The sequence below is a fragment of the Leiobunum rupestre genome, chromosome 4 (assembly GCF_980474605.1).
Source record: "Leiobunum rupestre chromosome 4, qqLeiRupe1.1.hap1, whole genome shotgun sequence".
NCBI classification, from domain to species: Eukaryota; Metazoa; Arthropoda; class Arachnida; order Opiliones; family Sclerosomatidae; genus Leiobunum; species Leiobunum rupestre.
The window spans coordinates 23173302-23245390 of record NC_143387.1 but is presented as its reverse complement, the minus strand read 5'-3'; the positions used below and the strand labels follow the sequence as shown (position 1 = coordinate 23245390).

Below are 72089 nucleotides of genomic sequence, written 5' to 3'. Positions count from 1 at the left end.
TACGAGGCGAGAAAGAATATACGAGGCGGGAAGGACGGTGTAGTCGAGAGAGGCAGGTGCAGTCGAAGCGGGAAAACGTATACAAAGCGAGAAAGCGTATACGAGGCGAGAAAGAATATACGAGGCGGGAAGGACGGTGTAGTCGAGAGAGGCAGGTGCAGTCGAGGCGGGAAAACGTATACAAAGCGAGAAAGCGTATACGAGGCGAGAAAGCGTATACGAGGCGAGAAAGAATATACGAGGCGGGAAGGATGGTGTAGTCGAGAGAGGCAGGTGCAGTCGAGGCGGGAAAACGTATACAAAGCGAGAAAGCATATACGAGGCGAGAAAGAATATACGAGGCGGGAAGGACGGTGTAGTCGAGAGAGGCAGGTGCAGTCGAGGCGGGAAAACGTATAGAAAGCGAGAAAGCGTATACGAGGCGAGAAAGAATATACGAGGTGGGAAGGACGGTGTAGTCGAGAGAGGCAGGTGCAGTCGAGGCGGGAAAACGTATACAAAGCGAGAAAACGTATACGAGGCGAGAAAGAATATACGAGGCGGGAAGGACGGTGTAGTCGAGAGAGGCAGGTGCAGTCGAGGCGGGAAAACGTATACAAAGCGAGAAAGCGTATACGAGGCGAGAAAGAATATACGAGGCGGGAAGGACGGTGTAGTCGAGAGAGGCAGGTGCAGTCGAGGCGGGAAAACGTATACAAAGCGAGAAAGCGTATACGAGGCGAGAAAGAATATACGAGGCGGGAAGGACGGTGTAGTCGAGAGAGGCAGGTGCAGTCGAGGCGGGAAAACGTATACAAAGCGAGAAAGCGTATACGAGGCGAGAAAGAATATACGAGGCGGGAAGGACGGTGTAGTCGAGAGAGGCAGGTGCAGTCGAGCCGGGAAAACGTATACAAAGCGAGAAAACGTATACGAGGCGAGAAAGAATATACGAGGCGGGAAGGACGGTGTAGTCGAGAGAGGCAGGTGCAGTCGAGGCGGGAAAACGTATACAAAGCGAGAAAGCGTATACGAGGCGAGAAAGAATATACGAGGCGGGAAGGACGGTGTAGTCGAGAGAGGCAGGTGCAGTCGAGGCGGGAAAACGTATACAAAGCGAGAAAGCGTATACGAGGCGGGAAGGACGGTGTAGTCGAGAGAGGCAGGTGCAGTCGAGGCGGGGAAACGTATACGAAGCGAGTAAGCGTATACGAGGCGAGAAAGAATATACGAGGCGGGAAGGACTGTGTAGTCGAGAGAGGCAGGTGCAGTTGAGGCGGGAAAACGTATACAAAGCGAGAAAGCGTATGCGAGGCGAGAAAGAATATACGAGGCGGGAAGGACGGTGTAGTCGAGAGAGGCAGGTGCAGTCGAGGCGGGAAAACGTATACAAAGCGAGAAAGCGTATACGAGGCGAGAAAGAATATACGAGGCGGGAAGGACGGTGTAGTCGAGAGAGGCAGGTGCAGTCGAGGCGGGAAAACGTATACAAAGCGAGAAAGCGTATACGAGGCGAGAAAGAATATACGAGGCGAGAAAGAATATACGAGGCGTGAAGGACGGTGTAGTCGAGAGAGGCAGGTGTAGTCGAGACGGGAAGGTGTAGACGAGACGGGAAGGTGTAGTCGAGACGGGAAGTTGTAGTCGAGACGGTAAGGTGGATACGTCGAGGCGGGAAGGTGTATACGGCAGACAATCTTTCGAACGTGGCTGGAACGTGTATATGTGAGACCTACGCTCGTTATTTATTTCTATTTTTACTGTATTCGGGTGAATGCCGATTTTTTTAACCCCCTCCCGGTCATCTACATTTCGGGGGGGAGTTCCAATTATCTCCAAGCCTCCCCTTACATACGCGCTTGATACTTTTCCATGTGACAGTTATACCTCACCCTTTTTTATACAGCAGTGTAATTATATTATACCTTTCGATAAAATATACAGGGTCTTTTTTTTTGCTCGGAAAAGTGTTGTTTTTCAAAAACTATTTATAGTACCGATTTCAAATTTGGAAGGTCAATTCTCTATACCGGGGGACATCAGTTTGAGAAATTTGAGCGTTTTCGGTAATGTTTATCACCAATTTTGAAAAATTATTTTTCGACCACTAGATGCGAGATAAAAAGTTTCTATTATAAAGTTGTAGGCCGTCATCGAAAACCCTTAAAAATTGTTCACTCGACGAAAAACAATTTATTTATCAGTGAAAATTCGAGCTTGAAAAATTTACAAGTTGGTGAAGCCAAATTACGATTGTTTGAAACGATAATTGAAAAGGGAACAAGTCTAATACAAACGTAGTAGAGTTTTCACACTTGAAAAAATGTACACGTTTGGTTTTTAAATGCAGATATTTTATTCACATAAATTCTTACAAAACATTTTCAATAATATGACCATTGGCTGCAACACAGGTTTGTGCGCGGACAATTAAGTTCTCAAACGCTTTCTCTACCATTTCTGGTGTGACGCCTCGGCAAGCACTGATTATTCGTCTAATGAGTGCCTCCCTAGTTTCAATGGGCGTGGCGTATACCTTTGCTTTAACGAATCCCCAGAGAAAATAATCCAGCGGTGTTAGGTCAGGTGACCTTGCTGGCCAATGCACTGGATCATTTCTCCCTATCCACCTTTCAGGAAACTCGTTGTTGAGGTGCTCAGTTACTTGCCGGGAAAAATGCGGAGGGGCGCCATCTTGCTGAAACCACAACTGACGTCTTTCAGCCAATGGAAGGTCGTCGATTGCGTCACTCAGTTCGTTCTGTAGAAAATGTAAATACCTTTGGCCGTTGAGGTTCGTCGGCAGGAAAAAGGGACCAATCAAACGGTTTCCAACAAGTCCAACCCAAACATTGACCCGTTCAAATTGAACCTGGTGATGATATTCAAAACCCCAATGTGGGTTGATGTCAGACCAAAGATGGCTGTTTTGATGATTAAAGGGCCCATCTCTAGAAAATGACGCTTCGTCGGAGAACAAAACATGGCGCAAAAATTGTCTATCTTCTTGGACAGCATTTAGTAACCAGTTGCTAAATTCATAACGTCTTTGATGGTCTCCGTCAATTAGTCCTTGGTGGAGCGTAGCTCTGTATGGGTGATAGCGATTCTTACGAAGAATTTTCCACACACGATTTGCAGAACAACCCAAATCAGCAGCGGCGTTAGCGCAACTGTGACGAGGATATGCCACAAAGTACGCGAGTACATTGTTCTCGAAGTCTAAATCCGGTTGACCCAATCCGCGAAACCTAGGTTGCAAGTTACCAAATTGATTGAAATCGTGAATTGCTCGTCTTACTGTATTTACAGATGGTGCTCCATTTGGATGTCTTTCTGCGAAGATTTCAGTCACTCTTCTAAGGTTTTGCGCTGCTTCTCCATAGTAAATGGCAACTATCTCGGTACGCTCAGCTACTGAATAACGAGGCATTGTTCGAAATATTATCAAACACTGATAATAATCTCCCAAAGTTTTCCTTTAAATACCCAATGCATGTTTAGGATTGACCTATAGCCTCGTGTTTTTTAAATCCGGTCGTTTTTTTAACCAAAGTTTCAACTGGATTAGGTAATTCGGTTTCAATTATCGTTTCAAACAATCGTAATTTGGCTTCACCAACTTGTAAATTTTTCAAGCTCGAATTTTCACTGATAAATAAATTGTTTTTCGTCGAGTGAACAATTTTTAAGGGTTTTCGATGACGGCCTACAACTTTATAATAGAAATTTTTTATCTCGCACCTAGTGGTCGAAAAATAATTTTTCAAAATTGGTGAAAAACATTACCGAAAACGCTCAAATTTCTCTAACTGATGTCCCCCGGTATAGAGAATTGACCTTCCAAATTTGAAATCGGTACTATAAATAGTTTTTGAAAAAAAAACACTTTTCCGAGCAAAAAAAAAGACCCTGTATATGAAAAAAAATTAACGAAAACAAGTCAACGAAATTCCCTCATGATTCCTCGAAAATATGAAAAACGCTAGTTTTTACCGAATGCTTTGCGGGGGGGAGATGAAGACCTCTCTTTCAGACTTCTATTCTTACGATAATGGATTAAGCTCATTGTTGGAAAAAAGGGTAATAGGCTCGATGAATTCGCCTTTTTGGAAGAGACGCTACCAGCGTTGACATCCCGCGGAAAAACCACGAATTTTCGCTTTAAATCCTACTGATCGTGTTTGTTTCGTTGGTATGCGGTTTTTTATATAATTTTCGCGCTTTTTAAAATGTTTGTTGCGCTTATCCCATTTTGTTTCATTTTTTCCTCGGTTCAAAATTTTTGATTACAAATGCTTTCACGCAGTGCCGTTATAACTAGGCCCCTTATCCTTATTATAATCTTAAACTCATTATGGCGTGCCACCGTCTAAAAATGACAATTAAATTTAGGGTCATTAACAATTAGTCACTGAAAATCAACTCGACTACTTGTAGCAGAAAATGAAACTAAATCATAAATGTAGTCATTTCAACCATGAATATCGAACTTTATCATTACCCTAACTACCATCTGGGTCTAGAATATGCCTTTCTGCCTTTTACGTTTTATCTAAAAATATAAATAAAGGTTTCGCGAAAAAAGTGCACTAAAGCATAATTGCCAAATAACTCCGAAAATCAGTTCCGCGGTTATATTGGCGAAATTGCGAATTGTTAAACTTACATATTTTTCGCTATTTATGGTATATAAATATAGAAAAGCTTTCTAAGGGCTCTACGAAAAAAAGCTAAAATTTAGAAAATTTAAAAAGTTTTAAACTTTAAAAAATCGGTATCGATACCGATTTGCCATATCGGTTAATAATCGGTAACGGTTTCGGTTTAATTACTATATCGGTCAATACTAATATATAATATATATATTTCGATCAAAAACGCGTTTTCAATCATATTTATCACTATCGTAACTGTGTGGACCTTAAAATATTAGGTATAGTGATAAGTCTTTGCAGTTTATACGCCCTTTAAAGCATTATTTAAAGCAAAGGAAGTTTTGATTTCGCGAGTTTTTTAATATTCTGGTTTTGGTCGTTATTAATGCTTTTGCGCTTTGCACGGCAGCGCAATTTTGGGGAAGATTTTTTGCATCGCACTTCGTTGTGAGAATTATCATAAGAAATATAATAAAATATGGAACTCTCTTATGCTTTAATGCTAATTTTCTAACCGAACATTATATTAACAGTTTAAACCCAATTTAATCGACTTTGTCCAATACAGACGAATTAACTCAAATTAATTCAAATGTACTCGTTATTACTTATATTGCCGAATATTTCTCGTATTTAACATTTTTTTTGAAAATGGTCCAATTTAGTCGAATTTATCTAAATAAATTTCTATTTTGTTAGTTTAATTAGCAATTATTCACAAATATTTGAACTTACCTCAATTTACCCTACCTCGCTCGCGTTTACCCAACGATGTACCAATATACCCAAAAATAGTCTCTCTTACCCAAAAATACAAAACTTTTCCAATTTCCATATTTTTTGAAATTTCTTTAAATATGTGATTTTCCCATGTTAAATCCCATAGAGAAATTTGGATTTGGTGTTGTCAAAAACCTTTTCGGTTGCCATGGCAAAATGAAAGCCCAGCCGCCCCGCGTAACTTTTCCCTTTGTGAATTTTGAAATTTCGTTAAGGTCTACTTATTCACCGAGTTTAAGCAAAATCGGTGGGTTACATCTCAGGTCATCTCCTTGTTAGTCTAGGACTATCCTCAAAAGAATTTCGTGCTATACATCGTGAATGCGCAGAAGACGTGTGCGAAAATTCGATGTATACAATACCATAAGTAACATAAAAAGAATAAGTATTTAATTTAACTAGATTTATATTTTAACAAAGTTATTGCGCAGTAAAATGTTTTACCAGCACAGAGAGCCCTAGTGTCTAAAATATGCGAGACCTCCGCCTAAACCGAAATATCGGGTTTACGATAGATACGCTGAATATTTAGGCTTTCGTGATAATAATTAAAAAAATGTTTTTCTCGGTGCCACGGGCAGTGACGTCACCAGGATTTTAAATTTTGGGGCGCTTAAGCCGTTAACCCAACTATGGTTCTCAAATCTCAATATCAAAAAAGGTTAATATTTTTATAGGCTCCGAAAAAAACCGTTAATTAAAGTTATGTTAGAAAACATATCTTCTTGTTAATTTATTAATATAGGAACCGATTTATTTGTCTAATCGAAACAATGAGATCAATAAGCTTTTACTTTTAAAAATCTATTAACAGTTTTCTTAAGTGCTATAATATTCGACTAAATTTTACTATGAGCTTTTTAGAATTTTAGGAGGCGCTATTCCGAAAATTTATTCAGAAATGTTTCAGGTGGATCAAGCGCCGCCTAAAACAATCTGGCGACGCCACTGGCCACGAGCCCGAGTTTTTTTGGTACGCATGATTGATACAACTCCAAGACGCGTTCACTGCTCGCTTACAATCTTTACAAAAATTTTCACGAAAGACCGAGACACGGCCGGTAATTAAGTTGTAAGTCCACAAGGGCGTATCCAGGATTTTATTTCAGGTTGGGTTTGAGAGAAAAATTTCAAGGGGGGGTGCTGACGGAGGTTTCACTGATTTTTATTAGGCACCAGTAGGAGGTGCTACCATCTTTGCCAGTTTTCAATGTAGAGGTACACGGGGGGGTCGGCACCGGAAGTCCCCGCTTCCTTCCCCCTTCCGGAAGGTGGCGCGGGGGGTCGACATTTTCCTCGAGGTCATTGACCTCCGCAGAGTGACGCGCGTACTGCGCGATGATTGGCTGGCGCGGGGACCACGTGGGAAATACGCGGCGCGTGTACGCGCTAATTGGCTGACTCGAAATTATTCAAAATGGCGCTGATTGGTTGGCGTTTTGGCGCGAAAAGGGGTCAGTACTCCTTTAAAGGAATTCCCAGGCTCGCTATACTCGGTCCCCGTTTTCCATTGTTAAGGCGGTGACAGGTTTTGATTGATTACGAGCAGGTGTTATTCGGCGTAGAAATAACTTAGCGGCGCAAATACCTTTAGTGACAATACCGAGAGAATCGCAAACACCGATTAATTATGTCATATTTCTCGAATTATTACGTCAAATTGAGGTCGCGCATTCGCTGGAAAAATGACCGGGTAGTGAACGATCCTTTCGCATAGTCATGGTAGAAACCGGTTCATTCTGCTTTCGTGCTAATTAATCATTTTGACAAATTGAATACACCTGTTAATAGGACTGTCACGCGATTATTTTGTTCCTCCCCCCACCCCTTACCTTGCCAGTATATAAGAAATCGCGCAGAAGCGACGAACACCGCACTCACTCTCCCCGACGACTCAAGAAGATCAACAAAATGGTAATTATGTTTTTGAAAATTTTTTTAAGCGAGATTAGTTTTTAATCTCTATATGTCTTAGGCAGCCCGAGACGACATTAAGCTCGATTATGACACTCACCCAACAACACCAGTGCAGTTGCCCGAAGTATACGCCAAGATCGGAAGAAATCTTTATACAGCTTTATTTATACAATTTTCATACAACTTTATTACGCGTTATAATATAATTTTTAACTCGGAACCTAGAAATGAAAAATGCTATGAGAATCGTAATTATTTTTTCGGAACCAATTGTTTTACCTCCTTCTACGACAATAGTGATTCCCGGAGCTGTAATTAAAATTAAAAATTAAAAATGAGAAACATGATAGTTTGACTTTATATTTACCATTTCGGAGATCAAGCGCTCTTGGTTTGTTCGCTGGAGGTTCCGGGTTTGTCGGGGATGTGGCTGGTGTAGACGGGTCGTCCTCTTCCTCTGGGTACAATTCTAGGGGATTACCCTCTATACTTTGAACATAGGCAGCCACTTGCCTTGCCTTTTCATAGGCGCACACATTTCTGTTAAATAAGAAATACTATATAATTTTCCCAACAAAAGATGGTGATTATTGATTCATACCGCGTATGGTCGTTTTTAAAATGATGGTAAAAGTCACCCGGCTGTAGTTCTAAATCTGGGAAATTGGGGCACACAAACCGCGTGGCGACTATTATTCGATTTAGATCGATAAAGTTTCCCAGGTACTCTTTCGTTTGCCTTTCTTTGACAATAACGTATTGGGCCAGTCGCGTTATATTTAAGACATGGCGCTCGACGGCCTCAATATCGTATTGTCCCTGAGCCTTGGGAAGCTTATTGACATAGTAGGCGATCGAGTCGATTTGGCGGTTTGTATCCCCCGAATAATTATTAGCAGCCGGGGTACGAAAAACAATTAGGTCTTCGCAACCATCTGAGCTTTTGTAGCCAATCTGTAACATTTATATTTAACTTAAAATATAAAATTTTAAATATAAAACTTTAAAAAATTACCTCTTTTACCAAAAACCGTTTAGAAGAAGAATATTTAGTTTTTGGCCAAATTATGGCGAAAAGAATGTGTATAGCTACAAACAATTCCCTAGAAACAAAAACAACTAAGTATTTCTTACAATAAAAACACCTAGAAACTTACATTTTTTTGCTCCGGGAAGATTCACTAGTGTCAGGATTTCTAGATTCGGGTGACTAAAGGATATATATATACTACCTAAAACCCCTTAGAGGGGACGCGTTGAAAACTCCAGCAGGTGTTTCGTTGACAATACAATTAATTATGTCATATTTCTCGAATTATTACGTCAAATTGAGGTCGCGCATTCGCTGGAAAAATGGTCCGGGTAGTGAACAATCCTTTCACATAGTCATGGTAGAACCGGTTCATTCCGCTTTCGTGCTAATTAATCATTTTGAAAAATTGAATACACCTGTTAATAGGACTGTCACGCGATTATTTTGTTCTTTCCCCCACCCCTTACCTTACCAGTATAAAAGAAATCGCGTAGAAACAAAACTTCAATCGTAAACTTCAAACTTGGTAAATATACTTTTCTCTCTCTTTTTTCTTGGTCGTATAATTTATCGTAGAATTAAAAATTAATACCATGAATTTAAATATTGTTTTAATTTATGTAAAATTTGCCTTTTTTTCTATATTTTATTTGTATAGTAAATGGACCATATTTCTTTAAAATTGGCATCGGGGGAAGAGTACGTCGGAACGACAACGGACTCTATGATTTGTTTTTATTGCGGCGAATGCACGGAAGAAGTGGACGTAAGAGGAGGAACACTCTTCTTTTGTTGGGGCAGAGAGTGCGCGCATTATCAAAGAAGTGTAATCTTTTGATATGGTAATGTCTATTCCAAACACATCCCCGGGCATCTGATAAAGGAGTTCCCGCCCCATCTCCGCTGTACGTACTGTGGAAGAAGATGGTCAAAGAGCAGCCGTCGACGGGAGGAGTGCGAGGCGTTGGATTTTATCGGTTGTTGTCACTTCCCTAAACGCACACGAGACCGAACTAATGTTCGTTTATAAATAAATAAAATTGCGAATAATTTATAAATAAATGTTTATTGACTTTTCTTCATCCTTTAATATAAGTTTATTCCTAAATTTATGAGCTTATTACAATACGATTTCTTTAAGAGAGAGAGAAAGAATTGCTTAAATTATTAAGTTAGGGTTATAAGTCATCATAATAACTTAAATCCAGGAAGTAATAAAAAACACAATCTATGGATATTTTCATTCGGATACATGATTACCTGATATGAAAACTGTACAAGTTTGAATAGTTGGTTAAGTTGCCCCAAAACATTATTCGTGTAAAGTTAATCTAACAATGCCTCACGTACATAAATCGGTTACGTATACATTGTTTTAAAGTCCATCGAACCATTGGTCTGGTCTGATATATAAAAATGGAATCGCTCACGAAAGATAGGAAATTAAGAAACTATCATTTTTAATCTTATAATAAACTAAGGTAGTGCCTCGGGGTCCAGTGGCGTTGGAGACATGTTATATATTTGTAGACAAATTAATTACTTCTGAGGGTGGTGCGGTAATAATTATCAATTACTAAAAGTATATTAATAACGTCTTCTTAATAGTACATAACGGGGTAAATTACTTGTCAAGCGAGGCGTTTTTTAAAATGTTTTAAGATAAAAATAAAACTCTTGATCTAAAATAGCTTTTTATTCACATAATCTCCAATTTACAATAAAGATATTTATATATAGCCACTCGGCATATATCGTACTTTTCTCTAAAGCGCAAGAGAATTTCTTACTTTCCAAATTAGTATTGTGTTTAATAAGACACGTAAGCCTGGGTCTGTATTCATCCAATTCAGTAACCTCCGGACAACCTACACCATTTAGGTCTATCACTTCGCGGTTTATTAGTTCTAATAAAAATTTGCAATTTTCTGCTCCTTTACAAAATACGCGGTCATAGCCGTCAGTAGCCATTCGCATGCATTCTTCCAATTTGCTGTAAGGGGTGAAACCATAGTCCCAGGCGAGACCGTGTATGTTCTTTTCTACCCACATGTTCTGGCGTTGAGTTTGGGAAGGTAGATCGGTTGGGGGTTATGGTGGAAGAAAAACCCACGATGCGACTCGGGATGTATTTTCGGCCGCGCAAGCTGACGCGTCTTTCACTATTTTCTCATCTTTGGTCCGCCCGTCAAAGAATTCAAAATCAATGACTATTGATTTCTTATGCCTATAATTCAAAAGTAAATAGATTACCCTCCGAGAAAGAGGACTAAAATAAGATTATACTTACATAGTTTTGAGTTGGCTTGAATCTTCTTCGAGTTTGAAAAGTTATCCACTGATTGGTCGATTTTATATAGTCAGTTATTGCGTCATTGTATTTACATCAGCACAGGTGAAAAACCCCATGGATTTCGCTCCACCGATATAACATTCACCACCACTCATTGGCCACTTTAGAAAGCCAAGAAAAGAGGTAGTATTTTTCTACGTTTTAAAATTTTGTAGTATTTCTTTATCTATATTTGTGTATCGGAAATGTATTTTAACGTATCGAAAGTAGAATATAGATTTTTTTTGTATTATCTGTCTATATTTGCGTATCGGAGTTGCGTTTTGCCGTATTAAAAGTAGAAAAAGGAATTTTATAGTATTATTCTACCTACTTACATATCTGAAATGGGTCTACGACAATTGGTAGGAAACCTTTACGGTGGGCGATGATTCGGTGTTGCCAATTGGGTGGACGATTATTTGTTGTATTTGCCAATTGCGTGGACGATTATTTGTTGTATCTGCCAATTGGGTGGACGATTATTTGTTGTATTTGCCAATTGGGTGGACGATTATTTGTTGTATTTGCCAATTGGATGGACGATTATTTGTTGTATTTGCCAATTGGGTGGACGATTATTTGTTGTATTTGCCAATTGGGTGGACGATTATTTGTTGTATTTGCCAATTGGGTGGACGATGATTACGAGTATGCCGCAATTTGGTGGGAGCGTCATTTCGGTGAACGAAAATACGGTGAACTTCAATTGGGAGTGAACCACAATTAGGTGGATGATAATACGGTGAATACGAGAATTATGTGTGCGCAACAAATAATTGTACGTCAATTTGGAGGTTGCGATAATTGGGTGGACGACTTTTCGGTGAAAGCAAGTACGGAGGATACGACAATTGGGTGTACGTGGCAATATGCCGAGGGAAAACTTTGAGAGAGCAAAAACCATGGAAATGTAGTTTCTTAGACAAAAAATACATGATCTGAACCATACTAAAGAGCTATACTTAAAAAGCCACGCGATACACACGAAGCGGAGTCCACAAAAGTGACCTGGCGACGCCAGTTAAGAGAACTCTTAAGACCCTTAAAACATAAAAAGTACCTCTCTTACTTCTCTCGTAAGATATATTTATATACTTTTGATAGTATTGAAAATGACAAAAAGATCCTGAACGGTCATCGTAGCGTAAATATATTTTTGAAGCACGAAGTTTATTACGTAATTCATTTACAATTTTCATCTATTTTTAAATAAAAAAACGTTGCAATGATAGTCTAAGCTTCCTTGTTTATTTATAAACTGAAATTTACAATTCGTATATGACAAAAAAAAATATGGTATGAATTTATAAATGTGTTTTGATTTTAAACGTTAAAAGCAATTCCACTTAAATACATCATGGGCGGAGTAGGCTCGAATTGAGCAACGATATTTCTAATACGGTCATCTGTATCTTAATTTATTTTGTGGTATTTCTTGACCAGCCAGTAATTGTTGAACTCTGCGGGTAAAATACGCTTCTCATTGGCCAGACTTTGTACGAGAGCCCAAATTGTTGGATGGTCGCATGATACGCGGGAATTAAATCGCCGATGCCAACCTTCGGCTGCACTACTCGATCGTGGCAGGTCGTTCTTTACTCTTCCGTAATTGTTCCACAGTTCAATTGAAAATGTAGCTTGCCCTTGTCCCTGCCTGTTGTGACGAGCCCGAAGGTAGTTATCTTCGAAATAATTGGCTACTGCCATTGCTTCGGGTGGAAGAACATTTACCAAAGCGTCGAAATACTCCAATACTCGATTAGGTGGGACGAATGACAAACCAGTTATAGCATTTGAATATGCAGCGCAAATTCGGCATCATTTGCATAGATCTGTTGATGACCTTCAGCTTGGGTTCTACGATATACATTCTGTGACAGATGGAAAAAACAGCGAAAGGCATTTAGAGCGGCGAGTTCAAAATCGCATAGGACACTTGTCGGTAAAAAATTTCCAAGTCCATTAACAATATTTAAAAGTCTTACGTATGTTGCTTGTCTTTTGTTTGGCAGCAGAGTGTAGATAAGTGGTATGCATTGATTTCTCACAAAAGCATGTATCGTGTACAACTGATAAAACAGTCTTGGAGTAACTTTGAATGTCCCGTCAGCGAACCAGTTTGTTGAGTTTCCGAGTAACTGCAGATTTTCATCGGGGGTAAATACTAAAATTCGATCATTGCCTGGTCCGGTGTCGTTCTTTAGGAATTCGTTGCCATCTTTGGTTCTTTTGAATTGGTCAGGGACGTCTAATAATGTCAAATCAGCTGGCTGAGGCGGGGCATTTCCATGACGGTACCTTTGAATAACTCGCTTGATATTGGATGATGGCAGCAATCGTGGAGTAGATGCCAAACTAACGTTATTAACAATGTTGTTTACGATAACCTGAGTTGAATCTTGCGTGGCCATAGCTTGAATTTTAGATTGGTTCATGGCATTTAAAACTTACCTCCTTGTGGCATCAGGTAAATGAGTATGTTCTGATCTGACGTCCAGGCGGCGGATTAATTACAGAGTGCGCTCCAGAGATTGGCGGGCTCTGGGCTCTAAAGAGTCCGAGAGCTATTTTTGGGCGTGAGCTCCACTCTTCGGGAAAAAAGAAAAGAGTTCGAGCGCGAGCTCCACTCTTCCGGAGAAAAGAGAAGAGCGCGAGCGCGAGCTCCACTCTTCCGGAGAAAAGAGAAGAGCGCGAGCGCGAGCTCCACTCTTCGGGAAAAAAGAGAAGAGTGCGAGCGCGGGCTCCATCCTTTGGGAAAAAAGAGAAGAGCGCGAGCACGAGCTCAGCCGCTAAGAATAAAAGAGAAGAGCGCGAGCGCGAAATCAGCCTCTGAAAAAAAAGAGAAGACCACGAGCTTCAGCTTCTGAGATAAAAGAGAAGAGCTCGAGCGCGAGCTTCAGCGCCGCCCTTAGAGAGTGAAATTAAAAACAATTGATTCCCGCCTTTCTTCTTCTTGTACTAAAAGAGATGAGCGTGAGCGTGGGCTCGCCCTCTTGTACTAAAAGAGATGAGCGCGAGCGTGGGCTCGCCCTCTTGTACTAAAAGAGATGAGCGCGAGCGTGGGCTCGCCCTCTTGTACTAAAAGAGATGAGCGCGAGCGTGGGCTCGCCCTCTTGTACTAAAAGAGATGAGCGCGAGCGTGGGCTCGCCCTCTTGTACTAAAAGAGATGAGCGTGAGCGTGGGCTCGCCCTCTTATACTAACTGTGAATGAGAAGAGCTCGAGCTCGGAAATTTGGTTTTTGCCTATCTCTGGTGCGCTCTCGCTCGACAAATTCCCCGTTGTTCACATCGCCAGTACGTTTTATTAGCACAATCACACTCGCGTATATAGCCGAAGCCCTTAAAAACTAGCTTTCTTTTTCCTTGTTGGGAAATGAAAAACTCTGCCATTAAAAATACTAACCTTCTCAGTACCACTATGCTCAATTCCGTAACTAATCTACCAATAATCCTATTTTTCAAATAAAGCGTTCTTATTCGCCACCGAAAACTACAGCTGCGCCACCTAGTCACACTGCCTAGAATATTTGGGTGATACGGGTAATGGCGTTATGCGAAAATGCGCGTTTTATAACATCAATTAAAACATTTTACTAACGATTTTAGCATATTTTTTAAAGCGTGTTCGAATGTTTTGTATTAACAAAGGTGTATATACGACATTTATTTATTAATTTTGAACTGTCAATAGGTATTGAATTCGTAAATATAGGTATAAATATTCGAGTTTAATAACACTATGAGTAGGCCTTGGAGAATTCATACACGGGATCAGTTTGAAAGTTTTAAAGGTATGTAGGAAATTTATTATTATCTTCACATTAGAACAAGCCCAGATTGTTCTAATTTCATAGACTAGTAGCTTCAGCATTTTGTATAATGTATAATGTATTTTAAATAATTTTATTTGGTATATTAGTGAATCGCTCCATGCTTGAAATTTTTAAGTATATTGGAGAGTAGTCTACTCTTGATACATAGAATAAGGTGTGCGGATGCATGGACTAATTAACTAGTCCATGGCGGATGCTTAAAACAAAAGTTAAAATTTGAAGTTGGTTTTGCAAACATGCAGTAAATTGCTGGTCTATTTTATATATAAAGATACTGAGAGCTATCCCAACTTTCTGACTTTAGAAGTGGGGTAAAATGAAGGAAAAGAACTAACTGTGCCTTCGGTATTGTACGGTAATAAAATGGTTAGAGTTGCGAGGGTTAAATTTGGCTGGCTCAAAAAGGTTTATGTATTCTTATTTGGTCACTTAGTTAGTCTCAAAAATTTATTTCTAGCTTTTAGTTGGGATGAAATATTTGTGGAGAGTCCATTTGTAGCGAAGATAATATCAATTGAAGAGGCAGTGGCACAAAATAACTAAGTTGGAAAGGAAGGAATCTACTGGCTAACGATTGTAGAGGCTACTATGGAAAAATTCAGCTAGGCCTTTTCATTTTTTTGTCTATTCTCTCAAGGGCTATTTTTAATTGATATTAAGAGAGACTGACAATATTTGAAGAAAAACGTTGTCCAAATATATAATTTTTATTTTAGTTAAAGAAAAGTTATAATTAAATTTACACTTCTAGTCAAGGAAAGTTATATTTTTAATATGTTAAATTAGTTCCTATTTTAAATTTTGGCCAATTAGTATTTGTAGATAACAAATGAACTGAACTATTTATGTTAGGAATTTTCTACTCAAAGCCATGTTAACTAAAAAGGCAAAAACAAATGTATTATAGAATTAATTCAAAGTTAAAAGCAATTAAATTCATTGAAGAAACCACTTAATTAGAAATTACAATAGAAGTGAATAAAATGTTAAGATATGCAAATAAGTATTAAAAATAAAAACCATTTGAATTTACAGTATTATTTTTAATCATATTGGGATCTGCGGAAATAGCTCGAAATGTTATTAATCAACTCGAAAACTCATACTGAACCATCAGGGTGGCAAAGATAGGAAAATTGGGGTCCAATACAAAATAGAAAAATATGCCCTTTTAACGCATAATTTTGTGGGCCTCAATGTAATATTTTCCAGCGATAATGACAATCGAACGGCTTGACCTAAAATTAATTTAATTCATTAGCATTTCCTTATTTTGCAGTATATAATAAAACAGATCACCTTTAAAACGATTCACAAAACGTAGGGTCCTCTCTTTTTATTTAGTTACATTGGATTTGTAATAAGTCTACATGGTAAATTATTGCTTGGAATGGCACTGCATTTCATGCGTCTCTTGAATTCTCTTCATCTAAATGACAGTTATTATGATATATATTTAATAATATTAACTTTAAAATCAGTAATAACAAGTAAAATTTGTGTCTCACCATTTCTTTCTAAAAAGTCTTTATCTTTAAAATGGGCGCTGCAAATCTGTGCCCACTAACTAGGCATCTTCCCTGATTTTATATTAGTTAACCACACATTAAAAAGATTTTTGCATTTCGGAAAATTGTGAAACGATAACTCCAACGTTCTTTTCTCACCATTTACTCGAATTGTAATATTTTTAAAGGCAGTATTAGGGCAAAGTGACCTAATTTGGACCACGACCAATTCTGAACCACCTCTTTAAAACTCTTATAAAAAATCATAGGTTATAGCTCGAACATTTATTTTGAGTTTTAAATAATCCGCCAAACCTCTTCGTTCTTGTAATAAATAATGTTTCCAAATAGATGGCAGTAAATATGTAGAAAACTCAATATTATTCAACCAACCGAATTTGTTAAAAGCCGTCATGCGCACCTTGGTAATTAAAAACCAGTGTTGAGTTCCCGCCAAATTTTTAGACAGAACTTTCACTTCGAGCTCCAGAAAACCTTGAATTTTAATGCATTTCGTGATAGTAATTTAATGTTACATCGCATTTCACGTTTACGTAAGTAATTTAGTTTATTTTTAAAAATAGTTCTAAGTTTAAAAAAATATAATTCTTTTAAAAAAAATCGTTTTTAAGAAACTATTCGATTTGCCCTATTCTGAACCTACCCTCGACCTATTGTGAACCAATGTAGTCCTATTTCGGACCTAGCAATTGACCATATGTGGACCTAGGAGGATGAAAGTGGACCTCTGGAGTGGAAATCGGGGTGCAGCGTGAATGCCAACCTCAAACTCTTGGACATAAGTTAAAAACTGACATCTAGCGTAGAAAATTAGCAGCTTTTTAAAATTTTCTGCTTCGGTTGATTTAATCGGGCTGGCAGTCTGCAACACGTGGGAATGTTTATTTGTTTTAACGGATTATTAATAGGCGCTTAAATAAAACATCTTCCCAGAAATTGCCAAGAAGTAATATTTCCGACAGCCAGGACTCATAAGTTACTATTTATATAGTGCTTGTTGAAATATTAGAAAGCTGGAAACTTTTCTCGAACATAACATCGGTTTTTTGCTAAGCCTTAACATGCCAAAAAAGTTACCTGGTTTAAAGGAAACACTTGTTGCATACCGTACTGCAAACGTAATACGTTTAGTTCTAAAGGAATTAGTTTTCATCTTTTTCCGAAAGATAATTTTATACGAAATGAATTAACTCTGCCTCCATGAGAAGCCTTAAAATTGACCGGTAATATAAAAATATTCCATATAATTTTAATTATTTATACCATAAGAGGATGATAATAATAATATTATCTTCTTATACTTAATTTTAGTAACATTATATATTTCACTTTAAAATATATTATCGAAAATTAACATTAGTATAGTATGTTCCTTATACACGTGAGCCAACGCATTTCTTATCTGACGCAAAATTCTCATGAGGACAAAAACGCGTCTCCAATTGGCTTATATATGACTTTTTGGCTAGCGTTTAACCGACCGACCGGAAATAGTTCCTTCCCAGATGAATTTGGAGAGGGGAGTAAAAACCCGAGTATCTTTTATTGAAGCGTCCATTAAAAAGCATTCTCATATCGAATTTGTTTCCTATTAAAATCCGTTCGGAGTTTTTTCGCGACTAAAATCATTTACTGCCTGAGAAATTCCAAAGTTTAGAACAACTGGCAGACGAAATTCTAAGGAAAATATTTGCTCTGGCTGTCATGGGATGGCGCTAAAAACCGCGTGTCCAAAGGTTTGAGTCGCCTTAGAGAGATCGGCGAGGCCGCATTGGGGAAAACAATTTTCTTTTCCAGGATGCGTAGTTTTCATCTTCCTAGTTTGGACCGGGTATAAACCATTTCTGGACAGGTTCAGAAATGGTTTATATTTGAAAAATGCGGGATATTTAAATATATTTAAATGAAACTAGTCAAAACAGAGGTTAGTCCAGTATTATATTTGTAGTACGATTAAATTTGTATTAATATCTCAAGTAAATGCTGCATTTGTTTAAAAAAAATGTTTCCGTGCAGTTTTATTTTTAATACGTAGGCCTATGCCTATTTAAAATATTTGACCTAATTTTAACTGTTTTTAAATAGAGCTATGTCTAGAAGTAGGCCTATAGTTTAAAATTTTGGTTCATTAATAGAAATCTACCGGTCCACTTTAGGTCACCCCGTGGTCCACATTAGGTCACCCCGTGGTCCACATTAGGTCGCCCCCCGGTTCACTTTAGGGCATGTGGCCCACAAATGGTCAAATTGCATATATTGAGAAAAATTAAAAATTAAAAATAGTTTCAAGGACGTCCTTTTTTTCAACTAGAATTTCACAAACGCAACAGTTAAATCAATAGTTATAAAAAAAAATTGTTTCTATTTTTACGAATATTACCTTTTAAAATTGAACTTTTCGGGCGCATCAAAAAGGTGGTCCAGAATTGGTCATTTTGCCCTACTACAAAAAGGCAATTTATGCCACCTCTGCGCCTACAATCCGCCATATTAATCGTTTGTTTTGATCAACCACGGCCAACTTTGATCACGCGCTTTTCGCGCTACTACGGCCAACACATTCGTCGAAATTCCGCGAGCAAGGATTTTCCCCCTATAAACTGTACTATAATGTTCAGCGCCACGCTCGGTGGTTATATTGTCCCCAATGTAAAAACTATACTAAAAATAATAATCCGCTAGGGGCGCTGACGTCATACATCTTTTGCTCATAGGTTAACACAGGAACGTCAACGAATGAGATGGCCGCTGTAGCGCGAGATATTCGCGAGAAATCAAAGTTGGCCGTGGATCAACATAGCAGAGATCCTGGCCACGGCCCCCTGCACGCGCTCACGCTGCTCGCGACGATAGCGGCCCCGGCAAAGAATTTCCCATAGAAATCTCATAGGTAACTAGAATGCTGCCGAGGAACTGGCAAATGGGCCAAACGCCGTGGCAGACGATAGCCAGATCTCAGCCAATCAGAGCTCAAAGAGTGGTTCTGCCAAGAATTTAATGTCACCTGAGAGAATGACGTCACCTATCTCCCGCTATAGTGGCGGATCCAAGGAGGATTATTATCCTCCTGGGCGGAACCACTCTACGGCCTCTCATTGGCTGAAGGTTCAAGGCGAACTGGCGTCAAGCTCGGCCGTAGGCTGCAGCATTCTAGTTAGCTATGAGATTTCTATGGAATTTCCTCCCCATGTATTTTCGCGACAGCGATTTTCCGTCGCTTGGAACGCTGGTGTAACAACCGGAATCTATCAAAGAGGCGGGAAGTTTAACATACGTTTCAATGGCGATGAATTTGCATTAGTGAAGTTTTTTCCCAACTGTTTTATTGAATTTGGAGAAGTTTGTAACAAACAATTAGTAATTACACTTTTTAAGTATGTAAGTTTTCATTTCAAATTTTTTTTTTAATAAATATCTCAATATTTTGAGTGGTAACATTTTATTGCTAAGCCTAACCATAAATGGTTTAAGTTTTGTATTGGCAATGAGTTTTCAAGTTATTAAAAACTGTATTTTGTAGTTATTTAAGACTATAATTATGATAACTGCTCATAATTTTTGTCATATTCACCAAGCTTTGTTCTTTATAATTTGCATAAGATAAAACATTAATACTTTGCTCAAATGCTATTACCCTGGCTGCGTTACATCCTGTTTTTTTAATAAGTGAAAATTACCGGGAGGGGCAGGTCACTTCCATTTTGGGTGCGTCTTAATCATAGTAAAATTATTAAATCAAGGTAATCGTGATTAAATCAGGGTAATTAAAATTAAAAAAATTGTTGGAAGTTTTCAACAGCAACACGGAGCAGAGCACAGATACCGAAATAAATCCAGTGACATCAGCTACAAGTAATGAACGGTTTATTTTCGACTTGGTTAAAATATATATATACATTACAATTAATGAAACGATGGTAGTACAACAGAAAACTGACTAGTAAGAACAGACTAGTACTGTTGAATGACTTTAACAAAAATTAATCAACATTAGAAAATATAACCACGCTTTAAACGAGATTTAATCATTCTAATCAGGATCTAATCTTTTTAATCAGGATTTAATCATTTTAATCAGATTTAAACATTTTAATTAGATTTAATCATTTTAATCACGATTTAAACTTTTAAATCACGATTTAAACTTAATCATGATTTAAACATTTTAATCACGATTTAATCAATATAATTGGTCGAATCGAGATTTTATCGAGCGCGGTAAATACGAAATAATAATTCTAATAATTTAGTAAATTATTCTAATAAGCTCGATAAAATCACGCACAATTATAATAATTCCAATCAGCAATATAATCATTCTGATAATCGTTCTAATTTCTAATCGCGATTTAATCATACTAATCACGATTTAATCATTTCAATCAGATTTAATCATTTAGTCATGATTAAATCAGATTTAAAGATTATATTAATTAATTAAACATGATTTAATCAACATAATCGTGATTAAATTGAATTTAATTAAAATAATCACGATTTAATCTTTTGAGAGATGCGTCGTTAATCAAGGAAGTGACCTGCCCCTCCAAATTACCCAATTAAAAAATACCAGCATTGTTCTGTTCCATTGCGTTTATCTACTTTTAAGAAGGCCAAAGTGTCATTTCATCAGTTACCCGCTGATGAAAATTTATACAAACTGTGGATTAAGAGCATCTCTAAGAATGATTTTGTAGTCAACGAAGCATACACTTCACATGGAAGATTGGTTTGTGGTTTGCATTTTAAGGAACTTCAGTTAATGATAGTCTGTTGTGAGGCTAATGCGTAATCGTAGTATTTGGAACCAGATGTACGTCACTACCTATTACTTAATTGGTGGCATTATACGATAAGGTCTCAAATTGGAATATAACTACCATCAGAAACGAAAAGAATGTTTATCCACATCATCCAGCATATTTCAACATCATCCAGCATATTTCAACATCATCCAGCATATTTCAACATCATCCAGCATATTACTTCATCATCCAGCATGTTCCTACATCATCCAGCATGTTCCTACATCATCCAGCATGTTCCTACATCATCCAGCATGTTCCTACATCATCCAGCATGTTCCTACATCATCCAGCATGTTCCTACATCATCCAGTAATTTTAATTGAATCTTGATGAATAGTTCTTTTTATAAACTAACGTGGCCTTCTTGTTGAAATGTTGCTCTTACGTCACAGTCTCTTACTTTGACAAGCCTACGAGCGCGCGCTACAGTCGTGAGGAATATAGCTTTTTCTAGAGCGAGTGCAAATCGCTCGTGCGAGGAATACACTAATAAAGCTGGGTCTTGTGGCGTAAGAGCAACATTTTAACAAGTTGGGCAAGACCACTTTTTATTTTATAAAATCAACTATTTTACTTAAAAAAAGCTGATTACTTTAATGTGAGCGTGGGACTACTAAGTTATCGAGATTCTTAGTCAGGAATGGATTAAAAGCAATTAACCAAAACCAATTTTAACTTAAATTATGGTAAAAAAAATGGAAATCTCTACATTTAGACCTAACCCATATTGTGATTTGTGAACTGTGAGTGAGACTAGTGAGTCTGTGATTTAGAATGCTTACATGTCTCATAGATAGATTTTCAGCAATCTTCAACATTGTCTGACTTTGTTAACTGTAAAAATAATATTCTAGTTTTATAATCTGCATTACATTTACTACTTATTTACTTAAATTGAAGTTAACTTTGTAAATATTAAAACAACTTACTATCAAAGAACTATAAGAATAAAATCGAAAAACAACAGCTGATAAGCGGACACATGACTAGTTCTTTTGTTTACATTATTAACGTCGACAGCGTCTTCTTTGTCTGGTTTTCTCGGCGCGTATTTTGATTTAAAAAATATCCAAACGTATTTTACTTATTTATTAATAAGTAAAGATTACGGAAAGAAATTATAACCCTAAAATTACACAATTAGTAATAATTAATGAAACTCTAAAAATTGGAACGTTTTCGCCATATACTCCAGCCATTTCTTAAATGTTACGTCAGCGCCAAAGGTCGATGTAGGAGTAGGGTCTTCGAGTGGTGGTGAACAGCCAAAGGTAGGGTGAACTAGCAAAGTTATGTTTAACGAAAGAGTGACGCAATACTTAGGTGGTGAACGTACAAAGGCAGAGCGGTGTCGGCAGTGAACAGCCAAAGCTACAGTTGAGTGGTGAACGTGTAAAGGCAGCAGCCTTTTGTGTATTAATGGTTGACGCTCATCCCTTTACCCCCTCGTCGAAAAGAAGGGTTATAATCCTGACTGACAGACCCCGCTTCCGTTGGGTGGTGAACTTGTAACGCTATAGAGAGTGGTGCATAAGAAAACGTAAAGACTGTACCCCGCTAAAATGAAAGGTTTATAGAAGGTAGCAGCCTTTCTCTGTATTATTGAATTCCTACCGAAAAGAAGGGTTTTAATCCTGATTGACAGTCCCCGCTTTTCGTTGGGAAGAAACCCATTATCCTAACTGGACACCTTGATTTGGAATACGTCACTTTCAGCCAATAGGGAAAAAGAGAGATGCTCCACAAAAATTGCTCAATATTGTGTTTGGGGTAAACATAGAATTCACCGCCCTCTCGGACACCGTTTAGGCATACGTCATTTTTAACCAATGAGAATCTTGGTGGCGAACTGGTGGTGAACGCGCAAAGGCGGGGTGAGGGTGAAGTTTTCAAATCTAAAAAGGGTATAAAAAGTCCTGGTACGAGGTGAAAAAGGTATATTCAAGATGTATTCGTGTAGTATTTGTTCAACCGTTTTCTCCCAAAAGGGTAAAATCAACCGTCATATGATATCAGTTCATGGTAATACCAGGTTAAAATGTCCCGTGTGTGATAAGGCATTTTCGAGACGAGACGTTTTAAATCGTCACCAACGTAATTTTAATCACGGGGTGGTCCCCGTTACGGTACCGAATTATCCGCATCCACCGCCGCCGATGACGTTTCTCCAACCCGGAGGACCGTCTTCGAGGATTCAACCGTCCCCGAGATCCGAAACGTTTTCCCGGCTCGAGCCGCCCCCGAAGCTAGAGACGTTTTTACGGTCCGATCTGACACCTCGTATCGTTGCCAGCCCATCATTCACTCGTTCAGGCGCACCACATGAATTACCACCACCAAACTCGCCTGTAAAAAGGGTCTCATCACCAGACTCTTTTTATCGTAAACGATTTAAAAATGGTAAGTTTCTTCAAGAAAATTTTATTATTTGTTACATAAAGTTTTTTTTTTCTATAAATGGTCAAGAAGACAAAGTGATTCAACAATCGGATCCCTTAAACAATCTATTAGAGTCTCAAGCGGATGACGAGTGGCTTGGTGAGCATTGGGATAATATTCAAGCCCAACACCAACAACCAATCGCAGTTGGTTCAGCCGTTGTTGACCAGCAAGCCGTCGACGCTCCTAACCCATTCACTAACCCACCCGCTAACCCATCCACTAACCCACCCGTTAACTTACCCGTTGCCCTTCCAGTTGGTCAACAACCACCAGTGCTACCAGCTAATCCACCAGCAGTGCTACCAGCCATCCATCCATTTCAAATAGAGGAGGTTAATGCGCTTGGTGACGCAATTTTTTCAGCTAGGATAACGGCACCAGATGGGGTTACCGACCCTGTGTTATTTATAAATGAACACCATGCTAAGGTTGAAACGTATCTTCAAAACAAACTAAATACCAATAAAGGTATCAAGTGGTATATGGTGGTGCGGGCACGATATACCCGTGAACTTGGCAACACTGGTACGGATGTTGAGGCAATGCCGTATTTCAGGGGATTTACACACGCGACATTATCACCAGAGATAATCCCGCAGCAAATAAACTCTAGTCGGGAAAAAATTGCCGACTCTATGAACAATTATGAAGGGTTAGGAAGTGGTTGGGTTTTGGATAAAATTTTGTATTTACAAATTAACATTATCCAATATTTACCTCTGGTAGGCGGTACATATTTTCAATTACCACCTGTAATTGAAAATAAACGTGCCACAGTAAATGTTGACCCACAAGACTCCAGTGACAATAAATGTTTCCTGTGGTCAATCTTGGCTAAACTACACCCAACCAAAGACCACCCTAGCCGTATTTATAATTATAAACGATACGAGAACGAACTCGATTTGTGCGGTATTACTTTCCCCTTCGAACTGGATGCTTATAAACTTAAAAAGCTCGAAGAGGCGAATAACCTATCAATTAACATTTTCGCGTACGAAAAGGGTTATTTCCCGCGTTATGTAAGTGAAAAACGTGTACCCGAGTCTAGGGCAATTGATTTACTTTTGGTGACAAATGGGCAGAAAAAACATTACGTCTTGATTCGTCATCTAAGTCGTCTCTTTAGCGGATTCACCAAGCATGATCACAAAACCTTCTATTGTCGACGGTGCTTAAAAAGGAGTAATTCCGAAGACATTATCAAAGACCACATGCGTGACTGTAATGTTCACCAACCACAACGCGTGGAGATGCCAACCAAAGAACCAATTTTAAAATTCAAAAATTTTGGTTGGAGTCAAATGGTAAATAATTTAATACTTCTTTTAAATTCGAAATATTTATTTATTTGTTTCATATAGGTTCCTTACACCATTTTCGCCGATTTCGAGTCGATAATGTCAAAAATAGCGACATGTTTGCCAGACGCAACATTGTCATCGACCACGACCCTAGCCGTACATGTCACGTGTGGATTTTCATACGCAATTGTCAGTCCCACTGGTACGTTTGATCACTTGAAATTCTTTTAATTCTTTATCTAATATTTATTTACTATGTAGGAAATCTCGTAAAGCACGAGACCTACAGGGGCCGAGACGGTGCGTTGAAGTTTTTGAATATGCTTTTGGACGAGTCTACGGCTATATCGGAAGCGTTGAAGGAAAACATCCCTATGCAACTTTTCGAAGCTGAAGAAATATCCTACCAAACCGCAACACATTGTTACGTCTGCGAAGAAACATTCACGAAAACTTCAATTAAAACACGTGACCATGACCATTATACAGGAGCGTATAGGGGCTGTGCGTGTCAGAACTGCAATTTGAAAATGAAGGCGCCAAAATTCATCTCGGTTTTCCTTCATAATCTGAGCAGGTAAATTAATTGACTATATTTTTTAAAGGTATTTTTACTTATGATATAAAGCATTTGTAGATATGACGCCCACCTCATTATGCAACAAATTGCAAAGATCAAAAATAAGAATATAGACTGTATCGCTACCAACAGCGAAACATACATTTCTTTCACCTTGGGTAAACTACGGTTTGTTGACAGCATCCGATTCTTGCCAGCTTCTCTCGAGACCCTCGTTGGAAATTTATCGAAAGGTGGGACTGACAAGTTTCCGCTCTTAAACTCGGTTTTCACGTCGGAAGAGGTTAATTTACTCCTGCGAAAAGGAGTTTATCCGTATTCATATATGGATTCGGAAGATCGTTTTAAAGAAACACAACTACCACCTATCGAGTGTTTCTTCAACGATTTAACCGATGAGCCTCTGAGTGAAGCCGACTACGTGCATGCGCGAAACGTCTGGAAAACTTTCAACATCGGAAATTTGGGTATGAACACTATTAAAATAATAAATACGAATAATCTTTAATTAGAACTTTTATTTTTAAAGGACGTTATCACGATATTTATGTTTTGTCTCACACATTACTTCTGGCAGACGTCTTTCAAAGTTTCCGTCGTATGTGCATGACGTATTACCGACTAGACCCCGCACATTCGTACACAGGCCCGGGTTTCGCGTGGCAGGCGGCCCTATGTATGACTAAGGTGCGTCTTGACCTTTTTCTGGATGAGGACATGCATCTTTTCATAGAAAAACGGATACGAGGTGGGGTTTCAATGATCAGCCATCGTCTCGCACAGGGTAATAACAAGTACCTGGAAACACACGACCGTTCCAAACCAGATAGTTACATCTGTTATCTCGGTAAGAATAATCAAAATTTTAATAATAAATTTAATTATACAAAAAAAATTATTATAATAAATTAAAAAATATATATATATATATATTTTAAAAATTGTATAATTTTTTTAAATTTTATAAAAAAAAATATATTTTAAAAATTTTATTAAAAAAAATATTTTAAAATATATTTAAAAAAATATTTAAAAAAAATATTTAAAAAAATATTTAAAAAAAAATTAAAAAATTTTATTAAAAAAAAATAATTAAAAAATTAATTTTAACGATGTTATTTTATACAGATTGTAACAATTTGTACGGTACTGTCATGTGCGACGCGTTACCAATGAAAGGTTTTGAGTGGATTGAACCCACCCCTGACTGTCAACGCGAAATTCTAAGTTGCCCCGACGACGCCTCTGAGGGATTTATTTTGGAAGTGGATTTGGAATATCCGGACGCATTACACGACGAGCATAACTGCTACCCGTTAGCTCCAGAGTCCATGTCCATTAAACCGGAAATGCTTTCCGAGTATTCCAAAACCCAGATGACTGAACTGAAAATCCCTGTTAAAGAGAGTCTACCGAAACTGGTGCCCAACCTAAACAACAAAGAACGATACGTTGTACACTATCGCAATCTCAAGTATTACCTGGAAAAAGGGCTAAAAATCACGAAAATCCACCGAACTATGAAATTCGAACAAGGTGCCTGGTTAAAGTCATATATTTACTTTAATACGGATAAAAGGAAGATGGCCGCCAACGATTTTGAAAAGGACTTTTTCAAATTAATGAACAACGCTGTCTTCGGTAAATAATTAAAAATTAAAATTAAAAATTTAAATTTAAATTAATTTTTTTTTCAGGTAAAACCATGGAAAACTTACATTTACGTAAGGATTTTAAATTGGTTACGACACCAGAAAAGGCTGTTAAAAAAGCTAGCTCGCCCGCGTTCGAAAAGTTCACCATCTTCCAAAACGACCTTGTTGGAATTCATTCCGCCAAGAAAAAGCTTATTCTAAACCGGCCCATCTATACAGGTTTCGCCATTTTGGAACTATCGAAACTTTTAATGTATAGATTTCACTATGACGTCATAAAGCCGCAGTACGGAGAAAAGGTCAAACTTCTTTTTACCGATACTGGTACGTATACCCTCTTGTGTATAGTATAGCTCATTTCTAATGATTGTTTGTAATTTACAGACAGTCTCACGTATCAAATCCAAACACTGGATTTATACGAGGATTTCGCCCAACAGAAGGAAATGTATGATTTTTCTGGATACCCCAAAAATCATCCACTGTTTGACGAAACCAATAAAAAGAGACTCGGAAAGTTTAAAGATGAAATGGACGGTACACCTATTGAAGAATTTTGCGGACTGAGACCCAAAATGTACTCTATATTGTCCGCCAAAGGTGAGAAAAAGACTTGCAAGGGTGTGTGTAAACGTGTTGTGCAAAAGCGCGTCCGTCACGCGGAATATCGCGAGTGTCTTCTGAACCGTAAGTTAACTATCGTGGAGATGAAGCGCATAGTGAGTAATAAGCATATTGTGACGACTGTGCGACAAAACAAATTGTGTTTAAACCCGTGCGATGATAAACGTTATATTTTAGACGATGGTATATCAACGCTCGCGCACGGACATTATAAAACGAAACAATAAAATTTTTTATGATAAATTTATTGAGTATTTCTTATACATAAATTCTACAATCATACGATCATTAACATTTTTGTTTTTTGAAAATCTTCGCAATACGTTAAACATTTTTATTCCCTGACACAAATTAATTGCAAAATATATACAGTAACCACCGCAAGCTTTACTAGAATTTCCTTGCAATTGAACAGAATTATACGTGACAGTTAAGCTGTTTTTCTCTATAAAATAGTTAAATTTAAACAAATCAGGGCTGTTCCCGAAACTCTCGAAGAATGTACAATTGAGTGACCTTGAGAGATATATCAAACACCAATGTTCTCCTACCCTATTGGACGTATCAGTGCTCACGATGTAAAGTGAAGGATACGTTTTCACATTCTTGGGAAGTTTGTCGGCAGGGAAGACTCCTCTGAACAAATATTTGGTATACGGGTCATTCTTAAGTATGATTTCAAGTTGTTGCGAGTCCATTATGAACTTTGATCATATAAAACTGCTCTATTCTTGTCGATCTCGACCAAAGATTGATATTCGGAATAGTAAATCACGCTTACTGTTGACGGCAACGATTCTCCGATTATTAATTCGAGACGAACGCTCCCGTTCTTTACCAGGTTGAAACAGTCAGTTGAACTTCCGTTGAGATCGGGAGTTAAATCGAATACGAATAGTGCGTTTCCATTGGCGAATTCATCACGGTCGATAAAATTTCCTTCGTCTATATTCCATTGACCAGTTTGAAGAAAGAGATTAACGTATGATCGCATAAACAACTTATCTTTGAAATTTGGGTTTAACGGTTTTGCCGGGACACTACTACCATCAAGGTATAGGGCGATTTGAGTTAACGAAAAATTTTTAAAGTTAAAAGGTGATATTTTGTAGTCTCCCAAATACGCATTCTGGTCCACAAATCCGATCACCACCTTACTCGGTATTTGACCATTATATAAGTTGTCTTTGACGCATATTTTGTTGCCTTGGGAAATTGAAAATGAATTACATTCCGTACGGGTGATTGGATATTTCATTGTTGCCAGTTCCAAAGTTTTAGCGTGAGATAACATAATCTCTGGCGTCAATCTAACTTTTCTGACAAACATTGATGCGTGTGTGAAAATGACTTTGCATTTTTCACCGTCTGTGTATAAACAAAACTCGTTTGAGCTTTTGATAAACTTGAAATTTAGATCTATCAGGTTAGGAATAAGTCGATTTTGTTGACAAATATCGGCTCGTACAACTCCTATCATGTCAATAACACCTTCTTGGGCAAATTTTGCACGTTTCTTAAATCCGTCGTTATTGGAAAATTCGTCAAATTTCCCAGCTTTGTCTTTATAGAATAGAGACGCGGTTAAGAAACTTTCCTTGGCTGGTCCACCATATGTCAAGAGAGTTTGAATCATACTCTTGTAAGGATACTGTTGAGGGCATGACGTAACTGATCTGTCACCCAATGATACGTGAACTTCGCCAAAGAGACTATGTAAAAACAAATTTTCCGACCCAACTTTGTCCGCGGGAGTTGTGGTTTTAGATACAGCGTCGTAAATATCGGGTTTTGGTAGAGTTCCATCTGCTTTCACAATTTTCACTTGAACTTGAAGTAAAGTATTTTTCAAATCAATGTAAGTCTCCGAGTTTCCGGCGATACTAAAGATAATTGCTTGGTTTTCATTTATGTTCGATGTTGGATTATATTCAACCCATTGACTTCTTATTATACCAGTTTGAGTATAAGGTACGTGAAATAAATCAAGTTCCGAGCTAATGCTGTTTTGTGAACTGGGGTGAGCTAGAGACATTGTTCAATGTTTACGAGAATATATCAGACTGTAGCAGAGAACGTCTTTTCTTCTTCCTGGTTCGAACTGAACTGATGATGGGAGACGTTTTACGTTTCCTTTTACGTCCATTTCCACTAAGTTTACTCACTGCTTCGGCGGCTCTTCTTAAGGTTTCTTTCCCCGCCTCTTTCCCCCGAGATTTTAACGCGTCTTTAATAGACACACCACTCGAGACGTCGGAAGCAATTTTTGCCCCGGTATTTAAAAATTTTCGACCAAGGAATGTGGCACCTTTTTTGAGTAAAGGCATGGCAGACCGAAATGCCGAGGCTAATATATTTCCAAGACCATATCCTCTTTGCACGGCTACTCCACGGTATACCGGAATTGATCCGTGTCCAATTTGATTTAAGTAATAGTTATTATAATCGTTTACAGAAACGTGATCCAGATTACGTGGAGACATGTTTCTCCTTTGACCCGCTAACCACAAAAGAACAGAAGAAAGATTTTACACCTGATTTTATAGATAAGTCCATGTTCTTCGGGGTCTAAAATGAAGAGTGACGTGAACTTTTCCTCGTTCGAAATGTACAGGCTGACCCATTTCACTCATAATATTAATTTCAATGGTTTTAAAATTGTTATGCGCAATAGGCATATAATGTGGTCGTGAAAACTCTTTCTCAACAGTGTCTCCGTCTTTTCCTTGAATACTTATAATACGTAATAATGGAACATCTGAATCTCCAACCGATCGACTTTGTATAATGTCCGAGTATATGAACAGAGAATGTAACCCAGCGTCCATATCACAGCTAAAAGGCGCCGTCATGGAAGTCACTATAGTTACGTCTTTGCCTGGAGTTCTCGTGAATCCTAATATGATGGCGATTTCATGTGGTATGTAAACTTGGTTCATTTCATATAGTTCAACAATTACACGACGGTTTGGTTTGTTGTAATATAACTTGACTCTAGAGCTAATATTTCGCCCGTCGTCATCAGTAGTCATGATTTCCAGTAAATCTTCAACTCCGTAATATCCTGGTGGTATTACTATATTAACGAAATCCATTACGTCGTTGAAATTTTCTATGTCAGTGTGTTTTTTCAGTGTCTTAGGTGTTTTAGTCTTTGATTCTTCTAAGGAATCCGGTAGAGAGATAGTTTTCCAAATTCGAACTACACATTCTTCATTAACGTTATTCCACGTTCTAGGATAACTGATTTCAGCAAGTCCAACTTCGTAAGATCCCTCAAGTTTAATGGGTTCTGGTAAATACGTTCTAAACTTGCTTATAGTATTGTTTTTGAAATAGCGCATAGAAGAGTCGGACGGTAACGTGATATAGAAACTCATAATGTGACGATTTCTTGCACCCAAGAGTCAAAATCTGGACCGTAACCACGCCAACGTACTAGTAGTTCTTTAGTTCCGTCTGGTTTTGTTCTTTTCCTTAAGCCGGGTTTTCATGGACGCTTGTAGCTTGAAAAAGAAAAGATTGAGATTTTTCCATTTTGTGGGAAGCGTATACTTTATTTTATATTTCGCGCTCAAGCTGCAAGGAAAGCGCTTCGCGTTTTCACGATGCCAGATATGTCTAGCGTGCCGTTTGAGCTGGCGGCTGCCGCGTTAAATAAATATGGCGGCTCCGAATCGCGGACGTCTTTTGATTAAGAAAAAAATGTTATTACTTAAACTTTTAGTAATTATTAAGGCCAAAAACAATAAAAGAAGGTGTAAAACAAAACGATGGTAGGTACACCCTATTTACATAATTTTGCTCAACTCTATAAATGCAACATTCACTGCATCTCTGTCTCGGTGTTCTTTTAATTTTCGGTTCCAAATTATTGGGTTATCCTTTACATGGCTTATAAAATTGTTCTTCACTTCAATTTCCCTTTGTTGTTTTCTCTTCTTTTTCTATTTATTTTTGTTGCTTTTTGGTTAATTTGGTTGTGGTTGAACTCATTGTTATTTGTTTCGAACAGCGTACAATAGTGTGATAAGCCTCGGTACCAACACTAGCACATACTACATAACCATTGGCTGGCTGAAGTCACATGGACCGACGTCACGCGCGAAATTTTCGCTTGGGCGTAAAAATATCTAGTTGGTTTTGATCGGCGCTAGAAGCGTGTTACAATCTATTTTCACACGCGCACGCTCCAAGTGCAAAACACAAGCGTTCTTGAAAACAGAAGCGATTGCAGCGTGAGCGCGAACTTTAAACTATTTCTTGCTCAAGCCAAACTTTTTCAAGCTAAAAGCGTCCATGAAAACCCGGCTTTAGAACTTTTTCGATTTTGAATAAGCAGTTTTCGAGGTCTTTCCCGATTTTCTGTATTTCCTCCTTGTAGAACACACCCGAAATGAGCTCAGTTTTCAAATCCTCCAGCTTATATACCGGAGGGTCTCTTGGTATGCACTGCACTACTTTGAATATTTCCTCGGTATAATTGGCTTTGTAACCCTTTTCGAACGTGGTTTTATTCTTACTCATGCGAACCAAGTCACCTCTTTCAAAAGGGAACGAGACTGGGGGTGAAAAATTGACTTTCCCGTATAAGTTCTGCCACACTTGTTTCGAATTTTCATTCTTAACTTCAACGGGTTTGCATTTAATAGATTTGTGGTAGTTATTATTGTAAGCTTCCAATAAATCTGGTAAAACGTCGATATATTTGTGCGTATCTTTCTCCGTAAAATTTCGGTACATTCGAGACTTCAATGTTCGATTGAATCGTTCTATAATACTAGATTTTACTTCGGAGTGCGTTGCGAAAAACTTGATTCCTCTTCGTCTTAATTCACCTTGAACTTCTTTGCATAGAAACTCGTTACCATGATCAGTCTGTACAACCTTCGGCTGTCGACCTGATTCTAAAATAGATTTGAATGACTTTACCATAGTTGATCCTTTCTTATCCTTTGTAGCCACAGCGAATGCGTATTTGCTAAATACATCGATACAACATAAGATATATCGGTATCCACTGTTGTGATTTTTTATATCTTGCATGTCTGCCAGATCTAGTTGCCATTGTTCGTTTATTCCATACACTATCGTCTTGTTTCTTCTGAATTTATGTTTTATCGGCTTGTGTAACGTGTACGTATCTTGTCGTTTTAAAAATTATCTCACATCGTTTATGGTCACTTTAATTCCCTTTGCCCGGGTAGCACGATAAAGACCGCGAATGCCTCCGTAACTACCGGCGTCCTTAACGTTGAAGTATATTTCTTCTAACTTATCCATTCATCGTACAGTTCATTTTCCGTTCGTGATACCAGTACGCGAAATCAAATAGTTCAAAAACGATAATAATAAATAATAACAAAAACGCCGTAATAACTTTGGGTGATTTTAAGTATGATATCGATAAAGAGGTTATCAACCCAGACGGAGTAGGATCGATGCCACCTTCCATGTTGAGGTATAATTCGTGAATGAAAGAACTGAAACCTGATATATTATTATATTCTTTATTTCAAATTTATCCAACTCAATAATCCATTGCCATACATTGATTCGGGACTTGGAGGTAAATAATCAGAATCATCGTACACCTTCTCTGGTAGATCGTTAGAAATAATAGGTACATTTTCAATAGGGGATTCAAAGGGGAATTTATTTTTTACAAGTGATTTGGGTACATTTTCCTTGGCCAACAATTCATAAAATTTATCCAATCCAACAATTTCATGTTTCGGTTTGGTTTTGTATCCTTTAACTGATTCGTGTAAAATGTCCATGATATTAGATCTAACTATAGGGCGTTCTTTATAAATAAGTTCACCACTGGTAGACCAATCAATTTTACTGTTTCGTTCAATCCACTTGTACAAAGCAATGACGGGTTTTAGATGTGAATCTGGTATCGCGATAGCTATTTCCGAATACCAGTCTTTCTTTCTTTTCGGTTCTTCAACGAGTTTCGCTTTCTTAGTTCTTTTGTTACGTTGTAATAAATGGTTGTACAACTCTACTTTTTGTGACTGATTAAGTTTCTGATTATTTAAAACAGTTTTCGTATCCAAGTTTTCGTCAAGTTTCGGTTGCGAATTGAGTCGTCGGTAAACGTCTTCGGGAACTAAGATCATCTTTCTAGACATTTTTGATAGCTCTACTTAGAAGTGGTGCTAGGAGTAACGGTAAAAATCCTCCCTTCTGTATTAGAATCTTTTTCCGTTTTGCGATTGTAGTGGGTTTAGATATCTTCCGCAAAATATGACAATGTCGCTTCAATCTCTTCTTATGATCATCTGACAGTTTTACATTGCCACGCAGAACATTTATACAACATTCCACAATAGCTTTAATCGCGTCGTTATTAGCATATTTGATGGCGGCATTTCTTTGACAAGAATTACACTTAGACAGATATTTTAAAAACTACTTATGATTATGAATTCTCTTCATTTTTGGATAAAAACGGCAGCCTCTTCTCCTGGTATAAGTCCAGTTCGTAGTCTGTGATCATCTGACGTAGTTGGTTTCAAATCAACCCACGGGCGGGACGGGCGGGACGGGCGGGACAGGCGGGACGGGTGGAGGCTTTCCACTGTGTACTCCCTGGGACCGGCTCGAAGACCCTACTTGTAGGAAAAAAGTTAACTAATTTCACTTTCGCAATTTTCAGTCGATCGCCGGGGCCGCTATCGTTGCGAGCAGCGTGTCCTGGCAGTTATAGAGATGCGAAACTCCGCCGAAAACCTGACAAAAAAAATGCAAGCATCAGCGCCGCCCTTCGGCCGGAAGGAAGCGCCCGTTTCAAGCCGAGAGACGCAAAAATTGTAAACAACGGTAACAATCCTAGGATCTCTGCGATAACTCCCCACGTACAGGCGTCGCTGCGATCGGCAAAAATTTGAAAAAAACTGGTTTGCTTAGGGTATAGGGAGTTTCGCATCTCTATAACTGCCAGGATCTCTGAACAAAGTACGCAGATAAACCAAGCTGCAGGGGTAGCGACTGTGGCGCCGCCTATACCCGTTTCGCTAGCGATATGTCTTCGAATAAAAAGACTACGAAAATGATCGCAAAACATTTCGTGCAAGGTTCACTTTTTTCACTAGTAACCTTCTCCCCCTACCATTCGAGGTTAAAGACTATCATTGTAACGTTTTTTTATTTAAAAATAGATGACAATTGTATATGAATTACGTAATAAACTTCGTGCTTCAAAATACTTTACAGCAACATTATATTAACGCTACGATGACCGTTCAGGATCTATTTGTCATTTTCAATACTATCAAAAGTATATAAATCTTTCTTACGAGAGAAGTAAGAGAGGTACTTTTTATGTTTTAAGGGTCTTAAGAGTTCTCTTAACTGGCGTCGCCAGGTCACTTTTGTGGACTCCGCTTCGTGTGTATCGCGTGGCTTTTTAAGTATAGCTCTTTAGTATGGTTCAGATCATGTATTTTTTGTCTAAGAAACTACATTTCCACGGTTTTCGCTCTCTCAAAGTTTTCCCTCGGCATATTGCCACGTACACCCAATTGTCGTATCCCCCGTACTTGCTTTCATTGGAAAGTCGTCCACCCAATTATCGCAACCTCCAAATTGACGTACAATTATTTGTTGCGCATGTTTCATACTTTATATTCTTTATGAAATGATTAAACAGGTTAACGTAACAATGAGTGAATCTTTATTCTTTGGTCTAGCGATGTCGACTAGCTTAGTCGTGGCGCGCTCTACAGATACATTAGAGAGGCAGTGTTGCCATATAAGAGCAATTATTGCAACATCCCCTTTACAACGAAGAGGTTCAAAATTTGTAGACTTTAAATAAATCTTTAAATTAACATGAACTAAATTAACTTCTTTAGTAATTACTACGAAAACGGTTTCCAAGTATTTACAGTTGAAGTATGACTTATTTACAGTTTGAGTATTATATATTTACAGTTAGTTTGAAAAGTCTTTGTCTTTCTTGGGAGTTTGAACTACTCGTCCTGATCGGGTAGTTGAACATATTTGTCAATGGTTTCGACTGGTTTTTGATTTGCAGAATTGAAAACGAAACGTTCATAAATTACGTTCTGTAGAGGCTTGAAATAATTGTCTAGAGCTGCAATTACTTTCTTCAATTCCGCTTGATCAGCAACAGACAAGTTGAGGCCTTGATACACTTCAAAACAAGCAACGCCCATTACGGAAAGAAAGGTAGCAATACGTACATCTTCGGCGCCTTTCGAAAGTTGTGTAGCTGTTTCATAATTCGTGAATTGTGCTTTAAAGAGTTTCCAATTTGAGTATACATCCCCATCAAAAGATAAAGGTGGTGGCGGTATTTTTCTATCGATATTTTCATATTAAGCTAACGTAACTGAAAGTGTAAATGTAACTACTCTGACATTTTATGTAAAGGCGGCATTAAAAAATTGGGATACATATTTTTTACATTGGAAAATTGATACTTTATTTTAATATTTACACTTTAAAATTCTAAAATATGTTTACGACTTTTGTAATATGGTTACATTTCCAACTTGGCATCCTCGAATGAATGGACACAAGGGGATTTGACGGCAATGAACTATTAACGGTATATCTCCGTCTTGCCATTCTTCGACCATTAGACCGCAAAAAGGACACTTGACACTCGTTCCGTTACCGAGGGCATAAAATCCCCAGGCGGCCAAATCTTTGGTTCCATAAGTAACCCAGTTTTTAAAACTCAATAATCTTTCTTTTTCCGAAAACATTTTTAAAGACTCGTAAGAAGGTTCCCTTCGTATGGTAGGAAAACAATCTTCAAGTTCTATTCTCGCTGCTATATATTCCGCTTGAAGTTTTCGTCTCTGTTTTTTCAATATATTGATACTTTTCAATAGTTCCTTACACGGTTCCTTATTTTTCTTATCACTCATTATCCAACTGTCGTCCAATTTTGTTCTGTAAATATGTAAGTCTTGCTTTGTAGGGTTACCGAAAACACCTGTGAATTATTCCATGACGCTATTAAATACGTTTAGCCTTTATTACTAAGTCAATACGCGGGAGAAACAGAAAGTGTAACTACAAATGTTTTCAACAGTTGTTTTTTGACGACAAAGTATTTGTTAGGCATAGCTTTTTACTACATTATTAACCGAAATATCAACATTAAACTAAAAGGGACATTTCTTTGGCTAGAAGATAAGTATTTAAAGAATGCTTACATTCTCAATAATGCAGGCGTTACAATCAGGGTAGTGTGTGCTGCCACTAAGTTCTTAATGTACCCCTAGTGGTGAAAAATGGCAAAACAATCATGGTCTTTCATACCCACGGTCAACGAATTAAGTAACGTTCGTAATTTGTTACGTTTAAAAAAGTCAATTTACCCCTGGTGGTGAAAAATAACATTGCCACTCTAAAAACTCTCAAGTTAAGGTTGGGTTTGGTTGATGTAACGTACGAATTAAACCATTGCAAAATACGTTGGAGATTTATTTCGAGTTGTCTAATAATAACGTCCTTGCGCTCTTCCATTATTAGTTCCTTTATACGTTACAGCGTAAAGTGTCTCATTGATGGAATAAGTTTCACGCTAAACAGACAACAATTCAGATGCAATGTTTTTAAATATATTGTTAGTAAGTTTTTCGAAAATTTTCTCCCACGGAAAAAGCCAATAACTGCTGGGATCCAAATATTTCATTAACCAAAGAAAAAGAAAACTCGTACATATCCAGTAATAATTACAGGTGCTGGATTTATAATGTCAAGACCATAAAAAAATATCGCAGTCTTTTCGACGGAGACGCTTGGAGAAAACGTGTCCATGACCGACGCGTCATTCCCACCACTACGGCACTTGATGTTCGCACTTTACTACGCGAGCCTTTCTTTTCCAGTAATACTGATGAATAGAACTACATTTGCAACACAAATCGTACCACTGTCCATCGTCATCTCGATCCGTTTTTGTGCAAGTCGTAATTTTTTTACACACGTCGCATTTGTTAGGCATGGGCTCTCTGGTATCCGAATTCATGATGTTTTTTGAAATATGACGACAATGCTGATAGGGTGTTCTGCTTAATAATATTAAAAGAGTACTAATTAATAGTAAGACCGCGTACAATACCGTTAGCGACTAAAATCACGATAAACGGAAGAGATATAAACGCTAATGATTGAATGCTTATACCGGTAGATAAATTTTCGCAATTCAAAAACGGGTACAACGAAAACAGTCTTTTATCCTCCTTCAAATTGTAATTTTCGACCACTTTTTCGTAGCACGCGCTACAAAGAGTTCGCCGCTAAATGAGTCGTGCCTTTGGGTAATATCGTACCTCAGTTCGTTATTTTCCTTATCACTCAATCAAACCCTGTTAACAATGGAGATAAACGCGGAGAGAGAGATAGTTCGCGGTAATCAGAGGAGCGCTAACGGCTATTAACTTAACTTAATTTTAATTGACTCAATAACAAAAAGTGGATTATTCATGGCCTTTAAAAAGGTACGTTAAAACATTTTAAACTTGTATTTTTCAAGTTTTGCAAAAAAAAGTTTTATTATCAATTCAAATAAGAAACACATTGACGGTATAAGTTGGTTTTTTTAGATGTAAACTAGATTAATTGTTAAAGAACTAAAACCCAAACATATTAACATCACAGAATGTAAAACATAGCAGACCGTTAAAAATGTATTATAAATCAAACAAATGTTTCGTGTAATGAAATTAATTTCTTACTATTTTGTATGATCGCTTAAATGTATCGGCTGCGTTTTTTAAATTTTAATTAATTTACTTTTGTATTTAAAAATGTTAAGTTATATTTTAATAGTTATATTTATAATATGGATGAATACAGGACGACTATAAATCGCTGTTTCAAAAACATTTTCAGTTTATAATTTTTTTATTAGTAAATGACTAACAAAAAGTCCTGTCTTATTCGCTTTTTATACTGACAAACGTATTCTTTACCGCGATATTTTTGAAAAATAACTACAGAAATCTACTAACAAAAAAGCCCTGAAAGATTAAGAAACTAGTCTATTAAATAATAGCCAGGCAAAAACCCAAAGCGCCACCAAATCATGAAGCGACTTTTACATTAAATAGGTATCGAACATTAGTTAAAAAACTTGTGTTCAAGTTGTTGTTATAACAAAACATGATTTTCTGTAAAATGACCCCAAAGTTTAATTGCCAACAACACTAATTAAAATATCAAATCGATAGGCTGCTAATTGTTAGCATGTTTCGTTAAAAATTAACTTGATTAACTGAGTTCTATATTTATAGTATTATTTATTATCTATAATAATGTAGTATTTCGGTTATGTAAAATTTTTAAATTTAAAGAAAATGGTCTTTGGCCATTTATCTAGCTGTACTTTTTCCAAAAATATTGTTCATAGGATATAAGGTGCTAGACTTTATAAAGTATGTCAAATCTGTTAAAATTTAAAAGTACATATGGCCGGAATAAATTGCAACTCTATTTTCATTCTTATTATAACTGCCAATAGCGATCAATAATAATTCGCATTGAACCGTATAGAAGTGAAACGCTCAATAACTGACCATAAAAATAACCTAAAAATGGTTAACCAAGTAACTTCTAGCTCTGTATTTGACGGTAATTAGAATATCATACTTATCGACTGCTGCTTTTTGAAAAAGTTATAGTAGCAATGTACACGTTTAACACGAATAACCGTTTAAAAGTTCATATAGGGGCGACTTGTTTAGGTAATCCGAATCCGTAGATACCTGCGTATTAAACTTTTTATAATCAATCTTTATGGACATTTCTTTTAGCGACGAAAATTCAGACGTTGTTAATTATACCGTCATTGATCTATTAAAATGATGAACGGTTATTGAAATATCCATTACAAAGTCAAGTAATTTACCCTACAAAGTTTACTATTATATAAATTTCATGAGCGCGAACCAACCTTGTTTAATGTATGTAAATATTTCGTATAGTGGCAATGCATTCAATTTAATTAGAAAGTTCTTAATACTATTATGTGTTCAACACGCGAACTTATCAATAAAAAGTTTTATTAAATTCCATGAGTTCCTTCTTTTAAATATTTTATTCTAAGTTTTATTATCATCAAATAATAAGTAATTTGAAAAACAATATTGTAATTTGCGAGTGGTTGGACACTGGCCATTATTTTGTAAGGGATTTCGCGATTTCGTAGAGATTTTGGCGATTTTATCAGTACTTTTTGAAGTTATTTTGGGATTTCAATGTTAATTTACCATAGAGAGAGTTAAAAGATTTTGCAATTTTAGACAAGGTGTACGGGATTTTGATAAATGTCCGACCCCTCGGTAATTTGGAAACAATAAATTACCAAATTAGTCAATTACGAATTTATTTATTTTTGAAATTTCTATATTAAAAAAATTAAGGTGACAACTGAAAACACATCGCAATTAAATCACTTCTGAATAATACTTTATTAGATACAGTATCTATAACAGCGCCTGGCATTTTAGATCTGGCCGGGCTCGCCCAGGGCTTCATAGCTTCATCCAGATGCGGCGGTTAATATTTGAACATTGCTTAAGCTATTCTGCCTTTAAATATCTTTCAAAGTTAAAGCTGAGGATTTGAAGCGCACCTGAAATTCTCGAATTTTGTATTTATGAGTAAACATTTACAAGAATATATTGAGAAAAGCAGTTTTTACTTTTTCGGGGTTGCAAAGCTACGATTACTAATATTTAAATGGACGCTACCTACAATTTTCTTTATATAAATAATATCAAAGAGCCTACGCAAAAACCAACAATAAAATCTACGGTAAGTTACACAAATATTTTGAAAAATCATAAATTAAAAATATAAAAAATATTAAAAATTAATTCGGCTTATAAACCAGCCTACCTTAGAAACATAGCTATCCTCAAATTATGTCGGTTGTAGCATTTTTCAAAGAAATCAGTGTGTTTTAATGGTGAGTGTTATCGAGACGGTCTGTTGAAATATAAATAGTGGGATAAAAATAAGATTTTTTTAAAAAAATATTAGGAGATAAATCCAAATTTCTTCAAAATAATGGAAGAAAATCCTAATTTCTTCAAAATAATGGGGGAAAATCCGAATTTCTTCAAAATAATGGGAGAAAAATCCGAATTTCTTCAAAATAATGGAGGGAAATCCGAATTTCTTCAAAATAATGGGAGAAAAACTAAGAATACTCTTCAAAATAAAACCATTTCCAATAGTACTTAGATAAGTTTAAGATAACTATATTTTACTTCAATCTATTAAAATACTATTTACTTTTGTATTTATTAAGTCTTAAGTCTGATTTCTAAGCTAGCTATTTTTTTTCACGATTTGTCCATTGAGTTCGAATGTTGAAAATCAGCTTAAAACATCTTCCTGCAGAAACAAAAAATTAAGATACAAAATCACCAACCACAACCACGAGTTTTTCCTATTTAGGCCAGTGTTTTCCTGCCTCAACATTTTTACTAATGTGTTCATTGATCTGCCGCTTTAACATTGTATCTGGGTGGAAATCTCGTGATGTTTTATTTGGAATTTGCATAATACTCACATCCCCAATTTTAATATCACGTGAATTTTCCAACCAAATTACTGAGAGTTTATAATAACCGTTAAAAGAGAGTGGCAAACTTATGTTAAGCCTTTGTCATTTTTATCGCATTTCCTAACGGTTAATAAAACACAGCTTATAAAACTGATTAATATTCCCTTTTTAAGACCACTTGTTGATTAACCCCTATCAAATATGCCGATTTACCAGCCAAAATTTCATATTCATGTTAATAAACCTTTTATAATTCAGAGTCTATGCGTTTACATTACCTAAACAAAACAAATTCCCGCCAAAAAATGCTTATTACTCGTTATATAGATCACACGGCGCATTCCAAGAGTCTCCCCGATAAACATCTGCTCGTAATCAATCAAACCTGTCACCACCTTAACAATGGAAAACGGGGACCGAGTATAACGAGCCTGGGAATTCCTTTAAAGGAGTACTGACCCCTTTTTGCGCCAAAACGCCAACCAATCAGCGCCATTTTGAATAATTTCGAGTCAGCCAATTAGCGCGTACACGCGCCGCGTAGTTCCCACGTGGTCCCCGCGCCGCGTAGTTACCACGTGGTCACCGCGCCAGCCAATCAGCGCGCAGTACACGCGCCACTCGGCGGGGGTAACCTGACACCAGTGGCCACGACAACAATGTCGACCACCCCGTGCCACCTGTCGGAAGTGACCTAGTTTACACACAGGGGGGAAGGAAGCGGGGACTTCCGGTGCCGACCCCACGTGTACCTCTACATGGAAAACTGGCAAAGATGGTAGCACCTCCTACTGGCACCCCCCCAGTCATCAGGATTTCGGGAGGGGGTTTAAACCCCCAACCCCCCCCCTTAAATACGCCCTTGCAAGTCCAAGTCGCAGCTTGAAGAGAGTATAAGTGTCGAAATAAGGTTCGGTTAGAAAATTAGCATTGAAGCATTAGAGAGTTCCATATTTTATTATATTTCTTATGCTAATTCTCACAACGAAGTGCGATGCAAAAAATCTTCCCCGAAATTGCGCTGCGAAATCAAAACTTCCTTTGCTTTAAATAATGCTTTAAAGCAGGGGCGTAGGAACGTTCTAGAAGTTGGAGGGGACAAAGTGAAACCAAAAGGGGTCTGAAGAATGGCTTTGAATTTATTTATATAGATAAATTGCTTTTTTTTTAAATTATTTTCCTGATTTGGAAAATAATAGATAAAATTTAGAAAAATGTTTAAATTTTGTAAAAAAAAGTATAAATTTTTAAAAAAAATCAGTAGTTTCGATCAGAAAACCGCATTAATTTCCAATCTTTATCCGTAGTTGTTTTGGTTCTAAAAGTTCTAAAATATTATTTACTAAAAAAATAAATGAAAATTATTAAAAATTATTTCTATCAAATAAAATTGGGTAAAAACCTTTTAAAACTTAAATATTTGGTTTGAATTGGGTAAACCTTTGAAAATAAGTAATTTGTAATAAAATTGAGTGAAATTCATTAACAATTATTTATATCAAATCAAATTGGGTTAAATTCATTAAATTGGGTGAGATAAAGAAATTACGCTAAAATTGACCCAAATTGGGAGAAAAAAGAATAGTCGCCAAATGACAGTTTGTCAGAATTTATAGCCCGGTGTACATAGTAACAGAGACCATACCACCGGAGGCCTATCATCATAGTGCCCTACGCCAGCGTTCCAAGCCCGGACAGGTGACAAATCCAGCATGGGTAGCAGAACCCTACTACTGATGGTCGCACCTTTGGCGCAAGCCACTCAACCCAGCAGAAGGTGCAGCAACGGGTGGACCAATCCCCACTTCGCACACAGCAGTGGGATTAAGAGTGGATGCTATAGCAACTCCAGCCGACACCCTACCTATGAAGGTAAAGAGTCAAACCCTTTGGAGAGAGCTCCTAAAGGGGAACGACGAGCACACAGCAGCCCAAGTAACCCGGCACAGCTGGCACCGGAGATCCCGGTGGGAGTCCAAAAATCCGGGAGATGGGTCCGCCGTGCCCTCATACGGAGGCTCGCCGCCCCACAGCAGGCTACCCAATCCGCCCAGGCGACCAGTTTGCCCGGACCCTCTCCGTTTGCCTGAACCGAAGTTCAGTATCCAGCCCAAACCTGACCGAAGTCGGAGGTGGAGATAGGACCATTTGATCAGAGCTAACATCTCCCAGTGTCGCCAAATGACAGCGATTTTGACGATTTTGGGCTTTTATAGGTAATTTTGCATGCCTACAATTAAATACGGATGAAAGCGAACAAATTTGGTAAAACCAATAAATATTAGTTACTTCAAGTAAAATTGGGAAAAAATTATTAATTATTTCAAATAAAATTGGGTAAACGCGTAAATATTTCAATTATACTTGAGTAAACAATCGAATAAGTTACTTTTAATTAAATTCACAATTGTTAGTAAAAAATCATGTTGGAACGGAAATGACGAACTAATTTCTTTCCTATATAGTATAAAAGTACTGTACAGAAATATGTTTGTGTAAATATAACGTACTTAAAAAGGTAAAATATGAGAAAACAAATGATTAGAAAAACCGAGAAACGTTTAATAACAACGAATAAAACAATTTTGTACTACACTGTTTCTTAAAATAATCAATAATAATAATACTTTTGATCTATTATTTTCAAAATTTGGAAAATAATTTAAAAAAAAAACATTTATCTATATAAATAAATTTCCATCCATTCCTATCAATTTGGATCGAAACTATTGATTTTGATAAATTTTTCTCAGTGTTATTGACATTTTGAAGAAAAAAAAACATATTTGAAACAATTTCGAGATAGTTGGTCAAATTTAGTTTATTTTTATATAATTTTTACAAAACTTTAAAATTGTGCTAATTTAGATCTATTATTTTCCAATTTTGGTCATGTTTGATCAAATTGACCAAAATAAATACTTGGTTTTTCAAAAAAACGCAATTTATCTATACATTAATCCAATTTTACACAACTAATAAATTTCCGTCAATTCCTATGTATTTTGATCGAAACTCCTGTTTTTGATCAATATTTTTCAATTTTATTATTTTTTCCAATTTTGAAAAAAAATAATTTTAATCAATTTTGAAATATTTTTTTCAATGTTTGCATTTTTTTTTATATTTTCTTACATTTTTTTCCAATTTAAGCCATATCGGTTCATTTTCACCCATTTGGTTCAAATTGATCAAAATGTGATCAATTTTGATTTTTTCGTCAATTTTTATCAATTTTTTATAATTTTGGTATTTTAAATTGTTCTTAAATTCTTCACAGGGGGGGGGGGGGCCTTGGAATCGGTCAAAATCCCATGTTATTTTCAATAGGAAAATTTCCATTTCATGTCGTCAAAAACATTTTTCGTTGCCATGGCAAAACCGTTGCCCATTGAATAAATTCCCTTTAAGTTTTTTCAAGTTACATGAACCAATCCCCCGAGTTTGAACGAAATCGATGTGTAACACCTCGGGTCGTCTCCTGTTAATAGTTAGTTTTTTGTAATTTATTTACGGGTTTTCTTATCGACTTAGATATAGTCAAATTCAAATTCAAATTCAAATTCAAATTATTTATTTATTTACTCGAAAGTCATATTAAGATATTTGAGGGCCAAGTCTTCTTGCGACTTATAGCCCTCAATTACAGAGAGAAAACTCAGTTTAAGCGTAAAAATAAAAAATTATTACAATAAAAAAAAATTATGAACAAGTGTAAAGATTATGAAATAATTAAAATAACATTTTTTTAGCAGAAAAATAAAATGTTAACAAAAGTCGTTATTTAAATATTATAACTAATATAAGACAATTACAGTTAAGCTTATTTGGCTGAAATATTTTGGAGTATTGCATTTTTTATGTGTTTTTTAACTGCTGTATACGTATGAAGGTTATTTAGACTATCAGACATTATATTATAGCTTTTTACCCCGAAGTAAAACAATGAGCTTATCTTTTTAGAAGTGTGACATTTGGGTGGGCATATTTGGAAATTGGACCTAGTTACAGTTTCAGTTGTACTTATTTCAAACAATGGTCTATGTGTACTATTCAAATTTTTGTAAATAAAATTAATACAACTGAATTTATATATTTGCTCTATATTTAGGAGCTTACATTTTGCATATAACGGTTTAGATGGACACCTCCAGTTAAGACTATGGATACTTTTAAGTATACGCTTTTGGAATTTTGATATTCTTTTAAGATTATTATTGGACGTATTGCCCCAAACTAAAATACAGTAAGTGATATGGGAATAAAAAAAGCAATAGTACATCTCAAATAAAATTTTTCTGGGAAAAATATCTTTACATTTTGCAATTAGATATGATGAACTTGCCAGTTCGTTTATTGACACACGAGCTGTCGTCTAGTAAAGTGGCTTTCTGTGCTTTGTTAATGGTAAGGTTTTCGCTTCTTGTTAATACATTTTCTATTGGTGTTGATATTTGGATATCTACGATTTCTAATGCAGTCATTGATTTCCTGGGTGTGCGAGTCATTATATGATATTGGAAATTGGAGAGTATTGGTCTTTTTCATGCGGTATGTGTCACAACGTCAACAGGAAGTCTACGAGTCGTCCACTACCAGTTGTCGAATATAGCTACTCTATGGTATCTTCCTCAAGGGCGAGTGTTGATATAAAATGAGCGTTAAAGATGCGGCAAGTATTTCGTAAGCGAGAAAAATACAAATACCCTCTATAGATATTTCTTTCATTAAAATTGGCTTCGTATTATATTTAACTGATAAACATGTACTGTAAATAGGGTTAATTTCAATTGTGTATTGTTTTAGTACGTCTTACTCATTTTTGTAACTACTTAATTTATAATATTCTGAATAAATTTAACTCGGTTGTTTCGTCTCAATTATTTATTATATTATATGGTTTTCTGCCATTCTGCGGATTCGTTGCTTGAACGTGCTTCTTTTGCGGTTTGTGGTAGAATATCGCAGATCAGGATGACAGGTATGACATGACTGAACCTTCTTGAGCTTCTTGACCATTGTTGTAAGCACAGTTGTCTGATTTTTCGTCAAAGACTGTCGTCTTATCGTGTCCGGTAGCCAAGTCTTCCGACGTATTTGGTTGTCTCGCCTTCTGAGTAGTCAGCAGCTCTGGTTGGCATGCCTGATGGTGCAATAGCGACCATTGTAGAGCGTCACCGAAAACGTACAAATAGTGTTGGCGCGAAAAAAATATACGTCTTTTTCACTGACAAAATATGACTTGAAAAGTGAAAAGTTGGGCAAGCTAAAATAACTTTTTTGAATTACATTGGGAGAGTAGTGTAACCTTATGAAAGTCAGAAATTTGTTAATCTAGTGTTAATTGCAATAAACACCGCTGTAAAATCGAGGAGACAATGGCGAAGAAATTAAATTAATTAATTAAATTATTAATGGCGATTTAAATTACGTAAGATTTGGCGACCTTGCTGGCCAATGTGCCGAACCGTTTCACCCTATTCATCGATTTGAAATACAGTATTTCGCATTTCGGGGGTCATGAGGCGTGGCACTCTTTTTGAAACCATGATCTGGCTCATTTAGCTATTGACTTTTACTATTAGTTTTTTAATCTAATAGGCCTGTGTTTGCATCTAGTCGAATTCGAAACCTATTTTAACCCTGATAGGCGAGAAGATAAATAGACCACAGGTTTAAAGGTCAGTAAGAACCTTAAATTTATTTAGTATTTAAATAACTGTAATACAAACTGTGTAACATTATTGTCGTAATCAATCTTAACTATCATGCCTCAATATTCTAGAGCTGATCGTACGGAACTAGTGGCCATTTACTACGCGGAAGGTGGAAGAAATCTACGACGAGTGAGTGAGATCTTTGAGCAACGTCATCCAGATAGAAGACCATCCATAACTACTGTAAGGCGAGCTGTAAATGACTTTTACCAGTATGGTAACGTACAACCTCGATTTCGTGGGCCTGGTCAGCGGGATTTGGACTTTGAAAACACCGTTTTAGCCTATTTTGCCGCATACCCACGTAGTAGTTGTGCCGCGGCGAGTAAGGATTTGGCTTGCAGTAAAACTCGCATTTTGGAAATTTTATATAGGCATAAGTACCATCCTTACAGAGCAACGCTTCACCACGGTTTACGAGATGGAGACGCTCAACAACGACTGGATTTTTGCAACTGGCTGCTAAATTCCGTGCACGACGATCCACAATTCCTCCGCAACATGCTATTCTCGGATGAATCTTCGTTTGCCAGAGACGGCCCTTACAATCACCAAAATAATCATGCTTGGGAAGACAAAAATCCACACTTGGGATATGAACACCGTCACCAATTTCAATTTGGGTGCTTGAATGTTTCGATTGATCTTGTTGGAAACTTGTTAATTGGTCCAGTATTCTTACCGCAAAATCTAAATGGCCAGAGTTATTTAGATTTCTTGAGAAATGAGCTAGAACAACAACTTGACGAACTGCCGTTGGCGCAACGAGCAAGACTGTGGTTTCAGCAAGACGGTGCCCCGCCTCTTTACCACAGAGTCGTGAGAGATTACCTAAACAACGAATTATACAACAATAATGAATTAATTACTAATTGTACTAAGTTTTTTAAGAACTATATATTGTCGAGAGAAAGAGCATAGTTATTTGGTAAAACAGTGAGGTTATCTTGCGATTGACTTTTGGTAAGATGCAAAATGATTTTCCAAACACATGCGTAGGCCACTTCCGGTCATTCGCAGACCACTTCCGCTCACTTGCAAACCAAATCTCAAGTCGTGGATTTTCCAAGTACAACTTTACTAAAATTCTTTAAATTTCATTAAAAAAATCTGCGACTAGATATAGTGAATATTGAAACCTAATTGCCTATAACGCAATTTCCTTTGGTAAAAATTGTTCCACCCGTTCACTCATAAACTTCATTTCTAGTCTACAATTTACTTTTCTAAAGATAGTGTCACTCGTTCTTAGACAATTGATATAAGAATAATATTTAATTTATATTTTTTTGTTAATTAACCTTTGTTTTAGAAAATTTCGTTAAAGAAAATCTGACTATTTTATATAATTTATTTATTTTTGTTTTAAAAACTATAGTCAGGGCCGCCCAAAAATCTGCCAACCTTTTATTTATACAAAATCGTAATTCTTTTCGGTGCAATATTGAAACAACAGCCACCATTTAGCGATTACCGCCCTGGGCTATATCCCCATTCTAGCCTATATTTATCAAATCAAAAGAATTTCGAGAAAAGAGAAGAAGCAATAATAAATGTTTCACGAAATAAATCAGCAAGTGAAACTTTTTGTACGATTTTGCCCAACTTGTTTAAATGGAAAACGAAGCCTTTAAAATTCAGTCAGTGGCGACTTTTAGCAACGACAAGGGAAACCTTTCCACGTTATTCAGTTTCCACGCTAATCAGTTTCCACGTTGTTCAGTTTCCACGTTATTCAGCTTCCACGCTAATCAGTTTACACGTTACTTACGTTGTTAGTTTCCACGCTATTCAGTTTCGACGCTATTCAGGTTCCACGCTATTCAGTTTCTACGTTATTCAAGTTTCCACGTTGTTCAAGTTTTCAGCATCCCTTTAATTTTATTTTATTTAAAGATATAGTAAGTTATATAGTTTTTGAGCAAAATGCCGCGGGCTATCAAATTAAATAGAATAGATAACATGGTCAGCATATTTAATACTCAAATCTAAAAAGTTCTTTCCGAGTAAAATATTACTTGAAATAAATAAATCTAACAGTAACTTACACAGAATTAACGTTTTACAAAAACTTACCTTAATATCCATGTACAATGTAAATGGGCTTCACCCAACTTAACAATTATGTAAGTATAAAAAACTAAGATCTATTTCTTATCTAAATCTGATAACATATTAGATAATGCATATGTGGGGGCGTTTCTTACCGACAGTATAAAGAGCGCACCTTACTGATTCCATGCACTCAATCTGGGAGGGTGGATAATGTAACTTCATTGTATATATTATCATTCTTTAACCTTGTCGTAAAGACTTGACTTTTACTTCAATCGTATCGTTATGATTCCTAAAATACATAACAAATGGTGACGGAGATAAACGGAAACCTTAAGGAGGACAGTGTAGAAACCTAGCAACGCAATCCAAGAGACGGAGACAATAAGCAGATCCCTAGATCGCAAGGGAGGTAATTTTCGAAATGTAACCGATGCAACGATCCGATTCACTCATCAGCTGAATGTCCGTTTCGTGATTCCAAATGCCACAAGTGTACGAAGCACGGCCATATTGCACGAGCGTGTCGTTCCAAACCAAGCAAGAATGACCACGGTGGTAGAATCTATGAAACCAATACCAACCAGATCAACCACAGCGGTAGAAGCTACGATGTATTTCCTGAATACGAGTCGCAAGATCCTAGTGTATATCACATCACCACGAGGAAGAGTCAATCTAGAACAAATTCGAACGCACAGTCTGAGAGCTATCGGTGTCTAATTGAGCAGAGTTCACCGGCAATCTATCATATAGCGGAAGGCAAGAACCATCAACCATACAAGCTACCAGCGCCTTATCAGGTCACAGTCACCATGAATGAACGAAGCGTCGACATGGAAGTTGACACTGGACGTCTTCACGTTTACCGATCTTGCAGAACGGAGTCGTACCCCAAGCTGTTGACCAGGTCACTCATATCACGCAGAATACGCATCTGGATATCATTCTGGATAAGTACCAAGAGCTTTTCAATGACGAAACAGGATGTCTCCAGGATGTTGAAGTTCACCTGCATCAGAAGTCAAATATTAAGCCTGTATTTCATAAACCTCGATCAGTTCCTTACGCTCTCAAAGACCAAGTAGAAGAAGAGTTGAAACGAATGGAAGATCAAGGCATAATCAAGCAGATTTCCTTCGCCAAGTTCGCAGCGCCGATATTTCCAGTTATGAAGCCAAATGGGAAGGTTCGAATATGTGGAGACTTCAGCGTGACTACCAACAGCATTATCAATGCAGACCAATATCCACTTCCGAAGGCTGAAGACCTATTTTTGAAGATGTCGGGATGCACTATATTCTACAGAATCGACATGAAAGACGCTTATAGTCAACTCCAACTGGACGAAGAGTTGAAAAAGATCACTGTAATCAATACGTCGAGAGGACTATTTCTGTATAACCGACTTCCGCTTGGTGTCTCATCCGCGTCGGCAATTTTTCAAAAGCATATGGAAGTTCTCCTGCCGAATTATAAATCAGTCTCACCATATCAAGATGATATCCTTCTGGGTGGCGTCGGCGAATCAGATCATCTCGAGAAATTGGAGAAACTGCTATCTACACTACAAAAAGCTGGTATCAAACTGAGAAAAAACAAATGTCAATTTCTGCGAGAAAGTTTGGACTTCCTGGGTTACCCTCAGCAATCCAAAATGAAAGCCATCATGGAAGCACCAGAGCCTACGAACCTCGAAGAATTGCGATCGTTCATGGGATTCCTGAACTATTACTCAAAGTTCATTCCGAACCAAGCTACAGAACTGGCTCCGCTGTACGACCTTATGAAAAAATCATCTGGATGGAAATGGACTACGGAACATAAGCAATCATTTATCAATGCAAAGAATTTACTGTCGAAATCCAATTTCCTGACGCATTTTGATTCGAAGAAAGAAATCAGATTGGCTTGCGATGCTTCGCCGAGAGGAATTGGCGCAGTTATATCCCACGTTGTAGACGGTAACGAGTATCCAATTGCATTCGCCTCAAGAACGTTGGCACCTGCAGAAAAGAATTATTCGCAATTGGAGCGAGAAGCGTTATCTCTAATATTTGGAGTTACGAAGTTCCGAGATTACCTGCTTGGGCGATGGTTTACATTAATCACCGATTACCAGCCGTTAATCTATCTGCTTTCAGAGAAGAAACCCGTACATAAAATGGCTGCAGCGAGACTCCAAAGATGGGCTTTGACGTTATCAGCGTACCGTTATACCATCGAGTACAAGAAGGGAGTACTGCACGCCAACGCTGACGCTCTGAGCAGATTACCGTTACCAGCACCACCAGGAGATGTTCTTCTTCCAGTAGAATCAGTATTGCTCATTCAGCAATTGGATTCTGGACCTGTAACTTTGATGTAACTTCGAGATGACATTAAGAACGACTACCATTTGACAATGGTTTTACGCCAATTACGAGACGGATGGGAGTCGCGGTATACAACTGGAGATTTCGAGCCATTCTATAGACGACGAACGAAGTTGTCTACACTTAAAGATCTCTTGATGATTGGGAGAAGAGTCGTAATCCCGAAGACCAGACGACAATCCATGCTACGAAATATTCACGAAACTCACCAAGGTGTAGTGCAAATGAAAGCCGTTGCACGTTCAACATTCTGGTGGCCCAACCTCGATACAGAGATTGAAGCCATAGCTCGAGAATGTCAAACCTGTCAAGCACTCGCTCCTGATCCAAGAAAGACGTTCATACCAAGACGACCCATGTCAACGAGTTCATGTCGACTTTGCTGGACCAGTCGAAGGGAAAATGCTTTTCATAGTCATTGACGCCTATTCAAAATGGATAGAATGTGAAGTAGTAAATTCAGCATCGACCGAAGCCGTAATACGATCATTGAGACCCATCATTTCAAGATTCGGTATAATGAACACGTTAGTCTTGGACAACGCAACCTGCTTCACCAGTTCAGAGTTTGCCACATTCACGAACAAGTATGGGATCAACCATCTGAAGATAGCGCCATTTCACCCACAGTCCAATGGACAAGCGGAACGAACGGTTCGGACGGTCAAAGGTTATCTCAAGAAACTCTCGGGCGAGACAAGCACCGAAACCGAAATACTTGAAATGGTACTTGACGTCTTCAGAGCTGGTACACTAGAGGAAAGGATAAGCAAGATCTTACTAAGTTACCAAAGGACGCCATTATCAACTGGGAAGTCACCCGCTGAACTACATCTTGGAAGTAACGTAACGACAACTATTGATCTATGTCATTCGAGAACAGATAAAGCTAAATCTTCAACACACGCTGAAAAGACGCTACGCTTCAAAATCGGCGAAGAGGTCCATATACGCAATTTCAGCAGAGGACCTAAATGGATTCCTGGTCGCATCGTCCGAGTCATTGGCAACAATATGTATGAAGCTCAGTCCTCTAATCGTATTCTACGTAAGCACGAGAATCAACTGCAACCAAGGCAAACGATTCGATTCAACGAGAGCGACGTCAAAGAATCTCGTTCCGATAATCCCGAACGTTCGTTCATGACCAAAACGTCATCAGATGTATCCAATAGAACGCCAGTCATAATTCGTAACCAGTCGAAGGAACGTGAGCCGGATTCATCAGCGACAGTCAGCAACCATCCGTCAGCTAACGATGTTCCAGTATCACCAACTCAATCTGGGTCAACAACGTCGGATTCGAACACGCTACCATCGGACAAGATCATGTCCACCGATTCAAATACTAGTCCACCAGTAAGACGATCAACACGTCAAAAGAAACCCATCAAACGAAAAATTAAAAATGGGGTAGTGTTGTATATAAAAACTAAGATCTATTTCTTATCTAAATCTGATAAGATATTAGACAGTATAAAGAGCGCACCTTACTGATTCCAGGCACTCAATCTGGGAGGTTGGATAATGAAACTTCATTGTATATATCATCATTCTTTAACCTTGTAATAAAGACTTGACTTTTACTTCAATCGTATCGTTATGATTCCCAAAATACATAACAGTAATAAATATAATTTTTTAAATATTGAAAAAAATAAGATATTTGAAATCATCTCCGTTAAAAGCTTTAATAGAATAGCAAATGCTTTAGGACTCCAATACGTAATACCACTGAAATTTTAAAATCGTTATTTTGACTACTGCACTTTTAGTCCGGAGAATGAGTCTTTTGGGTGGACCATAAGAATGGAGCCTTAAAAGTAAAATAACCAAAGTAATTGTTCCTTTATTTTAAATACGGTCATTTACAGGGTAAGAAACATTAATCGCGGTCTCCAGGTTGACCGTGGCAAGGGTAAAGATCTGTCGAGTTCTTTTCATCTTCACTGGGTTCCTGTAGGTCTGCGTAACAGATGCATCTCTCTCTTGGGTAATTACCCTCTGTGCAATTACCAGACAGATCTTCACTTAGAATTTTACAATCCCCATTACAATACATAATGTTCTCAGCCAGGTTCGGTCCATGACAGATATCATAGGACCCTATAAAAAATGTCTTATTATACAATTTGAAAATAAATCGATTCCCTATTTGTTTATTTTATTGGGAATCCTTCAAGCTTTATTCCAAAGTTTTAGTTACATACAGTCTAGTCTTAATATCCCATGCATTTCGTGGCATCGCGAGGTGGCTTAAGGGAGGAATACTATAGCCCCCTTAAATTGAAAACAAAAAAACGAAAGGGGGGGGGGGTCACAGGGAGGAGCAAAACGTTATAGGTTAGAGAAAATTTTGGGTGTTGCTCAGTGATTTTCCAAAGCCGATTATCCCCCTTTTTCGTAGGGTAGAGGGAAAGACAAACACAGCGAAAACGTACGATGTTTTGAGTTTGTAATCGGAAACATGGCGTAGTCTATCTATTGATAGAGCGCCTCTCCTCATTCCGCATGTTCCTCAAAAAACTGTTTATAGCCCAACAAAAATGTATACAACTATGAATTGAAATTTCAACACACAAAGCGCCAAGTTTTCGTGGATTATTTTCGCATCGTACGTAGTCGCCTCCGCCATCCGTGCCATTACTCTCGAAACGTTTGTGTTAAACGGTAGATAATATGCCAATCAATGGAGCATTATTGACTCTCGATATAGACGAATATTCATTTCAGTGAATTGCTCGGTGAAACTTTGGTAGTGCCTAAACTTGTGATTTCGTAGTACTCTACTAAACTCCCCAATCGACTGTGCTAGAAAAGTAGATGAAACATCAATCGATAGGATGTCCTTATATCAATTTCTCTAATCGGTGATCCAAAACGTTAACAATATCCATTTTCGTTATTGCAAAACGGTTTTTTATTTTGCACCGATGTCTATAACTCTCCAACCGATTGGGTAAGGAGAAGAAATGAGGCATCAATATATAAGAAATAATATGGTCCCGATTTTCTATTAATGTTGGTGATCTTGGGCTTATGAGTGATACATTAAGGGGTTGGAAAAGTCCAACACATGTTTTAGTGATCGGGGGCGTAAATTCTGTCGAGCTAGGACAGCTCCAGTTTCGGGGTTTAGCAATATTTAACGGCTTGTCACTATTATTGGCGCTTACAGCGTATTTGGTCTATTTGCTTTTCCGTAGAAGGTCAAAGTTGGTAATTGTATGACTTTAATTAGGTGTTACTTTTGGTGTTTTGTCAATGAATGTGTTTTTCCCATTGACATCGTTTTTAATGTAGTAGATTGTGGAGAAAGTGCTGCTATAGGTAAAACTTTACTTAGGTCATTATTGTGCACCTATTAAGTTAATGTACAAGGAGTTTTGAAATTGGTTTAAATTTGAATATTATATGCAGAATATGTTTAATACATCAGGGAGATTTTGTGTACTAAAGCTTCTAGGACAAATGTTTTTAAAGGGAAAATGAAAAGCCTATATAACCTATATTATATCGATTCCTACTCCTAAAAGAAGTACAAAAATGATACTCACGTTACGAGAAAATTTAAATTTAATTTTTAAATAATTTTTAATTTTGTTAAAAACGGGCCTTGGGCATAGCGCGCGCTCTATACCTGTATTTCTCAAATTCCCGGCCAACGCGAGAAAGCCAATGGGAAGAGATTTTCGTACAACGCTACTTCTACCAATGGGAGAGAACGCTTTATCTTCCGAAAAAAAAAAAGCCGCTGCAGCTTGCTAAGCCTAGCTCCTGTGTTTTGATATTTTTGTACGTTATTGAATTGTACCTTTAACGAAATTAAAAATTAATTAAAAATTGAATTTAAACTATCTCGTAACGTGAGTGTCATTTTTTACTTCTTTTAGGAGTAGGAATCAATATAATTAAGGTTATATAGGCTTTTCGTTATCCCTTTTAATTTAAACCATGGAACGATAGATTGCCATAATATTTGGAATAGAAAGTCGTTAAAATAAGATAAGAAATAATATACATAGACTTAGAAGCTCGCACGATGTACCCCGTGCGCTTTCACTAACCGCTGAGAATCATATTGTAGAGGTTGGCATTCGGTTAACTTCTAAGGAAGGGAAGCCATAACCATATATAATAATTGGCAAACAAATATTTTTTTTAACTAATTTAAACATTATCCACATTAATTATCTGCCCAAAATATTATTAGATTAATCTCATTTTAATATTTCTATTTATCGGTTACGTTTTCTTAAAGAACGGAGCGCTTAGTTTGTTTCATTAGTTTATTAATATTTTATTTCAGTTTAAGAAAATTTTCATCGCTAGCTATTTTCATCTAGCTTGAACTGGTTTTTTTTTAAGATTCTATCACAGCTTTTATCTAAATACACTTTTTACGATTAAGAATAGTTGATATGGTTATAGCTTAGAAGAGGTTTTGGAAATTATTATTTTGCTTTCTATCTCGGTAGTTGTTTAAGTAAACAATCTTCCCTCTAGCAAGTTAAAAAACAGATTTGGTAATATTTCCCATGGATAATTTTTAAAATTTTGTTTTATGTAATCCATAAATATTTTGTTTAATTGATTTACTACGATATCTAACGAATAAAATTAAATAGATTTGACAGTTATCGCTAAATAATCGAAAACCAGCATTTATTAAAGTGTGATAAAATTGGCGAATAAGTAGATAAGTCCATTATGAAAAGGGATAATAAAGTTAAAGCCTAAACAAATTTGAAGAAATTTAAAAACTTACTATTAGCTCGTACCGATAGGTCTTCGAGCAAACAAAAAACGCGAAACTCGGACCAAATAGATCTTCGAGTGAAAAATTAAATTAAAATGTCCCTAATTAGTCACCGAAAATTCAATTTGTTATTGGACAATCGACAAGCCATTCCACTTTACACATTGAATTTTCATAAGAATGTGTAAAATAAAATCGCATTTCATCCCATTTTAATAACTTACACTTTCTATATCTTTTCTCGTCTTTAAAGGTTGAGTTAGTCTCACTTGTTTAGGGAGATCACTACAGCGTTATAATTTAATACGATTTATAAAGTGTCATCAAAATTTGAACACTTTTCAGCTGGGTCGGTGAACATCGGAAAAAGAAATAAATTACCGATATAATAAACCATAGAGCACCTGGCATCATCAATCTGACCGACCTTTTCGAAATTTATGCTAATTGAAATGTAAACTTCAGTGATAAATATTAAATAAATAGTTAACAGGTCAGTCGTGACAAAAATTATTGGAAATCAATCGTAGTAGACGTTATAAATGAAAAAATTGGTGACAGCATCGGGAGAGGGATGTAAATTAACTAATCAAATTGACGTTTAAATATTTAAAATTTTAGGTATATTTGGACTATTTCGCTAAAACTTCGTAAAATTTTGCCAAACCAATATTCCGTATATAAAGTATGAGAATAATTTATTTTAGATAAATCCGTGCACAAGCGTAAAATATTCTATCACTACTTGTCATAGATTGACTGCTCACTCAAAATGAAACAAAATTACCTGTTAAAACCGCAGCGCAGATAGTCCCGTCTATTCCCCGGATGTTGTTTCTACAACGTGATCCCCACACATATCCATTTCGTTTCAGTCTCCAGATGATATCTCGCTTCATGTCGCAAAAATCCTTAGGGACGACATCTGGACATCGTCCTGGAACACAGAAAAAAAAAACGTTAATAAAAGCTACTGGCATTTTAATATTTCAACGTTTTTTATACATTTGAAGTAGAAACTTTCTAGGATAAGGGACTTTCAATATGAGGTATTAGTTTCCTGGCTAGGACGCTACTCAAAAAATGTAAAGGTTTTGCAAGTTCAGCGAATTTCTTAGATTTCCCCTGAATTTGCGGATGTCTTTATAAAATTACGAGGTGTTTAATTCACGTTGCTTTCCAGTTGTATTTAAAATAATAATTTTGAAAAATACAAATTCATTGCCGTATTGAGGAACAATTATACATTTTTCGTTGTCACAGTTATCTACATTAACATTTTCACGTACGTCAATCCTATCCACGCTTAAAAAAAGGTTTTCGCTCCAAACATTTTGGCGCCATGAAAATCTTTGAGTCATGACCATTCTACAAATTAAAAATTAAATATCTACCACTAGCTATTATGGACAATTTCCCAATAAAGTGCATTGAAGGTTGGTCAAAATGAAGTAGATTTTTACTCTGACTATGCTGAAGATGGTGCTTCAAACCATAAGGGCTTTCTTGCTTCTATTTAATAGCAGAGCACGTTTTATGAGAAGGTGGCGCGCGCCGTTTTTAAAATGGCCGCTAAGCCCCTAGTGTTGTGTAGCGCTCTCTTCAGCATAGTCAGGGTAAAAATCTTCCTCATTAATGACTATATAATCTTGAAAAACCTTTATAAAAACATGCAAAATGTAAATGGTGGATTGGTTGAATAGTAAATTGAAATAAAAATTCAAAAATATTTTTAACCAAATAAAATTTTCCTGTGTTTTTCCAAACTATTTACCTACAAATATGACCTATCGACTGGGACCACCTCTAATAACATATTTTGTGTTGGCTAAAAACGAACTAGATTATAAGTGGAAATATACTTAAGCCCCAACAGTCTGGATCTTCAAATTCCAAGTGGTCGAATATTCCTACAGTTGTGGACTCCTCCATCGAGACTAAGGCTCCGTAAATAAAACAAAGTGATGACAGTGCCAGAAGATTAAGAACGAATCGCTGAAATTTAAAAAAAAAATCCATTTAGGTTTTCACAGATTTGTGTGTCAATTTATCAGCCAGGTATCTCATCTTTCAATCATAGTGCTGCTGACAAAGTGACGAACATCACTGTTAAAGCTAGAAGATGAGGGCTTCCAAAAAGAACCACACATTCACGACAAAGTTTAATCATAAACTCCATAAATCGTTCACATAACCCGAAAATTATCAATAGAGAGAGACTTGGCACTATTTCGTCAAAGAACGTCACCCATGCTTTTTCTAAGAGATCAAAATTTGTTTACGAACGTGACAGTCATAGCTAAAGCCACGAAGAGCTGTAACCTTATTGAAGACAAAGTAACGAGTGTTGCAAAAATTAAATTTAAGCGAAAATATTTTAACAATCTTTAAATCCTTTTTAGAGTTTCAGCAACATTGAAAAACGTAGTGTCGAAACCTGAGTGGGGTGGCGGAGTGGTTAGCAGTTTCGCCTCGCAGCAAGAGGAGCCGGGTTCTATCCCAACTAGTGGCACTGGGTGAACACTTATTACAACTCCTTCTGCGTTGAGTTTTAAAGTTCTCTCCCCGCTGGTTAAAAGATTTCCCCCCCAAGCTCTTCGGTTTCCCCTTCCATAAAAACCTGTTGAGGTTAACGGTTATAGTTAATGTAGGGAGCTCTTGGCCCGCGTGGCATGAAGGGCTTGCCACCACCCTCCTACGCATTGTAACTCAGCCACCTGAATCAATGGCTTCAAAAGTCGCTTAATGACTTAGGGCTAAGGTGGTGCCTTGGGTATTAACCTAGCTGATTATCTTTTTCTCTTTTCTGTTAAGATAGACACACTCGGGGATTCAATATAGCGTTTCAGTATCTTGGGGTCATTAATGTAAATACTAAATTACGACTTCTTTGTGTAATTCTCGTATCATTGATACTTTAAATATTTTAATTTAAAAGTAACTACTTAAAAATCGAATGTTCTCAGATTTTGTATAAAAGATCGATTTAAAAAGTGGAGTGAGAGGAACAAAATTTGTGATTATTTTCCATTTCAGCGACTTTGATATACGTTTTCAGACTAAGAACAAAAATTCTATCCCATGGTTGTAGAATAATGGAGACTTTTAATATTATAATGAAACGCTTGGGCTTGGCTTGTTTCACAATCGATGGAAATTGGTTTCGTAAATCTGGGCATTCATGACAAAAATTAAATGGAAAACCATTTCGCAGTAGGATATGTGAAACTTTCTCTAATGTAGCCTAAGTTAAAGTTGCTTAGAATGTGTTTTGACTTACCGAAAACATAGCCAGAGCACTCAAAAGTTACTTGAAAATTTTAAATCCGTGTCCAACTCATAAAATGTAAAATATTATATTTACTAAATGAAACTACTCTTATGTTTGATGTTTATACTTCGCAATTGATAAATGTAAGATTTTCAATTATCAGATTGCTAGCTGTACGAATGATTTGTATACTGTTTCACGATAAATTTAGTGACCTTTCTATCATCGAGCTTCAAAGAACAGTTTCAAATTATTACAAGTCTAATACCGCAGTTAAATAAATATTATTGCTAAGTGCAATAAAATACAGTCTCATTATCTCGCTTTATCAAAACCAGAATGAATGCATTTATACTTAGAGATAATAACTATACGGAGATGATCTACGAGCACCATGGTTTAATTTACTCTTGTCCGCAGAGGGAGGGATGAAGAAAAACATCATACGCATCAATCGTGTCGGAAGACCTAGATTTTAGGGAACCAATGAGATTTGGCGTTCTATTAGTCGCTTTGCTCGCTCGTTTCGAGATGATTTCCATAAATGAGCGCTTACAATTTTTGTCCACCTCATGCCTGACTACATAGTCGAAATACAAAATTCTAGTAAATAGCTGTTGTCAATCACGGCTTTAAACCCAGAACGACACTAGCAAGTTTACCACAAATAAAAGATACCAAAGTTATTATAGATTTATTTTATACTGGCAGCACTGTTATCTTAGACACGAAACATTTCGTTATCTTAGCCAGCTTGGTCTGCATAAGAAGAAAAAAATTTCAATTTTCCAATTTCGAATTCACAGTCTGACTCCCTAGTCGAAATTCTATTTTCTGGGAAAAGGCTATTGTCAATCAAGGCTTTAAAGCAGAGCGACACTAGCAATTTGACCACGAATAAAAGAAAAACAAGTACTATCCCCGGTAGCAATATCTCATTGAGAAACGGTTTAAAAACCGTTGAAAAAAAATGAAGTTAAAGAAGAATGGTTGAGAAATGTCTACCTAAAAAACGAATTTAAAACGTGAATAGATACAAATAATTTTAAACCACTTTTGTACAATATTTTTTTATTTACATTCACTACGGCCGTTTCGACGCGGCAACACAAATCACAAAAAAGAAGGCCAAAGATATTAAAAATGAACTAAAAAATACATAAATATGTATAAAAATTGGAATAAAAAGAGCAAAACACATAAAATCAATAAAATATAAAAAATATATAGAAATGTATAAGCAATGTCATTTAAAAAAAATAGTACTCCCGTCAATTAGTTAACAATGTTTATAAAAATATAGGTTGTTTATCTGTGCCCTCAGTTTCTTGTTCTGTCGTGAAATATCATTTGGTTCATATTGTTACCCCCGACGACGGTGCTGGTCACTGCGTCGAAACGGCGGTAGCGAATGGAAGTAAAAAAATGTATAGTGCAAAAGTGGTTTAAAATAATTTTTATCTGAATTTAAAACGTTAAATCCGCACTTCGAAAACGTCAATTCAACCGTATTAAATTATAATTTATATCAGCTTGCGTACCACCCAATTACAATTAAGTACGTCGACGACTTATAAATTGGTTAAAATATAAAGGCACTAATTGCTCATTAACGCCATCCGCAAAAAAACGCGTCATATTTAATTACGCGTAAATATAGGACATCTAGAAAATGTGATGGAGTTTTTTAACAAATTATATCTACCATCAAAAGTGTAGTTGAGAAATACAAGATTACATTTAAAGATAACTAATACAGTTGTTTATTGGGTTATAAGATCAAGTACTTGCATGACCTGGTATGAAAATCCACTGCTCACTTTATCTTTAAAGTATCAAACATATTAGAAATAATTTAATAAAAAATTATAAATAAATTATCACAATCATAGAATTGGATAAGCCTAAAATTATTTTTCTTCTCGATGCAGGGAAACTTCAGAAACACCTGAATAAATAAAAATAACTAAACACTTAGAAAGATAATGTAAATTAAAAACAGTCCTTTATAATTCAGGGCAAATATATTTAAAGCACTATTGTGCAAAGTGTTGCAGTTTAAAAAGTTTTTTTATACCGAAAAAACTTAAAGGCATTAAAATATAATGTGTGCATATAAAAAAATATCCCACATAATGAAATGTGAAAATATTTATCATGCCTTAAAGCTAATTTTTACAAGGAAAATTCTAAGGTACACTAATAATTTAAACATAACTAAACATCAAGGCAGATGATATTAGTCTAGTCAAAATATCGAAAAAAGCTCTCCATTTTAAGTTTAGAAGCATTTTAGGTTACTTTTGGGCAAAAGTTAATTTCCCCCTATTTCGACCCTGCTCAGGGCTCCCACCAAAATCCCAAAAAAATAGGAATAAGGGATTTTTCTGGCTAGAAATAGGGTGAAATAGGAACCAAATCTTTTAAAGTAGGAACCAAATAGGGACCATTTTAATAAACAAAAATAAGATCTTTATTTAAACTTTTAAAAGCAGCAAATTTTTAAAACTGACTTGGTTTTAATTTAAAAAATGTTTTATCACAAAAATTAAGTACTTAGTTTTAATCTCTAAAAAAACTTTTATCAATCCCAAAAATGACTATAAATTTTTTGTAATAATTCTATCACATTAAATCGGGTTTTTTTTTCGCTTTTCTACGATATATTTTAAGCCGATGGTACTTTTCACCAAATGTACTAGAAATAGGGTGATTTAGTGACCAAATAACGATTTGATGATGGTTTAGGGACCTCGAAAAAAAGTAGGGGCTTTTAGGCATTTTAGGGACCTGGTGGGAGCCCTACCCCGCTGAGTCCGAATCTGCCGGTTTCCCAAGCGAATTCCCGAACGGAAGTGAGATATTCAATATGGCGCGAAATCCGAAATCGGCACGGTAAAACCCCCTTTGACACAGGAACGCGTCCAAAATGTGCAATTATATGTTTTTGAAAACGAGGAATATTAAAGCCATCCCATCAATTATGAGAATTGATTCAGATTTTTGGTTTACAGGTAGATGTTTTGGGCACTCTATTACCTTCACAATATCCTTCACTAGCGAAGCCTTTTCTGCTGTTCTTAGCTCGCCGTTCACCGAAGCTACCGATATAGGAAAATTGCAAAGCTCATGCTTGATAATTTTTTTCAAATCAATAGTACTTCCCCCTTCATATGCGTAGATCAATCTCTGTCAGTTTTTATAACATGCTTTCTATTACATTCTTGAGACGTCTTCTCCTTGTAGAGATCACCTAAAGTGAGTGCCTTGTTCTTATGTAATGTTGCATGGTAGCTAACTGTAAACGCTCCAGTTTCTTGACTTTTGATAAGCCTTTGCTGAACGAAGACTCGTACTAATTCCACCCCACGCTGTTTTGCTGTTAGAAGAGCTTCAGAAATCTTTGGTGTGGCTATATCCTTAGTAGCTACATCCCCTGTAGCATTTTAGAGTCGGGCCGACGTCGGCTAGTGTCTTAAAACAGAAAGGTCGGCCTACTGTCGGGCCACCCCACTCTGAAAGGTCGAAATGTCCTAGTAGAAAAGTAGTCGGCCGACCGTCGATCGACAAAAAAATTCGACTGACTCCCGATGTATGTCCTACTCAGAAAGGACTATGGACCGACTCAGAAAGGACTATGGGCCGACTCAGATAGGACTATGGGCCGACTCAGAAATGACTATGGGCCGACTCAGATAGGACTATGGGCCGACTCAGAAATGACTATGGGCCGGCTCAGAAATGACTATGGGCCGGCTCAAAAATGACAATGGGCTGGCTCAAAAATGACAATGGGCCGGCTCAAAAATGACTATGGGCCGACTCAAAAATGACAATGGGCTGGCTCAAAAATGACAATGGGCCGGCTCAAAAATGACTATGGGCCGACTCAAAAATGACTATGGGCTGGCTCAAAAATGACAATGGGCTGGCTCAAAAATGACAATGGGCCGGCTCAAAAATGACTATGGGCCGACTCAAAAATGACTATGGGCCGACTCAAAAATGACTAAGGGCCGACTCAAAAATGACTATGGGCTGACTCAAAAATGACTATGGGCCGACTCAAAAATGACTATGGGCCGACTCAAAAATGACTATGGGCCGACTCAAAAATGACTATGGGCCGACTCAAAAATGACTATGGGCCGACTCAGAAATGACTATGGGCCGACTCAGAAATGACTATGGGCCGACTCAGAAATGACTATGGGCCGACTCAGAAATGACTATGGGCCGACTCAGAAATGACTATGGGCCGACTCAGAAATGACTATGGGCCGACTCAGAAATGACTATGGGCCGACTTCACAGAGGAATATTTCCGACTCGAAAATGATGTTGGCCCGACTTCACAAAGGCGTATTTCCGACTCGGAAACGACGTTGGGCTAACTTCATATACATACAATTCCGACTGTGAAACGACGTTGTGCCGACGTCAAATTAAATCGGACTTCGGAACTCCCACTTAATACCAATTTGATGCCTTAACAGTATTTTAGCTGAGATTGAATCGATAATAATTTTCAATTATTTTGTAAACAATATACAAGACGGAAAATCTTTTGGCGAAGCACATAGAATTAATATAGTAGTGATATAGAAAAGAAACATTTTAATTAAGCTTCTAGATTTTAATACGTAAACACAATTACAATTCAAATACTTTTAACAAATATCATTATCTTTTAATGTTGTAGTCTATTTTGCACATGACCTTGTAATTGCCAAGGCCTAACAGCTCATGCAAAACATTGTTCACAAAGCTATAATTAATTGATATAGATATTATTTATATTGATATATTATTGAAAAACTTACTTTGTTAGTATCGATTTAATGTATTTCTCAAGATCTCAATGATTTTTCCATTAATTTTGAATAGAAAATTAAGCGCACAAGTCAACAATTACACCTCTCATCTCAAGCGAGTTCGCCTATAAACTTCTAACATGCTGCTAGTCCGGAGATGGCGCTGCGAAAGTATCAACTGGCGCGTGCATTTGAATTTTTTAAACTATGAAGCGTTTGAAAAACCTTTGTGTTCGTATCAATAGGCCTATTTATTAATACATTTTAAATTTCTTAATCTATTTAGAGTGTAATTAATCAATATCAATAAAAATCAGGAATTAATATTTTAAAATAATATCGTAAATCGCAAACCCCTGTAACACATGAAGTCGGCTTTGAGCAAAGACTATATACGCTTCGCTTACTAGACAGGCGTCTCCATACAAAAAAACCTGTTAACACTTTCGAAACACGGGAGAAGCATTTGACCAGCCGTTAGAGGCGCCACTAGTAGCACTCTGAAGCGCGGGGAAAATTTTGACCAGCGTCTGCTATCGTTTGCAAGTTGAGCCATTGAACACGCCAGTCTATTTATATATAGTCTTTGGTTTAGAGTCGGGGTACGGTCGAAAAGTCGGTTTATAGCATTGAGTTGGGAATAAATAGAGGTACAACTAAATCTGGCTGGCGCGGGACCAATTTCGTTCCATAAGGAGACTTTATCAACTTTATCGTTCTACCGTGGTGGCATCTGTCTCTATTGGTGGCAACTATTGCAATTGAATTTTTTAATGCGAAATTGAAATGTATGATTTATCGTAACAAACAAACCTTTGAAGTTGTTTAAAAATAATTTTATTCTTTCAACACGATTCTTTTTAACTCACGTTATGGTGAGGTAGCTAATAATTATTTATTTTTAGCCATATAACTTTACAAAATATAGATGGCGCTACCACCTAATTATAAAGATGAATTTCGTAGTCTTATCAGATTCGGTCCCGCGTAACCATGGCAACTGAAATCGTAATTTTAATTCTAGCAGTATTATTCCCAATTCGATGGTTTATAGTCGACGACAATGCCGACCTAAAAACGTCGGCACGTTTTTCGACACTAAAACCGTAAATCCTTTTTTGGGACTATATATGGTCGGTATGCTGACCATTATCCAACTTAAAATAGACCTTACATTTAATTATTGGATTTGACATTAACTTTATGAAACCGACCATACTTATTTAGGAAAAGGCGATATTTTAATTATTTTGTGACTATTTGATGATGATGAATTTTTTATTCACTTTTATTTTTTCTTCAAACTTATTTGTATTCGAAAATCTAATTATGAGATCAGTTTTGGGTCGGAAATAAGCATTAATATAAAGTCGGCCCGACGTCGTTTCGGAGTCGGTTCTTAGGTCTATTAATTGTCGGTAAAGAGTCGACGTTTTGTAGTCGGCCGATCATTTTACCCCTACGACATTTCGACCCTCAATCCAAAGGTCGGCCGACTTTAGTGTTTAGTACCTTTTGCCGACTTCGGCCCGACTCTAATTTGCTACAGGGGAAGTAACTTCTTATGCAAATTAATTTCTAAAAATTAATTAATCATAATTAGTAAAAATTAACTTCAAGTATAATTATACAATAAAATACAATTATTTTAAAAATATGAAAAAAAAATACAAGTGTGGTCCTTATCAAGTCGGCATATCGACTGTACATTAAAGTCGACTTGCCGACATTATAAAGTCTCAAAATCGAAATTTGTAATTTTTGGGGTTTGAAAAAATTGAACAATTTGAGTCGGCATACGGTCGTCGACCTGAAAACGACTTTTAGACCCATACCCGACTCTTGACCGACACCCTAATGCTACAGGGGATTGCTCACTACGGTACAAGATCTATTCACAGCTCCAAGGTTATCGGTTTCCATCACCTGTAAAATTGCCTCTACATCTTGAAGATCCCTGGCCCGTCTAGCGCGTGTTTCCTCTTTAGCACAAGTTGTATTTGATGTATTGTACGTTTGCTGTGATATCTCACTTCTCCGCACTTTTACAGGTACCAACAACCCAATCCTGAGCATGATCGGGATCTACTTGAGAAAACATCTTTTTAGTCCTTAACACAGCAAAGTCACCAGACAGAAATCCAGCCTCGACTTCGCGTGGCAACTGATTCATGTCTGCAATGTAAACAGAGAGGGACTTCAAGTAGTTTCCATGATCATACAAAGCTATGTAAAGGAGCATGTTTGAAAGAGCACCACGGTAGCTTTCCCAATCCCCACCCCGGATTCCTCTAGTAAACATGAGAAGAGTCAAGATCATGTCAATGTATGTCCACCAAAGACTGAAGTTTTTGTCCTCTTCGGATCTCTCTTGCAAGAAAGTTGACAAATATTTCATAAAAATTGGACAACGGAAGTATTCTCTACGTTCGTCAACATTGGCTGCTTTTATGGACCAATTTTCTGCTTCCGGGAAATCTTGCTCATCAAGAAAATTCGGGAACTGTGGGTGCAAGAGTCACCACTAGGCTTGTAATGTAAGCTTGTGGGCTCTTATGCTTTTTCCGTAGGCTTTTCCGTCGAGGACTTTAGTCACTGAGCCTTCCGCCATCAAACCACTAGCCACCCACAAGTCTCCAAGGCCACAGCCTGACATATGCTTCCCTATCACCTGCATAGAATTGAGAGCTATGTGAAGCCCGCCCATTCGGAGGACAATACGATTTTTGAAGATCTGTGACGCCCAACGGAGCTCAACACGTTTGCAATACACTGCTTGATCAGCTGTAAGAACTACATGTTTTTTCCCAAGTGTGTCTGCCAATGAAATGCATCTTAAAAGAACACAGTGTAAAGTTGAAAACTCGTGTGCAGGGTAAAAAATTAAGGGTAGGAAGCCCATGGCAGAAACATCAAGATTGGAAATAGTTTCTTTCCTGTTAAATTCTTTCCATCCGATTTTTTTCTCACTGTCAGATCTGCCAATAACAAATGTTAGGTCCTCTACCCTTGAATCCAGCACTGCTTTAGATATTCCCTCAAAATTCAATGGATTAGAAGCAGTATACCACAATTGATCCACTGGTTCATCAAAGTGCGGCTCTTGCTGATCGAAAAACGGAAAAACTGGCAGCTCGTTTATTTCTTTGGGAATTTGAAGAGTGGTGTGCTTTGCAAGACTGACTTCATCCAGAAATTGTGAAGTATCAGCACCTTTTCTCTGGAATGCTACCATTTGGGTTGCATGCAAAGTTTTTTCCCATCAAGAGTGTCAGTTAAAATGTCATTGTTGTCAGCAGTTACGTGAAGAATGGGATCAGCATCGTCCAACTCCGAGAAAGGTTTGGAGTTCATAGGAACAATCGCACCAGTTTTTTTATCAAAACTTTTTAAGGAGAGAGAAGCCAAGCTGCAATCAGCCTGCAAGACATTGGTGTAGGTCATTCAATAAATTGACCAGTTTCTTGCTTCTTGTAGCCTGATGAACTGTCAGAGCAAGACCAATATGTTTTGGAGTCAATTTTTTCCTTTGCTGACTGCATATATTATATCCTGTGCTATAGATATTCCGGCATCACCGGTTAAAGTTGAAATTTTCTCAGGACATTCATCGTCATCACTGTCACCATCGCTGTCAAGTGCATCATCCCAAAGATCTTTTCCCTTCAACAGCACGTTCATGAAAAGATACAAGGAATCAGGCACTATTTTGGTGCATGCCTCCTTTGAAATTTCAAAACCAGATTGACCTGGCGATGATAGTAGTTGGCTTCTAATTTTCAAAGCAGCATGCACTATAGTTTGAAATTCACTTTCATGGGCTGGCTTGAAACTATAGGCATCTGTTTGACGTCATCGTCATAGAAGTCATCAGCAGAAAATCTCTTACCTCTGCCAATTGGAATCAACAGCATCTGGCGTTGACTAACTCCGCGGTTAAGAGGCTGGAAAAAGTGTAACACATCTCCGACCTTTTCTTCGAGCTTACTTGTAAATGTTGAACGTCTTGACTCAAAAGACAGGGGAACGGCAACATTGATACTGCTTCCTATTTCCTTGTACCTATTCCATACATCATCTAATGTCAACCACTGTACAAAATATACAAGTTTAATAATATTATTTTCTACAAAGTACAGTTGGTCGCCAAAAAAAGTCCCAGGGTGAGTTTGCTTTCCTGCGTCCGTCGGTGGTCGTACCGACGGACGCAGGAAAGCAAACTCACCCAGGAACATGCATTGCGACCAACTGTACATAGCCTTAATTGGTAGGCATACTACATCGCGGTACTTGCCTGATCGAGAGAGGAAGCGACTCGCAATTCTTTACAGATTTGTATGAAAGGAAGGTTTTCCTTTCGATCGTTTGCCTTAGTAGCTTCCCAGCTCTTTTTTAATTTCAAAAAACAGGAACTGTGATATTTTCCTTCTGCAGCTATCAAATCTCCTACTGCACTAACCCTGACATGCAGCTTGTAGGCAAAATTAGACAAATCCAAAACTTTCTCAATCATGTTTGTTGTCATTATGAGATTCAATTTTTCCTTTCCTTTTTCCTTCTGACAAAACAAGCATTTTTCCCAGTCAGTTTTTCCTGTCCTTTAGCGAGTCATTAGATTGCTTTTTGCATTTTTATTTTCATCCTGTTTCTTACTATTGTCATTTTTCTTCTTTAGTTTTCCAATTTTGTCAGAAGAAGTTAAGGTGGAATTTCAAAATCCGTATGATTGTCTCACTGAACTGGCTGTCAAATGCCTCTTGTCGTTCTTTCTCACTTTGCAACTATTGTGTTCTACCATTCTCTCCAATCTTTGACAGAGCTTGATTCGGACTCTGCTTCTGACATATTAAACACAAACTGAGATTAGCTGAGTCACTGCCAAACGTGTTGTCTCCCATATTAATATAAAGCCTAAGGAAGTAGAAAAGCGATACGAAGAGAAATAGCAATACAACAACCACAAAACACAAGTAAAACACACTCCATATAATTCAGATTTCAATGAAGTTAAATGTACCAACACTAAAGAAGAAAAACAAATTCAGCCATTACTTCATTGGATTTCACCATGTACGTAAATGAAACGCACAAAATTCACCCCAAAGTTGCAAAAAAATGCTTCCGACAAAGAAACAATAAGATATATCTAACAATAAATTTATGCCACTAGCCTCTCACAAGCAAGATTTCATTGTTGAATTCAATCGATATCACTTGGCACTGCACTGATTCACAAAGTAAACAATAATACACTTAAGCACGACAAGCACCGACAGGTTACAACGCGCTGGCGGGCGGAGAGGGAGGGGAAGGCTTGGCCAGTCGGATGAGTGTAGTATTGCCATACGTCGCAGTGCTGCCAACCTTTAATCTCAAACGTTCGAAGTGTTGTTTAAAGGAATAATATATATGCTCGCATAGGCTATGCACCATAACCCACGAGAATCCTTTAATATTAGTAGTTCAAATGACGGATTTATTTTTCGCAAAAACCTTAAACGTGAAAACTAGAATTTATTAACAATTTCAAGTGAAAAACCTTACCAATGTTTTACAGTGTATTTTTGAATTCCTCATGCTCAAAAACATGATGCACTCAGGCTTCAGTTGCTGCCACTACCAAGTAAGTTGGCTTGAAACACATCAGAATAAAAACATAAAAGACTGTAAAAACGTTGTTTAATCTATTTCTAAATTGGCAGGTATGTGTATGGGAGAATGCCCACATTCCTAAGCCATCTCTTCCATTACTTGAAGACTGCGGCTGGACCATAGACGGCGAGAAAGTTGTTCCACGTTTCATGACGCTAGATCCGATTCCTAAGACGTGTCCAGAAGTTGTTGTTTGTCACTGTAAAGGACTTTGTCACTCAAAGAACTGTACTTGTAGGAAAGCAATCGTCCCTTGCTTAACACTCTGTACTCCAATCTCCTTGTAAAAGTACCTGTCTTAATTTTGGAGAAACGCAGTAATATTTTAAAGTTCCTGTAAGTTTTAGTTACCCCGTTGCTGTATATTTGGAAAGGTTTTGATTAAAGTCTAGTACAAACGTTGTTTTAGAATTAATTTTTAAAATCCTAATGTCTAAAAACATATATCGAGAACGTCACCCTCGTTTTTACCTGAAAAATGTGGCGAGTGCGCTTGCATAATTTTGGCCGCCATCTTGTCCAGCATCTTGAATAAACCTAACCAATGTTTTTACTGTGTATTTTTGAAAATTAGCTTTAAGGCATGATAAATATTTTCAAATTTTATTCTGTGGGATATTTTTTTATATGCACACATTATATTTTAATGCCTTTAAGTTTTTTCGGTATAAAATAACTTTTTAAACTGCAACACTTTGCACAATAGTGCTTTAAATATATTTATTTAGTTATTTTTATTTATTCAGGTGTTTCTGAAGTTTCCCTGCATCGAGAAGAAAAATAATTTTAGGCTTATCCAATTCTTTGATTGTGATAATTTATTTATAATTTTTTATTAAATTATTTCTATTATGTTTGATACTTTAAAGATAAAGTGAGCAGTGGATTTTCATACCAGGTCATGCAAGTACTTGATCTTATAACCCAATAAACAACTGTATTAGTTATCTTTAAATATAATCTTGTATTTCTCAACTAAACTTTTGATGGTAGATATAATTTGTTTAAAAAATCTGTCACATTTTCTAGATGTCCTATATTTACGCGTAATTAAATATGACGCGTTTTTTGTGGATGGCGTTAATGAGCAATTAGTGCCTTTATATTTTAACCAATTTATAAGTCGTCGACGTACTTAATTGTAATTGGGTGGTACGCAAGCTGATATAAATTATAATTTAATACGGTTGAATTGACGTTTTCGAAGTGCGGATTTAACGTTTTAAATTCAGATAAAAATTCTTTTAAACCACTTTTGCACTATACATTTTTTTTACTTCCATTCGCTACCGCCGTTTCGACGCAGTGACCAGCACCGTCGTCGGGGGTAACAATATGAACCAAATGATATTTCACGACAGAACAAGAAACTTAGGGCACAGATAAACAACCTATATTTTTATAAACATTGCTAACTAATTGATGGAGTACTATTTTTTTTGACATTGCTTATACATTTCTATATATTTTTTATATTTTATTGATTTTATGTGTTTTTCTCTTTTTATTCCAATTTTTATACATATTTATATATTTTTTTGTTCATTTTTGATATTTTTGGCCTTCTTTTTTGTGATTTGTGTTGCCTTACCAATGATTTTTTATGTTAATTTTAGTATTCCTCATTTACAAAAACATATAATTGCACATTTTGGACGTATTCCTGTGTCAAAGGGGGACTTTACAGTGCCGATTTCGGCGCCATTTTGACCGCCATCTTGAATATCACACTTCTGGTCGAGATTTCGCTTGGGAAACCGCAGATTCGGATTCAGCAGGGTCGAAATAGGGGGAAATGACCTTTTCCCCAAAAGTAACCTAAAATGCTTCTAAAGGTTCGATTTTCTGAAATCTTGACTAGACTATATTGATTGGCGGAAGAAATTAAAGCCACACAAGGCTTGCCCTTTTTAATTGAGTTCAAATAAGTTTAAAAGGCTTTTGTGAGAAGTGTAACGTAGTTTAAAAATATTACATAAACCAACAAATATTACAAACAATTTTAGACTGAGAGGTTTATTGAGCGGAACGAGCGAGCGAAGCGAGTTAGTGGAGCTCTCATTACCGTGAACTCGATGGGATAATTTTTGTGTGTTCGTCCGTCGCCTTTGGGGGAGGGAAGAACGGGGCCGGCACAAGAGAGTAGAGAGAAAATTTGGCGTTGTGCCCGAAATACTAATACGTGTAGAGGATTTTTTTTTAAAAAGGTTGTATTACTAGGACTTCTCAAACCCGGAACCGGTTTTCTCCACAAAACCTTGAGCGGAACCATTATCATTTAATATATTTAACATATTTAATAACGTTAGTAAGAGTGTCTAAGATCTTAATTAGAAGTTTTGTAAGATATTATTTATAATGTTAGTAAGCTATTATTTATAATGTTAGTAAGCTATTATTTATA

At 37.0% G+C, this 72089-nt stretch overlaps 4 protein-coding genes and 3 long non-coding RNA genes across 12 annotated transcripts; 2 read left to right on the top strand and 5 right to left on the bottom strand.

Moving 5' to 3' along the window:
* The first annotated feature begins 7278 nt into the window (after positions 1-7278).
* Positions 7279-9429, top strand: LOC149947194 (uncharacterized). 2 transcript variants are annotated; one of them, XR_016480338.1, is made up of 3 exons: positions 7279-7331; positions 7397-8893; positions 9026-9429. It is a non-coding gene; the product is annotated as an uncharacterized LOC149947194 (long non-coding RNA). The 2 variants fall into 2 exon arrangements; XR_016480337.1 differs by having other exon boundaries at positions 7288-7331; positions 7393-8893.
* On the bottom strand, positions 7398-8425 carry LOC149947195 (uncharacterized). The gene is made up of 4 exons (XM_090171956.1): positions 7936-8425; positions 7702-7874; positions 7614-7643; positions 7398-7555 (listed from the first exon to the last, which is right to left on the bottom strand). The coding sequence occupies exons 1-4, from the start codon at positions 8295-8297 to the stop codon at positions 7530-7532; spliced, it is 591 nt and encodes a 196-aa protein (XP_090028082.1). The 5' UTR covers positions 8298-8425; the 3' UTR covers positions 7398-7529.
* A 6252-nt stretch (positions 9430-15681) lies between the features above and the next one.
* On the bottom strand, positions 15682-16215 carry LOC149947193 (uncharacterized). The gene is made up of 3 exons (XR_016480698.1): positions 16045-16215; positions 15836-15965; positions 15682-15774 (listed from the first exon to the last, which is right to left on the bottom strand). It is a non-coding gene; the product is annotated as an uncharacterized LOC149947193 (long non-coding RNA).
* Positions 16216-24939: 8724 nt separating this feature from the next.
* Positions 24940-27993, top strand: LOC149947192 (uncharacterized). The gene is made up of 7 exons (XM_090170851.1): positions 24940-25196; positions 25257-25666; positions 25729-26046; positions 26328-26840; positions 26897-27178; positions 27239-27454; positions 27935-27993. Exons 1-7 carry the CDS (start codon positions 24940-24942, stop codon positions 27991-27993), a joined length of 2055 nt encoding a protein of 684 aa, XP_090026977.1.
* A 182-nt stretch (positions 27994-28175) lies between these two features.
* LOC149947191 (uncharacterized protein F54H12.2-like) lies at positions 28176-29513 on the bottom strand. Its single transcript, XM_090170850.1, has 2 exons — positions 28718-29513; positions 28176-28423 (listed from the first exon to the last, which is right to left on the bottom strand). The coding sequence occupies exons 1-2, from the start codon at positions 29511-29513 to the stop codon at positions 28176-28178; spliced, it is 1044 nt and encodes a 347-aa protein (XP_090026976.1).
* A 19336-nt stretch (positions 29514-48849) lies between these two features.
* LOC149947190 (uncharacterized) lies at positions 48850-52573 on the bottom strand. 3 transcript variants are annotated; one of them, XR_016480302.1, is made up of 4 exons: positions 50671-52573; positions 50457-50597; positions 49884-50376; positions 48850-49826 (listed from the first exon to the last, which is right to left on the bottom strand). It is a non-coding gene; the product is annotated as an uncharacterized LOC149947190 (long non-coding RNA). The 3 variants fall into 3 exon arrangements; XR_016480301.1 differs by having other exon boundaries at positions 49884-50597; positions 50671-50820; positions 50898-52573; XR_016480300.1 differs by having other exon boundaries at positions 49884-50597.
* A 440-nt stretch (positions 52574-53013) lies between these two features.
* On the bottom strand, positions 53014-59811 carry LOC149947189 (uncharacterized). 3 transcript variants are annotated; one of them, XM_090172324.1, is made up of 4 exons: positions 59776-59811; positions 57811-57943; positions 56736-56885; positions 53014-53295 (listed from the first exon to the last, which is right to left on the bottom strand). In XM_090172324.1, the coding sequence occupies exons 1-4, from the start codon at positions 59791-59793 to the stop codon at positions 53075-53077; spliced, it is 522 nt and encodes a 173-aa protein (XP_090028450.1). In that variant the 5' UTR covers positions 59794-59811; the 3' UTR covers positions 53014-53074. The 3 variants fall into 3 exon arrangements, with proteins under 3 accessions (XP_090028450.1, XP_090028452.1, XP_090028451.1); XM_090172326.1 differs by lacking the exon at positions 59776-59811 and adding an exon at positions 59229-59316; XM_090172325.1 differs by lacking the exon at positions 59776-59811 and adding an exon at positions 58231-58260.
* Between the last annotated feature and the right edge of the window lie 12278 nt (positions 59812-72089).

Bases quoted from the DNA above. Each gene is read 5' to 3' on its own strand.
- LOC149947195 (XM_090171956.1), bottom strand. From the start codon at position 8,297: ATGTTACAGATTGGCTACAAAAGCTCAGATGGTTGCGAAGACCTAATT. The intron at 7,875-7,935 runs GTATGAATCAAT...CTTATTTAACAG, and splicing joins TTTAAAAACGACCATACGCG to AAATGTGTGCGCCTATGAAA. The intron at 7,644-7,701 runs GTAAATATAAAG...TTTTAATTACAG, and splicing joins AGCGCTTGATCTCCGAAATG to CTCCGGGAATCACTATTGTC.
- LOC149947192 (XM_090170851.1), top strand. From the start codon at position 24,940: ATGCTTTTGGACGAGTCTACGGCTATATCGGAAGCGTTGAAGGAAAAC. The intron at 25,667-25,728 runs GTATGAACACTA...TTATTTTTAAAG, and splicing joins TTTCAACATCGGAAATTTGG to GACGTTATCACGATATTTAT. The intron at 26,841-26,896 runs GTAAATAATTAA...TTTTTTTTTCAG, and splicing joins AATGAACAACGCTGTCTTCG to GTAAAACCATGGAAAACTTA.
- LOC149947191 (XM_090170850.1), bottom strand. From the start codon at position 29,513: ATGTCTCTAGCTCACCCCAGTTCACAAAACAGCATTAGCTCGGAACTT. The intron at 28,424-28,717 runs GTACGGAATGTA...AATGGAATATAG, and splicing joins AATGAAATATCCAATCACCC to ACGAAGGAAATTTTATCGAC.
- LOC149947189 (XM_090172324.1), bottom strand. The intron at 56,886-57,810 runs GTATATTTCCAC...TCTGTGTTCCAG, and splicing joins TCCAGACTGTTGGGGCTTAA to GACGATGTCCAGATGTCGTC. The intron at 53,296-56,735 runs GTAATTTTGTTT...CATTTTTTATAG, and splicing joins CTGCGCTGCGGTTTTAACAG to GGTCCTATGATATCTGTCAT.